Source organism: Micromys minutus (genome assembly GCF_963924665.1).
Source record: "Micromys minutus genome assembly, chromosome: X".
Lineage (NCBI taxonomy): Eukaryota > Metazoa > Chordata > Mammalia > Rodentia > Muridae > Micromys > Micromys minutus.
Window position 1 is genome coordinate 87,388,057 of NC_137970.1, and position 72,089 is coordinate 87,460,145.

The window sequence follows — 72,089 nt, forward strand, 5'->3', positions numbered from 1 at the left end:
GGCTTCTAGGGTTTTCTTTTTTGTTATTTCTTCATTATTTCTATTTCCATTTTCAATTCTAGTAGTTTACATTAGTGTTGGTTTATTTTGTATTGCCTTTGTGCTATTCCTGAGATTGACGCCAGAGCCACCCCACCCACACAGGCATTCTGGTCAAAGCTTTATCACTGAACACAACCCTCAGGCCTCACTCAATAGAAGTACAGTCTACATGTTTAGACAAACACATCATGAATTTCTCAGTATTATTTCATAGGACAGAGTAGGGTCAGTATTGTGAAGTCCTCTGAGCTCTGTGTGTTTGCCTCCCACTGATGCCAGGCAGCTGCTTCAGTGGTTTTGCCTTTTCCACATTTTGAGACTTACAGTTATACAGAATTTTGCAACCTTCAGAGGGAATTCTTCCACCTGGTTTGATGCACTGGTAGAGAAAAACTTACCTTTTTAGTTTAGTTTTGATTTTAATGTTTTGTTTTTTAGTTTTGCTGAGGCAGGCCAGACCAATACCACAGTGGATGCATTTTAAACATTCACTTTGGCAAAATCATTTATGTCAGTCTCTCTAAGGTGTCTGGAGGTGTTGAATAATGCTGAGAACATTGAAGGCTTCTTACAACCTCTCCCAAACCAACCCCCTAAAAGAAAATAGACTTTGGACTTTTGAATGCCCATTACACCCTACAGTGAAAGAGCAGAAAAAGGAAGAGGAATCAGGAAAGGGCTTCCAAAGAGCTGGGATGAGCTGAAATCCCAGCCCAGCAGTCTTCATGGAGAAATTTCATTTGTGAGTCTTCCTTAATCTTCCTACTTGCAAAGAGGTGTAACTATGGTCCTTGCTTTTGTTCTCCCTCTAGGGTTGTTCTGCAAGAATGCAACGGAGATTTTATGAGAGGTCTTGATACCTGAAATGCAAAGAGTCCTGATGGGCCTGGATAAATAGATCACCTCATGCTAGCTAGGCATGTCTGAGGCTCTGGAATTTAAGTTCCTTTACTTTTTTATTCTCTATGGTGCATCTGGTTTCAAAAGAAATTTCAAAATAGAAATCAGTAAGGAAAACAAATAAGGAAAACACTTTTCAAGGAATTTAAGAATTAAGGAATGGAGGAATATAGAAGCCTATATCAATCAGGGCTATTTCTCTGTTGTAATTCTGATGCTTTGACTGACCTCTTGTGGTTTGGCTGATCCTAGAGAGGAAGCCCTATCTAAAGCCAAGAGATAGTGAACAACTGCTTGGGCTATTTTCTTTCACCTGAAATGTAGCTTCCAACTCCCCCACCTCTCCCCCACCCTCTCACTACTACTTTCTAGCCCTAAGCTCCCCAAGGCTAGTTACTAGATAAAAAAGGACTCACTCCTGGAAATCATTCAGATTACCCAATCTTCAGCCTGGATACATGGCCTTGCCCCTTTCTTACCTGTGGAAATCAGAGCAAGCCTGTTTCTACAACCCCCTAACCTATTCTTTCTTTATACCCACTCCCTACCCCAGCACTTCCTAGTGTGGTAGTTTCTATTTTAGGACCTTTGACGCACAAGTTTTATTCTCAAAAAATTGTCATACCCTGAACTATTGGTCTTACCTTACCCCAAAAAGAACAGACTACCTCAAGGCAGAAAGTGTGCCTCTAATTCCAGCAACTTAAAGGTGGAGGCAGGAAGATGAAAGTTTTTAAGTCAATCTAGGTTTGATGATGAGTTCCAGGCCATCTTCAATTATAGGAGACCATTTCTCAGGGAGCAAACCACAAATAAACAAACAAAAATGTCTTTACAAGGGGTTAGTGGGCTTAGACTAGAACTAAGGCCTTGTACATGCTAAGAATTTATTCTATGTCGGATGGTTATATTTAACTCAAAGTCTCATGAGACAAAAGACGTGCATTAAGACTGCATACTTCTGCACTTCTGGCCTGTCAGATTGTCCAGGGGGAAGTATTAATGTTTCTCACATCATGGTCATTCCTTAAATCATCTACCCAGACCTAGCATCGAAATCCTGGTATCACTTATTTATTTTGATTGGCAATGTTGGGATGGAATCCCTGGCCTCCTGTATTCCCTGGCTACACAGATTACCCTATGTGTCCCTGGAGAATTTTTTGTTTGTTATCTTTGGTTTTGAGATGACATTGGGATATATCACATTGGCAGGCTTTGGCTGCCTCTGCCTTCTGAGAGCAGGGTCAACGATGTGGATCTCCAAACCTCCCTGCACATGGAGTTTGATAGAATTTCTTCTAGGTTCTGCCCAACAGTTTCCTAGTCCAGTTGTTAGAAATAGACTATCCCCCCCCACTTCTATACCTTCCTCTGTGTTCTTCCACCTCTCTCTCCACATGTTTCCAGACAGCCTCTTTCCTTTTTTCTCTTTCCTGTTTCTTTCTGCCTGTTCTTACTCTGCCTCCACTCAGTTCGCATCCCCTTCCAATGCTCCAAATAAATTTCATTTATCCTGGTCCTTGGGGCCCAGTGGTGGACAGGGAGAAAAGGCTGCCTCAGTATGGTCTCACAAAGACACCCCCCCCCACATCACCATTCTGCCACATTGGAAAACATATCCTATTCTCTAGAAGGACATCAATGGTTCCAACACCTAGTCAGTTACTTATCTGAAAAATAAACAAAAGAGGACTATGTGGACAACTGAGTCAAACCACTGGAGTACCTGTACTAAAGTCCACTACAAACAACACAATGTCCCAGTCAGGAGCTCAGAACATAGACAGACAACACTCTTCTGGCTAGAGGGAGATTAAAAAGCTCAAGAAGTTAGACTGCAGAGAAGCAAATAAGCTTATTAAAGAACACGGACAATGCTAATAAACGAATTCTCAATTGAGGAATGTCAAATGGTTAAGAAGCCCTTAAAGAAATGTTCATCATCTTTAGTTCTCAGGGAAATGCAAATCAAAACAACCCTTATTTTCACCTCACTCCAGTCAAAATGGCTAAGATCAAAAACTCAGGTGACAGCAGATGCTGGCAAGGAGGCCAAGAAAGAAGAACTCTTCTCTACCACCCCAACCAGTAGTATGTTGTGAACTGGTACAAACTCTCTAAAAATCAGTCTGGTGGTTCCTCAGAAAATTGGACATTGTACTACCTGAAGATACAGCTATTCCATTCCTGGGCACATACCGCAAAGATACTCCAACTTATAACAAGGAAATATAATCCAGCAGCCTTACTTATAATATAGCCAAAAGCTGGAAAGAACCCAGATGTCCTGCAACATAGGAAAGGATACAGAAATTGTGGTCCATTTACACAATGTAGTTCTACTCAGCTATTAAAAACCATGAGCTCATGAAATTCATAAGCAAATGGGTTTATCTAAAAAATATCCTGAGTGAGGTAACCCAATCACAAAATAATTACCATGGTATGCACTGACTGATAAGTGGATATTAGCCCAAAAGCTCAGAATACCCAAGATAAAATTCAGACAACATGAACCTCAAGAAGAATAATGACAAAATGTGGATGCTCCAGTCCTTCATAGAAGGGGGAACAAAAATATTCCCAGAAGAACATATGCAGACAAATCTTAGAGCAGAGACTGAGTGAAAGGCCATCCAGAGACTGTCCCACTTGAAGATCTAGGCCATATTCAGCCACCAAAACCAGACAATATTTCTGATACCAAGAAGTACACACTGACAGGGGCTTGATACAGCTGACTCCTGAGAGGCTCTGCCAGAGCCTGACAAATACAGAGGCAGATGCTCACAGCCAACCATAGAACTGAGAACGGGGTCCTTAATGGAGGAGTTAGAGAAAAGACTGAAGGAACTGAATGTACTTGTAGCCCCATGAGCACAACAATCTCAATCAACCAGAGCTCCTAGGGACTAAAGCACTATCCAAAGAGTACACATGGATGGACCCATGGCTCCAGCTGCTCACATAGCAGAGAATGGCCTTGTGGGGCTTCAGTGGGAAGAGAAGCCTGTGGTCCTGACAAGGCTCCATGCCCCAGTGTAGGTGAATGTCAGGGCGGGGAGGCAGGAGGTGGTGTGTAGGTGAACACCCTCATAGGAGCAGTGGGAGGGGCGATGGAATAAGGGGATATGGAAGGGAATCCAGGATAGGGGATAACATTTGAAATTTAAATTAAATATATCCAATGAAATCAGAGAAAAAATCGGGTGATTAGGGTATAAAACTTTTCCCTGAATTTTGTGGTTTCATGGGGTTTGTGGGTTCCAAAGAGATTCCCCCAAACAATTCAGGATATTGTCATTGCCTGTGTCGCCTTCCAGAACTTGAGGATATAACCCTAGTACTGGGTAGGAGAAAGGATTTAACAGTTAAGAGGTCCCTCTGATCTTCCAGAGGACCCATTTACAATGCTCAGCACTTACATAATAGTTCACACCTGTCAGATTCTAGAACTCCAATTTTGAGGGTTCCACTATATCCACTGCCCAATTCTGGACATTGTGGGCATATAAATTCATGTGGTACACAGACATGCAAATAAAACAACCAGAACAGTGTGCTGGCAGAGAATCTAATCCTTATTAAACATTATTTAAGCTGTTTTTTTTTTTTTCTATTATATACTTTTGAAAATCTTGAGTGGCTATTTTCTTGTTATAAGGTTACTTTAGTAACTTAATGACAAAAAACAGCCTCTCAGAGACCAGTAAAGTGAGCTCTTTTAAACCCCATGTGGCTTTCCCAGGCCCATCACTCCCTGTACCTTTGAGACAGTGGGGCAGATCACAGTTGTCTCAGATCCCCAGAGCAGAGCCTGCACTCAGTGGGAAAGGATTGTTCTTCTTTTTCTACTTTGCTCCCTACTGAGAATGCAGAGTCAGGGGAATGGCCCTTAGGGAATGCTGCTGGCCATCCCAACCCTGCAGAGGTGTGAGATTCTATCCCTGGGTAGGCTGGCCTGGACCAAATAAGTTTATCTTCCCCCCCTCCTTCTAAGATGATGAAGGAGATGGTGGCTAGAGAGATCTTTCTGCGGGAGATCTATTTTGCTGACTGTAACTCTGACCTAGGAGCCTTGGGCTTTGGAGTGCTCAGGGACCCCTATGTTCTAAGAAGGGAACACCACTTGGTTTGGCCTGAGGGTTTCTGCTCTGGCCAGTACCAGGAGAGCCTTGGTGGAAGAGCCTCTTGGGGGACTCAGAAGCACTTCCCTTGGAAAGGGCTCTTAGAATTCTGAGAGGATTCAGGGAATTCACCCTAAGCAGGGCTCTCCTACCCTAGGCTAAGGAGGTGCAGGTGCTGTGCTGGTTTGAGCTAGTAAAGCATGGCCTGCCCTGTGGATGGCTTGTTGGTCTCCCCAAACATAATAAATAAGAACTTTTACTGTTAAAAATGATTCTGTCAGACAACCGAATGCCCCAAAACTGCTGAATTTTTGAGTGTTCATTGGCAAGTTCTCACAAAATTTCAGGCCTTCCTTTCTCTTATTTTGTTTTCTTTTTATGTTTTTGTTTATTCTTCCGAATCATGGTCTCTGTGTGTAGTTCTGGCTGTCCTGGAACACACTTTGTAGAACAAGGTTATATAAAACTCATGGAGGTTCCAGGTCCACCAAGGGCTCAGAGTGTATCTGAGTAGACACAGACTGAGTCTGTCATAATCCCAAAGGGGTCCAAAACAGGTCGGGCAGGCAAGGAACCACCCAGGACCGGTGCCTTGATTTGTTTGTATGTTAGTCTCTTTGCTTTGTGCCTGACCCCTGTTTAGGATCCTAGGCCCCTAGTGCCTATAAGCAGGTCCAGCAATGGGTCAGAGTGTAGCAGTTCTTATTTCCTTGAGGTCAGTGTTGTCTGGGAAGGACAGGTTTGGATGTAGAGGCAACCCTTAAGGCTATATCACCAGGGAGTAGCTAGGCTGAGTAAGGGTGTACAAAGGTCCCAGGTGGCTTGCAGAGGAATCATTCCCTGTCATCCTTGTGTCTTGGTGGATGAAACAAATGCTTAAAAACAATATATAGGGTGGCAAGACAGTTCTTCTTTTGGGGTTTCTGGCCTTGCACCTCTGAGAACTCAGAGCAGGCCTGCCTGGATAGAGCTCTCTTGGTTGCATAAGAGCAGAAGCCTCCAGGCAGCTTGGTCAGGAAAGATAATTGAAAAGCACTGGCAGGCTTGTGCCTTGGAGGCTCTTAGAGGGGTCTTCCTTCACCAGCTGTGACTTAAGACCTAGGCAGTGCATGGGGTAGGGGAGGTGGTGGACCTCTGCAGACTCTCAGTGCCCCTGAATGAAGGCTTCTCCTAGATAGTGACAGTTTCCAAAGGAACGTGGTTTATATCATCTGGTACCCAGAGATTGCCATCTGCCCTGGAAACTGTGGCTGTTGTTGTATATATTGGTGAGCTAGAGGCAGAAAGAGGAGGGGCACAGGTAGGTATGTAAGTAGGTAGGTAGGTATGTGGTAAGGTAGGTATGTAGATAGGCAGGTAGGTAGGTATGTAGGTCTGTCGGTCGGTATGTAGGTAGGTAGTTGGTCTCGCAGGTATGTAAGTAGGTAGGTCATCAGTTAGGTAGGTAGGTTGTTAGGTAGTAGGTAGGTAGGTAGGTAGGTGGTCAGGTAGGTAGGTAGGTAGGTAGGTAGGTAGGTGGTCAGGTAGGTAGGTAGGTATGCAGGTAGGTAGGACGGTAGGTAGGTGGTCAGGTAGGTCGGTAGGTAGTTAGTGGTCAGGTAGGTAGCTAGGTAGGTAGGTAAGTAGGTAGGTAGTGGTCAGGTAGGTAGCTAGGTAGGTAGGTAGGTAGGTAGCTAGGTAGGTAGGTAGTCAGGTAGGTAGGTAGGAAGGTAGGTAGGTAAGTAGGTAGGTAGAGTGCCACTTGCCATGAACCTGTGTTACTGAGCACCTGGATAATAAGTTTGAAGGCATCCTGAGTATTTGTTATTGCACCCCTCAGGACACCTCGGTTTCTAGTAACCTAAGAGGAGGTGGTGGTCAGAGGAGGGGGGAATGTGCTGCAAGAATTATAGTGTGACAAATGAGAATTGCTCTTGGTGACCTGTGTGTAGTTGAAGGTCATCGATGATCCAGTTGAATTTCTTCAGAGAGCTCTCAGTTGCTTGCTTTCCAGACTCAGTCAAAGGTGTTAGGTTTGTGTGTGTGCGTGTGTGTGTGTGTGTGTGTGTGTCTGTGTCTGTGTGTGTGTTTTTAGAGAGGACACATTAAGAAGTGTCAACCTGTGAGGGTGACTTGGGGATTTGTGGGAGGAACAGAGAACAATGTGTCCCCAGAATGCTGCCTGGTGGTTACTGAAGGTGTGGGGTGAGGTGGGGGTGTGGTGGAGGGTTAGTGAGAGGAGAGATATTGTGAGGGAGCTGAAATTAGCTCCAAATGGTTGCCTGGCTGCTCACTTCCTGGGGATGCTTAGTAGGTTCTTAGAATTGGGGCCCAGAGGCCAGGGCCTGATAGTCAAGGGGGCAGGTTGGGGTGGAATATTCCTTCCTTCTTTGGACGTGTCCTTCTCTTCAGCTCAGGGTAGCAGGCTGCCTGCCGTGGAGGTTGTACATGAGTGAAACCCGAAGCCTCTGTGGCATCAGAGGCCAAAGGATGACCAGATGACATTGTGGGACATCTTCTGACAGAAGTCATATTGAGGGCTACCTGAGATACCGACCTGTGTTTCCTGGGTAAGAAGACAAAGGTTTTCGGGACCCTTCTTGTCCTCTCCACTGGGAGTTGGGGCTCAGGCCAGGAAAACCTGGGACCTCACAGGCACACACAGCAAGCAGCCCACCCATTGCCCTGGGTGCCCTGCAGATCCTCCTGCTCCCAGGGGGGAAGCCAGAGTTGGGCCTAGTTCCTACTGACTGATTGAGTTTTTCCCTATCCACAATGGGTTTTCCAACTTCCCCTCTGGCCTGAGTTCTGCCATGACTGATCTCACCTCCCTGATGCCCTACCAGTCCAGGATTATCCTGGGAGGGACTTCTTGGCAGTAGGCCTTGACCTAGAACCTAGAGTGTGTTCAGAGACTGCATAGTCAGCACCCTCAAGAAGCGAAGGGGCTGTGAGCTTTAGTGGGTACCCTTTTGGGAGGTTCAGGCAGGCAAAGGCTGGATCTCTGGGCAGGTCCAGTTTTGATGGCCTGGCTGGACACCAAGTTTGAGTGTGTGGGGAATCAGCCCTTGGTCTTCAAGTCCAGGCATTTGTTTCTTTCTAAAGCTCCGCCCCTATGGTCATGATTGGCCTGGGGATTCCATATGGCTCTCCTAGGCTGCCCTGAATGCAGCAGCTCAGGCCCCTCGGGGCCCCTTCAGGGACTTGTTTCCTGAGTTTAAGGTGTGCCTGTTATCCAGTCCTTCTCTTTCTCTCTGCAGTGCATTCCCATTGCCCCTGCACCCTTCAACACCCTGGACTCTCCCGATATAGTGATATTGGATGAAACTCTACAATTTTAAGCCAGCTCTAATAGTTTTCTTTCATAGGAGTTACATTAGTCATGGAGTCTCTTCCCAGCAATTAAACCCTAAGACAGTAAAGAAGTCTTATTTCAGTTTATAGGTACATCATCAAGGGCAGAAACCTGAAGGCAGGAAACAAAGCAGAACTGGTGTGTTCCCTCTACCATCCTCAGCAATCTTCCTTACATGGCCAGGCCTCATGTGTCTAGGGTGGCATTGCCCACAGTGGGTCATGCCAATTATCAATTCAGAAAATGACACACAGCCATGTCCACAAGCCAAATGATCTTAACAATTTTTCAAGTGTGGATTCTTCTTCCTAGCTCAATCCAAGTTTGTGTCAAACTGACAACTGTAGCTTCCTATAACATGGGTAGGTGGAAACTTCTTATAGATCTTCAGAATCTCTGAAGTCAGGAGAAATAGATGAAGGCAGTCCAGTGAATCAGAGCAGCAATTAGCCATGAAATAAGCACTGCTCCCAAGTTACTCACTCTTTCCTAAAATGCTCACACAGGGACTTAGCTCAGTGGTACAGTGCTTGCCTAGCAAGCATAAGGTCGTGGGTTGGATCCCCAGCTCTAGAAATACAAACAAAACAGATGATATCACAACTCCTTGAGTCAAGGCCTCAATAGTAAAGAAAAGTGAAAAGTCGCCAACGTCTTTGATGCTTCCTCTTTCTCAGTTTGCTTTCCCTTAAATTTGTTTGTTTATTTTTTTAGGGATGAACAATATTGAGTTTTAAAGGAGAAAACACTAAACAAGTGATTCCCCCTTAATTGAATGAGATCCTCAATAGAAAGTAATACTGTTTAACTTTTAAAAATATATTTACTTACAGATTCATTAAATAATGTCCTATATAATTACAACTGGCCACATTATTGGAAAACTGATTTATATTTATATGCCATATAAATATAAATTTATATATGAAATATATTTAGCCCAGTTCTGACAGTATTCTCAAAATGTAATGTGAAAGCCTGAAATATCTTGTTTTTCACACTCTGTAAGTTAGTACATGTTACTTATAGCAAGTCTGTGTAGAGCAGATAGATATACCCAAAAATAACCCATGATTTGGACTGCCAGTGTATTAGACAACATATGCCTCGAGTATAATATCTTATTGTCAGTGTAAGATCTACATTACAATGTTCAAAAGCAAATAAATTTTACAAGAGTATTCAACATGAAGTGGTGTTAATATGGCAGATGAAAATTTATACATTAAAAAGACTAAACCTTGTGTAATCATTAAAAGAGCATTTTGCTATTTATCAAACAGCTTTGCAAATTCTTCTGACATCAATTTTAGAAATTGATTGAAAACTATCATCATGGTTTTTAAGGCAAGATTGTTGGGATTCGGTAAACCCCACCCCTCAGTTACCTGGCAACAGCCAGGTATGCCCCGCCCCAATGACCTGACACTCTAAAAGGGGGTGCTTGCCCCCTCCTCCTCTTCTTGCTCTTGTACCTTTAAACCCCCTCTCTCCATGTGCTGATGGCAAGCCTGGACTCCTCTCTTCTCTCTGCCTCTACTACCCTCTTAATTCCCCTGACCTGAATAAACTGTATTGTGTACTATACGCTTCTGTGGCCGGTCTCTTAGCTGGATGGGTTACAAACATGGGTTCTACAGAGGCACCCCTCAGACCTCCGGGGATCAATACACCTCCACAGGCAATACCATTCCCCATACACACTCTTCATCCTTTTTCTAACACTTATGCCAAAACACAGGTTGTCTTTGTTTAACAAAAAAGATAGCAAGAAACTTCTTCCCTTTACACTAAGTCTTTCTGGGCACTTACCTCTGCCATCTGTGTGGTTCATTTCATCAATCTATAAATTGCTGACAACTATGTGCAATGCATGGTAGCTGCAATAAAATCTAAATACACTAGCTCTATTTCATAAGGTTTCTAAATTCTGAGGGAAATGAAAGTAAAAATGTGAAATAGTGTCATTCTCTACATACAGTATCATAGGATTATTTGCGTATCGGGTCTGAAAAAGAGTGGAATGTATCCATTTGCCTTCTCAAGTCCTAGCTGAATGCTTTTTAAAAGTGTGTAATTCATCACAGTGAATAATTACTTTATTTTCTAGCAAGAGGAGTCCCTAGAAAGGTTATCTTACAATGGGGAACAGCAATAATACAAGGCAGAGAAGTTATGATAAAATGTTTGAAGAAGCTGACAAATGGAAGATAATAATAAAGTTAATATTTTCACAGATGGAAGGGTATGAAATGGTATATTAACTGGTAAGTACTTTATTTGTTTCTGCTTATGAAATGCACATTTCAATAACACATAAAAATATCATCTGTGTAGACAAATTGTGAGACTGAGGGGTGAAGATATGGGAGTACTGCACAATTTTTGTGGAAAGGTCTCAAATCCAGGTAAACAATTGTAACTGTAAACCTTCTAAAGCAACAAAACTCTGACAGTAACAATCACTCTTTAAGCATGGAAACATCACTGTGTTCTCTTGATAAGTCTTGGATAATGTTTATTGTGTTCATTTACAAAATCTGATAATTCAACAGTCTTGTTACTTATACAAACCTATTGAGGCAGGTTTTTGGCCAAGGTGTGGAAAAAAGCTATCCAACAGTGTGCCGTGCTTTTATTTACCATCATGCATTAAAATGGCAACAAATATACTCATAATACAGTGCAAATCTGACAAAGAAATTTTACAGCTATGTGCAGTTTAAGAAGAGACTATCAAGGCATTCAAGTCACATACTTGTTTTCCCATGAAGACATTTATTTGAGAGACACATTTACTAAAGAAAAAATTATCCAAACTTTCTAAGAATTTGGATTAATATTGAAAAGTGTTACTAATATTCACTTAGGTTTCAGTATTATAAAGACTGTTGTTCTCCCAAAGGGTTTCAAATGAATGCAAACAGAAGTGTTTAAATTTATCCATAAGCAAACAAGTCACATTTTACTGAATATTGGTAAAATATGAACACAATATTACATTTTCACTGACATCAGATCACATACAGAGAGGTACATAACCAAAACTGGAACTATTCTTTATATAGCATTTGTCTAGGCGACATTCAACACTCAGAGAAAGTATTTTTCTGAGAAATACTCTTCCCATCTGCTTTGACCAAACTGTGAAAGCACACATCCTGTCGTCATCCACAGACCAATCTTATCTGATTTATTTTGGTTCTATACCTTTTCAGCTCACTTTCCCTACTTAGAGTACCTATCACAATCTCTTTTCTTCTTTCATAAACCATTAGGAAGTGTGTGTCTAGTTTCGTCACCCTATAAGCTTTATAGGGCTTGCTAACCACAACCTGAACAGGTAAACAGATTGAAAACAGGATTCACAATTTAATGTACAGTTTCATTGTTCAGCTTAGAAAGGGTACAAGCCCTGTCCATGAACCTGCAGATACGAATTCAGAACAGCATGGGGGTCATGTGAAAGCAGAAGCAGGTCCACAGTCTTAATGTCGAGGTAGAGAAACTATTCAGACAGAAGATGCAGAAAAGTCAAATCAAATCAAAACACTGTGTAACCGCTGCCTCTGCTCAAGCACAGGTGAGAAGGGACCCCTTCAGTTGCATTTTCAAAGGTAAAATTAACCTGACTGGAAAACAAAAGGCCTGGGAATCTCCACTGGCTCACTTATTGGGCGACGTCGGGGTTTATGGATTCCTTCACCCGACAGGTAGTATTGCAATGGGTTTAGCCACAGGTCTTTTTTGATAATCTCAGGGATTCTGTCAGTTTCTGGAAGGCTGTGTTCTGAGAACCAGGTGAAAAAGCTGCAGAGAAGGTCTTGGTTTCTGCGAATAAAGGACTGGGGCTCATACCCCCTCCGCCATATGATTGGAATGGAAAGAGACACCACTCGACCAGATAATCTCACTTCATATTCCTTGACAATCAGCTTGTTTCTGAAGTAGGGGTTTCTTTGAAAAAAAAACTTGAATTTGCAGCCAGTCTTAGGATGTGTCAGTTCCTTCACCCCCAGATTGGTTATGGACCTTAACATCTCTACTTCCTGACCCCTAATCATGGAGGATAACTGAGGGTGGTTCCTGAAGTCAGTCATCCAGAAGCGTGGGATATTCTGAATGTTATAGTTCCTTCATTCCAGAGAGTGTCAATGCATCTGCCCAATCTTCTGCTCCAGATGTTGGAAGGCCCTGTCAGCCTGAGCATTCAGTGTCCAGTTCTACCTGGATGTCCTCCAGCGGGTTCGTGTGAAGATCTATGCTTTCGTGCCAAGGCCCTGCCTTCTCCTGCGACTCCCTCACTCCTCCACGAGCCACCTACATGCCCTGTTCTTCACCCGCAGGCTTCAGCTCCACCTTCATCACCTCCTCACTCCTTTGCATTGCCACTTCTGACTTCTCTTCTGATGCTACCGCGATGGTGCCCTGTTCAATCCTCATGTCATGGGCCTCGGCTTCCTCTCCCCAAGTTTCTAGGGCCTTCTCCGCATTATTCGTTATTACAAACGCTGCTTCAGCAAGACCCTCGACATCAGACGAAATCTGTCCCTGCCTTGCTGAGGCCACTGGCATCTGGGGGTCAAGGCCCGAGACACTCCAGGGCTCTGGGCTCCCCATGATCCCTGCGAGACCCTCACCTGTTACCCCCTTCTCCCCTAGCAGCAGAAGCTGACCTGAGGTTGCCATGACAGTGTCTGCATCACAGAGGGCGCGGCTGACATAGACAGAGGTCCCTTCGTCCTGCTCAGGGCTTGGCATGACAGGTCCGGTCGCACAGAGGTCAGTTTACTCACTCTCACCACCTTTATATGTTCAGAGTAATCTCTAACTGGAGAGTAAGGACCCGACCTGTTAGGAATACTCCCAGATCTCCAGAACCAGACAGTGATCTGGGAGTGGATGGGGGTGGTGGTCCACCATCATCAGATTCAAGCCACCTCACTGTGTGTACCAAGTGTGGGAGGAGCCTAGGCCGAGTTGTGGCTCTGTTGAATCTGAGTAGAATCTTGGATGGCTATTTTCTTGTTATTCGGTTCCTTCAATAACTTAATGGCATCAAACAGCCTCTCAGAGACCAGTAAAGTGAGCACTTTTATACCCCATGTGGCTTTCGCAGGCCCATCACTCCAGCCCCTTTGAGACACTGGGGCAGATCCCAGTTGTCTCATATCCACAGGGCAGAGCCAGCTCTCAGTGTGAAAGGATTGCTCTTCCTTTTCTACTAAAGACCCCCGGAGGGTATCTTCCACCTGAGGAGACCCCTCCCAAGGAGCAGCGAGACCACAATTCGGATGCAAACAGCAAGAGGTTTATTTAGATACACAGGTACCTGTGGGCACACAGTCTCTAGGAGGACTTGTGCGCTGGACAAAGGGGCAGTCCCCTTTTTATAGGGCTTGGGGGGCAGAAGCAAGGTACAGAAGCAGAAGCATAGCAACAGGGTTCTAATTGGTTAGTTTAAATGTAGCCAGGGAGTGAGCCCAAAGACATGGCTCCAAGGAAACAGCTCCTGGTACCAGCCGGGGTTGCGGCTCCCAAGAATAGTTTTCTTGGGCTTATCTAAGTGTGGGAACTGTGCCAGAAATATGGCTTCAAGGACACAACTCCTGGTACCAGTTGGGGGCTGCAGCTTATCTGAAAGCTGGGCTTGTCTGAGTGTCTCCCTTTCTTTGTCTATTGCAAGCTGGCCGCCCACCGGTATCTTGCTTGGCCACCTGGGACCCTGACCTGGCCGGCCCTGTGTGTGCAGAGCCTTACAGAAGTGGCATTTATTGTTGCTAAGCGGGGGTCTTTCACTACTTTGCTCCCAACTGAGAATGCAGAGTCAGGGGATTGGCCCTGAGGGAATGATGCTGTCCATCCCAACCATCCAGAGGTCTGAGATTCGACCCATGGGCAGCCAGGACTGGACCAAGTAAGTTTACCCCCACCCACCCTCTGACTCCTTCTAAGATGCTGGAGGAGTTGGTGGCTAGAGAGGTCTTTGTGTGAGAGCTCTTCTCTGCAGACTGTAACTCTGACCTAGGAGCCTTGGGCTTTGGAGAACTCAGGGACCCCTCTGTGCAGAGAAGAGAACACCAATTGTGTTGGCCTGGGAGGTTCTCTTCTGGGCAGTACCAGGAGATCCTTGGTGGAAGAGTCTCTTGGGGGACTCAGAAGCACTTCCCTGGAACAGGGCTCTGAGAATTTTGAGAATATTCAGGGAATTTAACTGATTCAGGGCTCACTTACCCTAGGCTAAGGAGGTGCAGGTGTGTGATGATTTGTGCTGGTAAAGCATGGTCTTCCCTGTGGATGGTTTGTTGTGCTTTCCAAACGTAACGAGTAAGAACTTTTATTATTACAAATATTTCTGTCAGACAACCGAAAGCCCCAAAACTGCTGCATTTTTAGTGTGCATTGGCAAGTTCTCACAAAATTTCCGGCTTTTCTTTCTCTTATTTTGTTTTCTGTTTTTGTTTACTCTTCAGAGTCATGGTATCTGTGTGTAGTTCTGGCTGTCCAGGAACACACTTTGTAGAGCAAGGTAATATAAAACTCATGGAGATTGCAGGTCCACCAAGGGCTCAGAGTGTATCTGAGTAGACACAGCCTGAGTCTGACATAATCCCAAAGGGGTTCAAAACAGGTTGGGCTGGCAGGGTACCACCCAGGACTGGTGCCTTGATAGTCTCCTTGCTGTGATTCCTGACACCCAAGCAGGCAGCATACTCCTCCTGGCTTCTCCTGACTAGCTCACATTCCCTAACATCGTAGGAGATCAGCCAGGGTGAAGGGTCAAAAGACACCTGGCCGTCTGGTCTCGGCCCTGTCCAGGGATTTGCTGGAGGAACACAGATGCTTATCAAATTAACAGATTTACAGTCTAGGATCTCAGAGGACTGGAAGACCCTTGCATCTCTCTGTGTATCCCTTGCCTTATCTCTCTCTCCTCCCACTTTGTGTGTCTGTTAGTCCCTTTAATTTGCGTCTGTCCCAGGGTTAGGAACCTAGGCCCCGAGGGCCTAGAAGCAGGTCCAGCAAGGTCTCAGAGTGTAGCAGTTCCTGTTTCCTTGAGGTCAGTGTTGTCTGGGAAGGACAGGTTTGGATGTAGAGGCAAGCCTTAAGGCTATATCTCCAGGGAGTAGCTAGGCTGACTAAGGGTGTAGAAAGGTTCCAGGTGGCATAAAGAGGAATCATTCCCTCTCGGCCTTGTGTATTGGTGGATGGGACAATTGCTTAATAACAATATGCAAGGTGGCAGGACAGGTTCTGTTTTGGGGTTCCAGGCCTTGCAACTCTGAGACCTCAGGGCAGACCTTCCTGGAAAGAGCTCTTTTGGTTGCATCAGAGCAGATGCCTCCAGGCAGCTTGGTCAGGACAGATAATTGAAAAGCACTGGCAGGCTTGTGTCTTGGAGGCTCTTAGAGGACTCTACCTCCACCAGCTGTGACATAAAACCTAAGCAGTGCATGGGGTGGGGAGGTGTGTCACTCCTGTGCATTGCCACTTCTGACTTCTCTTCTGATGCTACCGCGATAGTGTCCTGTTCAATCCTCACGTGGTGGGCCTCGGCTTCCACTCCCCGAGTTTCTAGGGCTTTCTCTGCATCTTTAGGTATCACAAAGGCCGCTGGCGCGAGGCCCTCGAAAACAGACAGAGTCTCTCCCTGACTAGCTGTGTCCACCCCCATCTGGGGGGTCAAGGCCTGAGACACCCCTTGGCTCTGGACTCCCCAGGATCCCTGGGAGGCCCTCAACTGTTACCACCTTCTCTCCTAGCAACAGACACTGGCCTGAGGTTGCCATGGCAGTGTCTACATCACAGAGAGCGTGGCTGTTAGGGACAAATGTCCCTTGTCCTGCTCCAGGCCTCTCATGAAAGGTCCAGTTGCTCAGTCATCATTTTACTCACTCTCACCACCTTTATATGTCCAGAGTCATCTCTAACTGGAGAGTAGAGACCCAGACCTGTGAGGAACACTCCCCAAGTCTCAGGTACCTGACAGTGATCTGGGGGAGCGTGGGGGGTGGTGATCCAACATCATCAGATTCAAGCCACCCCACTGTTTGTACCAAGTGGGGGAGGAGCCTATGACAAGATGTTGCTCCTGGTGAATCTGAGTAGACACAGCCTGAGTCTGCCATAATCCCAAAGTTGTTTAAAACAGCTGGATCTCTAGTTGGAACCCAGGTCTGCTGCCTGGCTCTTCAGTGTGTGTGTGTGTGTGTGTGTATGTGTGTGTGTGTGTGTGCTGGGGTCAGGTCATGGCAGGCCTGGGGGCATCCACTCCTACTGAGACCAGACAAGACATTTATTTTAGGGGTACACAATCCAAAGATAGACAGGCATGTCACCAGCTAATAGAGAGCCTCTGTTTTAGTTGTTGAGGGAACCCCATGAAGACCTAACACGTCATCTGCTACATGTGTGCACGGTGCCTACGTTAAGCCTGTGCTTGCTCTTTGGTTGGGGATTCAGACTCAGAGAGCATTTAAGGGTCTGGGTTAGTTGACTCTTGTAGCGATCATCTTTATCGCTGGCAAGAAAGACGTGCCACAACAGGATCCTTCTACAGGCATTTATTGCAGGTTTGATTGCAGTGGTGAAAGACCCAGAGCGCAGAAACCAGCCCTCCTTATATATGCTTAGGAGGACTTTGTTGACACCTGATTGGTGCATTCTGTGAGCCCTAATTAGCATACTCGTTGTCAGCATGAGTAGCAAAACAGGCAGGTGTGCATATGCACTTGGGTTGTTTATCTCAAAACTGGCCACCTTTCCTTCGGGCTGGGCTCCATCTTGTAATGGAAAATGTGGTGGCTTCCCACACACTCTGATGTATGAATTTTCAATGCTCTTAATTCTTTTAAAGAAAATATTCCTAACCGGATCTGCTGCCCTCTTCTGGTGTGCAGGCATACATGCAGGCAGAACAATATACTTAATAAATGAATCTTGTTTTAAAATAAAAAAGAAAACAAAGTTTTAATCCAGGGAACAGGACAAATGTTATGGAACAATTTGAGTTTGGCTGAAATGTGTTTAGAAATATTTGGAAGGCAGAGTTGGGAATAGAGCTCAGTGATAAGTATGGACTCAGTCTCAGTCATCAGCACCACAGACAAAGACATTTAACACATTGAATTAGACTTTGCACATCATTGAAAAAGCGCTGTTTCCCATAATTATGATAGAGGTAGACTATTTTACCGCAAAGATATTCTTATTGAACTATTCCACTATGTGTGTGTGTGCGCGCAAGAGAGAGCACTCAAATGTGTGACACAGATTTACACAGAACAAGAACACCAGCTCTTTTTGTCTTCCTCTGAAGCTGTATCAGCTTGGGATTGGCAGTGGTGACTGGTGTGCTTGCTATCAGGAAATGCACACCTTTCTAATTCCACCATTTTTGTAAGAAACTGGAGTGTAGTTCACAATTAGATAGACTAGCTTTCCACTGAGACCATACTCTATTTTTATTCTTCATTTTGGTTTTGTTTGAGCAAGGGTCTCAGTCTGTAAACCAAGCAAACTATGAACGGCAATCTTCCTGCATTAATCTAAGCACTGGGATTAGGAGTACGGGCCAATAAACCTGGCTATTTTGTTTTGTTTTTGAGACAGGAGCTCATTTTGGGTCTAGAATAAAATTTCAACTTTTGTCGGCACAGCATTAAAATTAGAGGAAACAGCTGTGCAAGCTGGCACACACATTTTGTCCCAGCTCTTATGAGGCAGAGTCAGGAGATCTGGGTTCAAGGCCAGCCTGGCCTAGAGAACAGCCATAGGTACAGAGAAACCTGGTCTCAGAAACAACACACACAAACACACAAAACCACAACCACACACCTGCAAAAAAAGAAAAAACTAGAGGAAATTTGATTTTTAAAAAGCCAAGGTATGTTTATAAAGTTGGGATTTGAGGATGACAGTGGGATGATCTGACTGTGATAATAAATAACATATTCTTTACACAAAGTCCATGTTTGGCTGTGCTTGGGGCACCTATGAAATCCCAGCAATTGAGAAGAAAGAGGTTGTTAGATATAACAAACCAACAACAAAAACGTCCCTTTGTCTTAGTGGCTTCAGGACAAAAGAGCTTTGCTGAAGCTTCCTTGGTACTGCATGGGCTACAGGGTCCCAGACTGCACTGCTCTACTTGGTGAACTTCAGCTGAAGGTGACCTCCAGGGAGGACAATGACAGTGTCTATGAGTCAGCAGCACTAAAAGTCTTTGTCATGGGTTAAGTTCTGTTCAGCAATTCCTTGGTTTATACTTAAAGGGAAGATCTGAAGGCATTTAGCAAAAGATTCATGACCCTGAAGGGAGGCTCAGTGGGTTAAGTATTTCTTACCAAGCCTGCTGACCTGAATTTGATCTCCAAAGCACATGGAAAGGTGGAAGAGAACCAACTCCTCAATTCTGTTCTCTAACTTCCACTTGTGTGCTACTCTCATAACAATAGCACATTATGTGTGTTTTAAAGAATGTTTAGCAAGTTTCGAAACATGTTCCTAGTGGACAGTGAAACCCTAACGCCTACACAGTGAAGTGGGGATAATTTGAAAGAACACAAATTGAGAATCTGAGGATAAAGACAGATTTTAAAGATTCACGTTCGTTCACCTTATTAAACCAGAATAGGAAGTTTACCTTCTTCTACCCTATTTAACTTTTAGAGCTAGAGATGCCTCAGTCGTTAACCGTGCTGTCTATTCTACCAGAGCCAGGCCAACTTCCATCTGGAAAACTCAGGCTGGCAAAGGATCAAAAACTTCAGTGATGACATCAAGGTAACTGCATTCGGATACGAGTTCTGATGGCCTGGCTGGAAACTGAGTGAAACAGTGTCTGTGAGTCTCTTTAATTTGTGTCTGTCCCAGGGTTAGGAACCTAGGCCCCGAGGGCCTAGAAGCAGATACAGCAAGGACTCAGAGTGTAGCAGTTCCTGTTTCCTTGAGGACAGTGTTGTCTGGGAAGGACAGGTTTGGATATAGAGGCAACCCTTCAGGCTATATCCCCAGGGAGTAGCTAGGCTAAGTAAGGGTGTACAAAGGTCCCAGGTGGCTTTTAGGGGAATCATTCCTGCTCTGCCTTTAACTTGGTGGATGAAACAATTGCTTAAAAACAATATGTAGGGTGGCAGGACAGGTTCTGTTTTGGGGTTCCGGGCTTTAAACCTCTGAGAACTCAGAGCAGGCCTGCCTGGTTAGAGCTCTCTTTGTTGCATCAGAGAAGAAGCCTCCAGGCAGCTAGGTCAGGAAAGATAATTGAAAAGCACTGGCAGGCTTGTGTCTTAGAGGCTCTTAGAGGACTCTCCCTCCACCAGCTGTGACTTAAGACCTAGGCAGTGCATGGGGTAGGGGAGGGGGTGGACCTCTGCAGACTCTCAGTGCCCTGAATGAAGGCTTCTCCTAGATAGTGACAGTTTCCAAAGGAACGTGGTTTACACCATCTTGTACCCAGACATTGCCAACTGACCAGGAAACTGTGGCTCTTGCTGTATATATTGGTAAGCTAGAGGCAGAAAGAGGAGAAACTTAGGTAGGTAGGTTGAAATGTAGGTAGATAGGTGTGTGTGTGTGTGTGTGTGTGTGTGTGTGTGTGTGTGTGTGTGTGTGTGTGTTTGTCTGTGTTTGTGTGTTTATGCTCGATTGTATAGAAAACACAGAATCAAGGGTCCACCTGTGATGGTGACTTGAGGATTTTGGAGAATGACTGAGCTGTCAGGTGGTTGCTGAAGTTGTGAGATGGGAGGGGCATGGAGGTTTAGTGAGAGGAGGAGGGAAGTCAGGAGAAATGGATGAAGGCAATCCAATGGATGAGAGCAGATATTAGCTGTGAATAAAGCACAGCATCCAAGTTACTCACTCTTTCCTAAAATGCTCACAAAGGGACTTAGTTCAGTGGTTCAGTGCTTGCCTAGCAAGAGCAAGGTCGTGGGTTGTCTCCTCAGCTCTAGAAATGCAAATAAAACATATAGATTCTCACACAACTCTTTTAGTCAAGGACTCAATAGTAAAGAAAAGTGAGAAGTCGCCAATGTCTTTGATGCTTCCTCTTTCTCAGTTTGTTTTCCCCTAAATTTGTTTGTGTATTTTTTTAGGGTTGAGCAATATTGAGTTTTAAGAAAGAAAATACCAAACAAGTGATTCTCCCTTCATTGAATGACTTCCTCAATAGCAAAGACAGATCCATCTTATCTAATAACATTCAACAATGACTAAGGCTGCTGATCCTACAGTAATCTTTAGAATTTGCTAGGATTCAGAGGATTATAAACCATAGGGTGAAAATTTAGACTCAATCTACTTTGCTTATGAGCTTCTCAAGAGCTAAGACAGATCAATGTTATTTAATCACATTAAAAATGACTAATGCTGCTGAATCTACACTAATCTTTAAAATTTGCTAGAATTTAGAGAATTATAAACCATAGAGTGTAAATTTAGACTCAATCTATTCTGCTTATAACAGAAGTACACTTAGTTGCACAGCACATTTTACAAACAGCTCATTGTATTTTAGGCATTCAAGTTAATAAACATATCTAACATCTTTAAACCCAATATTCTTTATTGATCTTGCATTTTAGCTAGATAAACCTTAACTTACACAAAAGCATATGCAGTTCATGGGAAGAAAGTAATACTGTTTAACTTTTAAAAATATATTTACTTACAGATTCATTAAATAATGTCCTATATAATTATGTCTGGCCACATTATTGGAAAACTGATTTATATTTATATGCCATATAAATATAAATTTATATATGAAATATATTTAGCCCAGTTCTGACAGTATTCTCAAAATGTAATGTGAAAGCCTGAAATATCTTGTTTTTCAAACTCTGTAAGTTAGTACATGTTATTTATACAAGTCAGTGTAGACCAGATAAATATGCCCAAACACTAACCCATGATTTGGACTGCCAGTGTATTAGACAGTATATACCTCGAGTATAACATCTTATTGTCAGTGTAAGATCTACCTTACAATGTTCAAAAGCAAATAAATATTACAACAGTATTCAAAATGGAGTGGTGTTATTATTGCAGATGAAAAATTATACATTAAAAATCTAAACCTTGTCTAATCATTAAAAGAGCATTTTGGTATTTATCAAACTTCTTTGCAAATTCTCCTGACATCAATTTTACAAATGGTTTGAAAACTATCATAATGGTTTTTAAGGCAAGATTGTTGGGATTCGGTAAACCCCACCCCTCAGTTACCTGGCAACAGCCAGATATGCTCTGCCCCAATGACCTGACACTCTAAAAGGGACTGCTTGCCAACTCCACTTCTCTTGCTCTTGTACTCTTACCTCCTCTCTTTCTCCACGTGCTCATGGCAAGCCTGGATTCCTCTATTCTCTCTGCCTCTACTACCCTCTTAAATCCCCCATGACCTGAGTAAACTGTTTTATGTACTGTACCCTGGTTTGGTCGGTCACGTAGCTGGAAGGGATTCCAACATGGGTCATCCAGAGGCACCCCCCACACCTGCAGGCCTCACTACACCTCCACAGGCCATACCATTCCCCACACACTCTTCATCCTTTTTCTAACACTTATGCCAAAACACAGGATGTGGTCTTTTACAACAAAGTAAGCAAGAAACTTCTTCCCGTTATATTTAGTATTTCTGGGCACTTACCTTTGCCATCTGTGTGATTCATTACGTCAATCTATAAATTGCCTGCTACTATGTGCAATGCATAGTAGCTGGAAGAAAAACTAAACACAATTTGCTCTATTTTGTAAGGATTCTAAATTCTGAGAGAAATAAAAGTAAAAATGTGAAATAGTATCATTCTTTACCTACTGTATCATGAAGTTATTTGCATATCAGGTATGAAAAAGAATGGAATTTATCCATTTCCCTTCTCAAGGCCTACAAGAAGGCTTTAAAAAAAGTGTGTAATTCACCACAGTGAGTAATTACTATATTTTCCAGCAACAGGAGTTCCTAGAAATGTTATCTGACACTGGAAAACAGAAATAATGCAAGGCAGAGAAGTTATGATAAAAGGCATTGAAGTATCTGACAAATGGAAGATAATAATAAAGTTAATATTTTCACAGATGAAAGGGTCTAAATGGTACATTAACTGGTAAGTAGTTTATTCGTGTCTGCTTATAAAATGCACATTTCAAAATCACATGAAAATATCATCAGTGGAGACAAATTGTGAGACTGAAGATATGGGAGTACTGCACAAGTTGTGTGGAAAGGTATCAAATCTCAGTAAACAGTTGTAACTGTCAACTTTCTAAAGCAACAAAACTCTAGCGGTAACAATCACTCTTTAAACAGGAGAAACATCACCGTGTTCTTCTATATACCTCTGGATAATGTTTGTTGTATTCATTTACGATATCTGATAATTCAACAGGCTTGTTAATTATACAAACTCACTGAGGCAGGTTTATGGCCAAGGTGGAAAAAAAGCTACCCAACAGGGTGCCGTGCTTTTATTTACTATTATACATAAAATTGGCAACAAATATACTAATAATACAGTGCTAATCTGACCAAGAAATTTTACAGCTAGGTGCAGTTTAAGAAGAGATTATCAAGGCAGTCCAGTCACATACTTATTTTCCCATGAAGACAATAATTTGAGAGACACTTTTACTAAAGACCAAATTATCCAAACATTCTAAGAATTTGGATTAATATTGAAAACTGTTACGAATATTCACTTAGGTTTCAGTATTGTAAAAACTATTGTTCTCCCAAAGGGTTTCAAATGAATGCAAACAGAAGTGTTTAAATTTCTCCATAAGTAGAAACAAGTCACATTTTCTGAATATCGGTAAAATATGAGCACAATATTACACTTTCACTGACATCAGATCACACACACAGAGGAAAATAACGAAAAACTGGCCGTATTACTTTAAATAGCATTGTCTAAGCAACATTCAACACTCAGAGAAAGTATTTTCCTGAAAAATTCTCTTCCTATTGCCTTTGACCAAAATGTGACATAGTATAGAAAAAGTCACAAAATCACAGAGAAATTGGCCCACTTCTGCAACAACCTTAGGCTCAACCAACTGTCCCAAACGTTTGTGCCCACACTGCCACATGCTGAACAGGTAAACAGATAAAGACATCTAGGTTGCAGTAAGTGGGTAACACTGAAAACAGGATTCAAAGTTTAATGTACAGTTTCATTGTTACTCTTAAAAAGGGTACAAGCCCTGTCCATGAACTTGCAGATACGAATTCAGGACAGCATGGGGGCCATGTGAAAGCAGAAGCAGGTCCACAGTCTTAATATCGAGGTGGAGAATTATTGAGACAGAAGATATAGAAAAGTCAGCAGCAAAGAAATCAAAGCACTGGGTACCCCCTGCATCTGCTCAAGCACAGATGAGAAGGGACCGATTAAGTTGCATTTTCAAAGGTAAAATTAACCTGACTGGAAGCCAAAGGCCTGGGAATCTCCACTGGCTCCCTGATTGGGCGATGTCGGGTCTACACATTCCTTCAGGAGACAGGTAGTATTGCAATGGGTTTAGCCACAGGTCTTTTTTGATAATCTCGGGAATTCTGTCAGTTTCTGGAAGGCTGTGGTCTGAGAACAAGTTGAAGAAGCTGCAGAGAAGGTCTTGGTTTCTGCGAATAAAGGACTGGGGCTCATACCTTCTCTGCCATATGATTGGAGTGGAAAGAGACACCACTCGACCAGATGATCTCACTTCATATTTCTTGACAATCAGCTTGTTCCCGAAGTAGGGGTTTCTTTGAAAAAAAACTTGAATTTGCAGCCTGTCTTAGGATGTGTCAGTTCCTTCACCCCCAGATTGGTTATGGACCTTAACATCTCTGCTTCCTGACCCCTAATCATGGCGGATAACTGAGGGTGGTTCCTGAAGGCAGTCATCCAGAAGTCTGGGATATTCTGAATGTTATAGTTCCTTCATTCCACAGAGTGTCTCTGCATCTGCCCAAACTTCTGCTCCAGATGTTGGAAGGCCCTGTCAGCCTGAGCATTCAGTGTCCAGTTCTACCTGGATGTCCTCCAGCGGCTTCGTGTGAAGATCTATGCTTAGGTGCCAAGGCCCTGCCTTCTCCTGTGACTCCCTCACTCCTCCTGTACCCTCTTACATGTCAAGTTCTTCACCCGCAGGCTTCAGCTCCACCTTCATCACCTCCTCACTCCTTTGCATTGCCACTTCTGACTTCTTTTCTGATGCTACCGATATGGTGCCCCGTTCAATCTTCACGTCGTGGGCCTCGGCTTCCTCTCCCAAAGTTTCTAGGGCCTTCTCCGCATTATTCGTTATTACAAACGCTGCTTCAGCGAGACCCTCGACATCAGACGAAATCTGTCCCTGCCTTGCTGAGGCCACTGGCATCTGTGGGTCAAGGCCCAAGACACTCCAGGGCTCTGTGCTCCCCACGATTCCTGAGAGACCCTCACCTGTTACCTCCTTCTCGCCTAGCAGCAGAAGCTGATCTGAGGTTGCCATGACAGTGTCTGCATCACAGAGGGCACGGCTCACATGGACAGAGGTCCCCTCCTCCTGCTCGGGGCTGTCATGACAGGTCCGGTCACACAGAGGTCAGTTTACTCACACTCACCACCTTTATATGTTCAGAGTCATCTCTAACTGGAGAGTAGGGACCCAGACCTGTGAGGAGCACTCCCAGATCTCCAGAACCTGACAGTGATCTGGGAGTGGATGGGGGTGGTGGTCCACCATCATCAGATTCAAGCCACCTCACTGTGTGTACCAAGTGTGGGAGGAGCCTAGGCCTAGTTGTGGCTCCTGTTGAATCTGAGTAGAATCTTGGATGGCTATTTTCTTGTTATTCGGTTCCTTCAATAACTTAATGGCGTCAAACAGCCTCTCAGAGACCAGTAAAGTGAGCACTTTTATACCCCATGTGGCTTTCCCAGGCCCATCACTTCAGCCCCTTTGAGATACTGGGGCAGATCCCAGTTGTCTCTTATCTGCAGGGCAGAGCCAGCACTCAGTGGGAAAGGATTGCTCTTCCTTTTCTACTGAAAGACCCCCGGAGGGTATCTTCTGCCTGAGGAGACCCCTCCCAAGGAGTAGGGAGACCACACAGTTCGGATGCAAACAGCAAGAGGTTTATTTAGATACACAGGTACCTGTGGGCACACAGTCTCTAGGAGGACTTGCATGCCGGACAAAGGGGCAGTCCCCTTTTTATAGGGCTTGGGGGGCAGAAGCAGAAGCATAGCAACAGGGTTCTAATTGGTTAGTTTAAATGTAGCCAGGGAGTGAACCCAAGGACATGGCTCTAAGTAAATAGCTCCTGGTACCAGCCGGGGCTGCAGCTCCTGAGAATAGTTGCCTTGGGCTTATCTAAGTGTGGGAACTGTGGCAGAAATATGGCTCCAAGGACACAACTCCTGGTACCAGTCGGGGGCTGCAGCTTATCTGAAAGCTGGGCTTGTCTGAGTGTCTCCCTTTCTTTGTCTATTGCAAGCTGGCCACCCACCGGTATCTTGCTTGTCCACCTGGGACCCTGACTTGGCCGGCCCCGTGTGTGCGCAGCCTTACAGAAGTGGAATTTATTGTTGCTAAGCTGGGGTCTTTCACTACTTTGCTCCCAACTGAGAATGCAGAGTCGGGTGATTGGCCCTGAGGGAATGCTGCTGTCCATTCCAACCATCCAGAGGTCTGAGATTCGACCCATGGGCAGCCAGGCCTGGACCAATTAAGTTTACCCCCACCCACCCTCTGACTCCTTCTAAGATGCTGGAGGAGTTGGTGGCTAGAGAAGTCTTTGTGTGAGAGCTCTTCTCTGCAGACTGTAACTCTGACCTAGGAGCCTTGGGCTTTGGAGCACTCAGGGACCCCTCTGTGCAGAGAAGAGAACACCAATTGTGTTGGCCTGGGAGGTTCTGTTCTGGGCAGTACCAGGAGATGCTTGTTGGAAGAGTCTCTTGGGGGACTCAGAAGCACTTCCCTGGAACAGGGCACTGAGAATTTTGAGAATATTCAGGGAATTTAACTGATTTAGGGCTCACTTACCCTAGGCTAAGGAGGTTCAGGTGCTGTGCTGATTTGTGCTGGTAAAGCATGACCTTCCCTGTGGATGGTTTGTTGGGCTCTCCAAATGTAACGAGTAAGAACTTTTATTACAAATATTTCTGTCAGACAACCGAAAGCCCCAAAACTGCTGCATTTTTAGTGTGCATTGGCAAGTTCTCAAAAAATTTCCGGCTTTTCTTTCTCTTATTTTGTTTTCTGTTTTTGTTTATTCTTCAGAGTCATGGTATCTGTGTGTAGTTCTGGCTGTCCAGGAACACACTTTGTAGAGCAAGGTAATATAAAACTCATGGAGATTGCAGGTCCACCAAGGGCTCAGAATGTATCTGAGTAGACACAGCCTGAGTCTGCCATAATCCCAAAAGGGTTCAAAACAGGAGGGGCTGGCAGGGTACCACACTGGACTGGTGCCTTGATAGTCTCCTTGCTGTGATTTCTGACACCCAAGCAGGCAGCATACTCCTCCTGGCTTCTCCTGACTAGCTCACATTCCCTAACATCCTGGGAGATCAGCCAGGGTGAAGGGTCAAAAGACACCTGGCTGTCTGTTCTCAGCCCTGTCCAGGGATTTGCTGGAGGAACACAGATGCTTATCGAATTAAGAGATTTACAGTCTAGAATCTCAGAGGACTGAAAGACCATTGTATCTCTCTGTGTATCCCTTGCCTTATGTCTCTCTCCTCCCACTTTTTGTGTCTTTAGTCTCTATAATTTGTGTCTGTCCCAGGGTTAAGAACCTAGGCCCCGAGGGCCTAGAAGCAGGTCCAGCAAGGTCTCAGAGTGTAGCAGTTCCTGTTTCCTTGAGGTCAGTGTTGTCTGGGAAGGACAGGTTTGGATGTAGAGGCAACCCTTAAGGCTATATCTCCAGGGAGTAGCTAGGCTGACTAAGGGTGTAGAAAGGTTCCAGGTGGCATACAGAGGAATCATTCCCTCTCGGCCTTGTGTATTGGTGGATGGGACAATTGCTTAACAACAGTATGCAAGGTGGCAGGACAGGTTCTGTTTTGGTGTTCCAGGCCTTGCAACTCTGAGACCTCAGGGCAGACCTTCCTGGATAGAGCTCTTTTGGTTGCATCAGAGCAGATGGCTCCAGGCAGCTTGGTCAGGAAAGATAATTGGAAAGCACTGGCAGGCTTGTGTCTTGGAGGCACTTAGAGGACTCTCCCTCCACCAGCTGTGACTTAAGACCTAGGCAGTGCATGGGGTAGGGGAGGTGGTGGACCTCTGCAGACTCTCAGTGCCCCTGAATGAAGGCTTCTCCTAGATAGTGACAGTTTCCAAAGGAACGTGGTTACATCATCTGGTACCCAGAGATTGCCATCTGTCCTGGAAACTGTGGCTGTTGCTGTATATATTGGTGAGATAGAGGCAGAAAGAGGAGGAGCATAGGTAGGTGTGTGTGTGTGTGTGTGTGTGTGTGTGTGTGTGTGTGTGTTTAGAGAGGACAGAGAATGAAGGGTCCATCTCTATTGGTGACATGGGGATTTGAGAGAGGGACAGAGGGCAAAATGTACCCAGAATGCTGCCTGGTGGTTGCTGAAGTTGTGGGGTGAAGTGGGGGAGGAGTGGAGGGTTAGTGAGAGGAGAGAGATTGTGAGGAAGCTGTGATTAGCTCCTAACGGTTGCCTGGCTGCTCACTTCCTTGGAATGTTTAGTAGGTTCTTAGAATTGGGACCCCAAGGCCACGGCGTGGTAGTCAAGGGGGCAGGTTGGGGTGGAATATTCCTTCCTTCGTTGGACGTCCCCTTCTATTCAGTGCAGGATAGTAGGCAGCCTGCCGTGGAGATGGTGCATGTGTGAGGCCTGAATCCTCTGTGGCATCAGATCTGGAGGAATGACCAGATGACTTTGTGGGACAGGTTCTGACATAAGTCATATTGAGTACTACCTGAGATACCGACCTGTGTTTTCCAGGTAAGAAGATGAAGGGTTTTGGAACATGTCATCTTTAGCTCTCCTGGACAGATATGTCCCTTTCAAACTCAACCCCACCTCACCCCCTTTCTATATTCAGGGTTATCTCTAGCCAGAGAGTAAGGACCCAGACTTGTGAGGAGTACTACCAAATCTCCATAATCCCTCAATTATTTGGGGGTGGATGGGGTTTGGTGGTCCACCATCATAGATTCAAGCCACTTCCTGTGTGTACCAAGTGTGGGAAGAGCCTAGGACAAGATGTTCCTGCTGGTGAAGTAGAAGCAGCCTGAGTCTGCCACAATCCCAAAGGGGTTCAAAACAGGCTGGGCTGGCAGGGAAAACCCCAGGACTGGTGTCTTGATATTCTTTTGGCTCTCATTCCTGACACTCAAGCAGGCAGCATACACCTCCTGGCTTCTCCTGACTAGCTCACATTCCCTAACATCCTGGGAGATCAGCCAGGTTAAAGGGTCAAAAGATACCTGGTCATCTTGTTTCCGCCCTTTCCAGGGATTTCCTGAAGTAACAGAGATGCTTGTGGAATTATTAGATGCACAGTCTAAGATCTAAGGGGACCAGAAGACCATTGTATCTCTCTGTCTATCCCTTACCTTATCTGTTAACCCCAACCCGCCACTCAGTTTGTCTGTTAGTCTCTTTGCTCTGTGTATGACACCTGGTTATGTTCCTAGGCGACCAGGGCCTAGAAGCAGGTCCAGCCAGGGCTCAGAGTGTAGCAGTTCTTATTTTTTGAGGTCAGGGTTTTCTCAGAAGACAGGTTTTGATGTAGAGGCAACCTTTAGGGTATATTCCCAGGGAGTAGCTAGGCTGAGTAAGGGTTTACAAAGGTCCCAGGTGGCTTGCAGAGGGTGATGTATATCAACTAATAGGTACAGTAAATATCTTCAATAAAATTGTAGAAGAAAACTTCTCTACCCTTAAGAATGAGATTACCATGAGCATAAAAAAAACCTACCAAAGTTCAAATAGATTGGACCAGAAAGAAATTCCTCCAGACACATTATAGTCAAAATGCCAAATGCTCAAAGCAATGAAAAATTACTAAAAGCAGTAAAAGAAAAAGTTTATGTAACATGTAATGGCAGACCAATCAGAATCACACCAGATTTCTCAACGGAAATTATGAAAGCTAGGAGAGACTGGACAGACATACTTACACTAAGAGAGCACAGATGCCACCCCAAGCTGCTATACCCAGCAAAACTCTCAATCACCATGGATGGAGAGAATAAGAAAATCCAAGACAAAAATAAATTTAAACAATATCTGACCACAAACGCAGCAATACAACAAATAATATGTGGAAAACCGAATACATCCAGGGGAACTACATCCTGATAAATACAGGAAAGCTCATAAGCAATAAAACCAAAAGGAGAAAGAGACACAGGCACAATTCCACCTCCAACAGCAAAAGTAGCAAGAAACTGCAACCACTAATCCTTGATATCTGTTAACATAAATGGACTCAATTATCCAATAAAAAGATATAGGCTATCAGACTGGATATATAAACAAAACCCAGCATTTTTCTGCATACTGGAAACTCATCTCAAAGACAAAGACAGGCACTATCTCAGAGTCAATGGTTGGGGAAAAAGTTTCTATACAAATGGGCCCAAAAAGCAAGCTGGAGTGGCCATTCTAATATCAATAAAATTCGATTTTCAACCAAAAGTTATCAAAAAAGATAAGCAAGGACATTTTTACCCATTAAAGGGGAATTTGTCAGGAGGAACTCTCAATCCTTAACAAATATGCTCCAAATGCAAAAGCACTGATATTCATAGAAGAAACCCTACTAAAGCTCAAAAAAAAAAAAAAAAAAAAAAATACATTGTGCCCCACACGATAATAGTGAGAGAACTCAATACCCCACTCCCACCAATGGACAGATCCAGGTAAGAAAAACTGAACAAGGACACTCTAAAACTAACAGAGGTTATGAACGAACTGGAATTAATAGATATCTATATAACATATCATAGGAAAACAAAAGAACACATTCTTCTCAGCGCCACACGGCATCTTCTCGAAAATTGACTACATAATTGGTAACAAAACGAACCTCAATAGATAAAGGAAGATTGAAATACTCCCATGCATCCTTTCAGATCAACATGGTCTAAGACACTCCAATATACAACAAAGACACATGCACTACAATGTTCATAGCAGCTCTATTCATAATAGCCAGAAGCTGGAAAGAACCCAGATGTCCTTCAGTAGATGAATGGATACAAAAATTGTGGTACATTTACACAATGGATTACTACTCAGCTATCAGAAATAATAACCTTATAAAATTCTTAAGAAAAATAGATACATCTAAAGAATATCATCCTGAGTGAGATAATTTAGTCAAAAAAGAGCAGACATAATATGCAGTCACTGATAGTAGGATGCTAACCACAGAGGCTCGGGCTGCCTCTGAAACAACTCTCAGATTGTGTGAAGTAAAAAAAAAAAAAAAAAAAAAGAAAGAAAGAAAAGAAAATACCATTAGGTTACTCCTTACACACCAAGGAAACTTTGACTAATTCCAGGATACATCCTGTTTTACATGTATATTATGTTCATTGTAACTAGTAAGATATTAATGCACACTATCAACCCTTAAAAAAACAAAGCAATGACACAAATGTATTCCTATATTTTTATGGAAAATGCTTATAATTTGTACATTTATCTTTGTTTTTGTAAAATAAAGTTCTTCAATAAAAAATTATAAAAAAGAAAATTGTTCTAATGAGATATGCTGCACACCTCTTTTGGTGTGCAGGCATACATGCAGGCAGAACACTATACTTAATAAATAAAGCTTGTTTTAAAATAAAAAAGAAAACAAAAGTTTTAAACTAGGGAGCAGGACAAATGTTATGAAACAATTTGAGTTTGGCTGTAATGTGTTTAGAAATATTTGGAAGGCAGAGTTGGGAATAGAGCTCAGTGATAAGTATGGACTCATTCTCAGTCATCAGCACCACAGAAAAAGACATTTAACACATTGAATTAGACTTTCCACATCATGGACAAAGTGCTATTTCCCATAATTATGAAAAAGGTAGACTATTTTACCACAAAGATAGTCTTATTGCATTATTCCACTGTGTGTGTGTGTGTGTGTGTGTGTGTGTGTGTGTCTCACAGATGCACACAGAACAAGAAATCCAGCTCTTTCTGTCTTCCTCTGAAGCTGTATCAGCTTGGGTGTGGCAGTGGTGACTGGTGTGCTTGCTATCAGGAAATGCACACCTGTCTAATTCCACCATTTTTGTAAGAAACTGGAGTGTAGTTCACAATTAGATAGACTAGCTGAATCCATATTCTATTTTTATTCTTCATTTTGGTTTTGTTTGAGCAAGGGTCTCAGTCTGTAAACCAAGCAGGCTTTGAAAGGCAATCCTCCTGTATTAATCTAAGTGCAGGGATTATTAATGTGTACCCCCAAGCCTGACTATTTTGAATTGTTTTTGAGACAGGAGCTCATTTTGGGTCTAGCAAAAAATTTCAACTTTTGATGACACAGCCTTAAAACTTGAGTAAACAGCTGTGCAAGGTGGCACACACATTTTGGCCCAGCTCTTTTGAGGCAGAGACAGGAGATCTGGGTTCAAGGCCAGCCTGGCCTAGAGAACAGCCAGAGGTACATAGAAACCTGTTCTCATAAACAACAAAACAACACACAAAGCCACAAGCACACACCTGCAAAACAAGAGAAACAAACTAGAGGAAATTTGATTTTTAAAAAGCTAAGATATGTTTATAAAGATGAGATTTGACAATGGCAATGGGATGATCTGACTGTGATAATGGATAACAATATTCCTTACAGAAAGTCCATTTTTGGCTGTGCTTATGGCACCTATGAAATTCCAGCAGTTCAGAAGGCAGAGGCTGTTAGATATAACAAACCAACAACAAAAATGTCTCTTTGTCTTAGTGGCTTCATGACAAAAGAGCTTTGCTGAAGCTTGCTTTTATTGCATGGGCTAGATGGTCCCAGACTGCACTGCTCTACATGTTGAACTTCAGCTGAAGGTGACATCAAGGGAGGAAAATGACAGTGTCTATCAGTCAGCAGCACTAAAAGCCTTTAAGGTGGGTTAAGTTCTGTTCAGCAGTTCTTTGGTTTATGCTTAAAGGGATGTTCTGAAGGCATTTAGCAAAGATACATGACCCTGAAGGGAGGCTCAGTGGGTAAAGCATTTCTTACCAAGGCTGCTGAACTGAATTTTCTCTCTAGAGCACATGGAAAGGTGGAAGAGAACCAACCTCTCAAATCTGTTCTCTAGCCTCCACTTGTGTGCCCCTCTCATAACAATAGCACATTCTGTGTGTTTTAAAGAATGTTTCGCGAGTTTTCAGACTTGTTCCTAGTGGACAATAAAAACTTAAGACTGCAGAGTGAAGTCGGAGAATTTGGAAGAACACAAATTGTGAACATCAGGATAGAGACAGTATTTAAGGATTCTCCTTCGTTCACATTAAACCAGAATAGAAAGCTTACCTTCTTCTACCCTGTTTAACTTTTGGTGCTGGAGAGATGCCTCAGTGGTTAATGGTGCTTCTGTTCTTCCAGGGACAGGCCAACTTGTATCTGGAAAAGTCCTGCTGGCAAAAAATCAACCACTTCAGTGCTGACCTCAAGGTAACTACATTCAGGGAGATAGGATGGCTTCAGAGATTTTTATCCCCTTTTAATGGAGACAGAAATTGCAGGATGTCACCAGGTCCTGTTGTCTCTCATGTTTTGAGATAAGATCTCTCTATGTAGCCCAGGCTGTATTGTACATCACTGTTGTAGACATGTCTAGCCTAAACATTATTGTGATTCTTCTTCTGCCTCTTGAACTCTGGTGTACAGAGATATACCTCCAGAGCTTGCAGACATCTTAGGTTGGACAGGGTCAAAACTGAGATCACCCTACACAGCGATCTGTACCAAGGCCTGCCTCTGGGTGCTCTTGGGAAACTTGTCCAGCATGTACCTGTACACCAGACAGTTCTCGGTCCCCTATGTTTTCCTTTGAGGCTCAGGAGCATTCACCATTCCAGACAGCCCTCCCAACCCCCACCTCCCAGTGTTAAACACAGAAAGACAGGGAAGGGGACAGGCTACCCAGCTTCTGGGCATTCTCAATGTCTCAGGGCAAGGCAGCTAGCTCTCCTGGACAGGTATGTCCCTGCCGACTTTAATCCCACCTAACCCCTTTCTATGTTCAGGGTTATCTCTAGAGTTTGGACCCAGACCTGTGAGGAATACTCCCAAGTCTCCGGAACCCCAAAGGGGTATGTGGGTGGATGGGGGGTGGTGGTACACCATGATCAGATTCAAGTCACCTCACTGTGTGTACCAAGTGAGCAGGGAGACTAAGCCGAGATTTGGCTGCTGGAATCTGAGTAGGCACAGGCTGAGTCTTCCATAATCCCAAATGGGTTCAAAACTGGTTGGGCTGGCAGGGTACCACCCAGGACTGGTGCCTTGATGGCCTCCTGGCTGTGATTCCTGACACCCAAGCAGGCAACATACTCCTCCTGGCTTCTCCTGACTAGCACACATTCCCTAACATCCTGGGATATCAGCCAGGGTGAAGGGTCAAAAGACACCTGTCCTTCTTGTCTCCACGCTGTCCAGGGATTTGCTGGAGGAACACAGATGCTTATCGAATTAACAGATGTGCAGTCTAGGATCTTAGAGGAGCAGAAGACCATTGTATCTCCCAGTCTTTCCTTTGCTTATCTCTCCTTCCTCCAACTTTGTGTGTCTCTTAGTCTCTTTAATTTTTATCTGTCCCAGGGTTAGGAACTTAGGCCATGGGGGCCTTGAAGCTTATCCAGCAAGGGTTCAGAATTTAGCAGTTCTTGTTTCCTTGAGGTCAGTGTTGTCTGGGAAGGACAGGTTTGGATATAGAGGCAATCCTTAAGGCTATATCCCCAGGGAGTAGCTAGGCTGAGTAAGTGTGTACAAAGGTCCTAGGTGGCTTGCAGGGGAATTGTTCTCTCTAGGCCTTGTGTTTTGGTGGATGAGACAATTGCTTAACAACAATATGCAGGGTGGCAGTAAAGGTATTCTTTTGGTGTTCTGAGCATTGAACCTCTGAGACCTCAGAGCAGGCCTGCCTGGATTAAGCTCTCTTGGTTGCATCAGAACAGATGCCTCCAGGAAGCTTGGTTGGGAAAGATAATTGGAGAGCACTGGCAGGCTTGTGTCTTGGAGGCTCTTAGAGTACTCTCCCTCCACCAACTGTGACTTAAGACCTAGGCAGTACATGAAGTGGGGCGGTGGTGGACCTCTGCAGACTCTCAGTGCCCCTGAATGAAGGCTTCTCCTAGATAGTGACAAAAAGTCTCCAAAGGAACGTGGTTTACATCATCTGGTACCCAGAGATTGCCAACTGACCAGGAAACTATGGCTGTTGCTGTATATATTGGTAAGCTAGAGGCAGAAAGAGGAGAAACTTAGGTAGGTAGGTTGGAAGGTAGGTAGATAGGTAGGTGTGTGTGTGTGTGCGTGTGTGTGTGTGTGTGTGTGTGTGTGTGTGTGTGTGTTTGTTTGTTTGTCTGTGTTTGTGTGTGTGTGCTCGATTGTATAGAAAACACAGAATCAAGGGTCCACCTGTGATGGTGACTTGAGGATTTTGGAGAATGACTGACCTGTCTGGTGGTTTCTGAAGTTGTGAGATGGGGGGGATGGAGGTTTAGTGAGAGGGGGAGAGAAGTCAGGAAAAATGGATGAAGGCAGTCCAATGGATCAGAGCAGATATTAGCTGTGAATAAAGCACAGCTTCCAAGTTCCTCACTCTTTCCTAAAATGCTCACAAAGGGACTTAGTACAGTGGTTCAGTGCTTGCCTAGCAAGAGCAAGGTCGTGGGTTGGCTCCTCAGCTCTATAAATGCAAATAAAACAAATAGATGCTCACACAACTCCTTTAGTCAAAGACTCAATAGTAAAGAAAAGTGAGAAGTCGCCAATGTCTTTGATGCTTCCTCTTTCTCAGTTTGTTTTCCTCTAAATTTGTTTGTGTATTTTTTTAGGGTTGAGCAATATTGAGTTTTAAGAAAGAAAACACAAAACAAGTGATTCTCCCTTCATTGAATGACTTCCTCAATAGCAAAGACAGATTCATCTTATCTAATAACATTCAACAATGATTAAGGCTGCTGATCCTATACTAATCTTTAGAATTTGCTAGGATTTAGGGAATTATAAACCATAGGGTGAAAATTTAGACTCAATCTACTTTGCTTATGAGTTTCTCAATAGCTAAGACAGATCAATGTTATTTAATCACATTAAAAATGACTAAGGCTGCTGAATCTACACTAATCTTTAAAATTTGCTAGAATTTAGAGAATTATAAACCATAGAGTGTAAATTTAGACTCAATCTATTCTGCTTATAACAGAAGTACACTTAGTTGCACAGCACATTTTACAAAAAGGTCATTGTATTTTAGGCATTCAAGTTAATAAACATATCTCACCTTTTTTTATCCCAATATTCTTTATTGATCTTGCATTTTAGCTTGATAAACCTTGACTTACACAAAAGCATATGAAGTTCATGGGAAGAAAGTAATACTGTTTAACTTTTAAAAATATATTTACTTACAGATTCATTAAATAATGTCCTATATAATTATGGCTGACCACATTTTTGGAAAACTGATTTATATTTATATGCCATATAAATATAAATTTATATATGAAATATATTTAGCCCAGTTCTGACAGTATTCTCAAAATGTAATGTGAAAACCTGAAATATCTTGTTTTTCACACTCTGTAAGTTAGTACATGTTACTTATAGATAGTCTGTGTTGAGCAGATAAGTATCCCCAAACACTAACCCATGATTCAGACTGCCAGTGTATTAGAGAAGATATGCCTCGAGTATAACATCTTATTGTCAGTGTAAGATCTACCTTACAATATTCAAAACAAATAAATTTTACAAGAGTATTCAACATGAAGTGGTGTTATTATTGCAGATGAAAAATTATACCTTAAAATCTAAACCTTGTCTAATCATTAAAAGAGTATTTTGGTATTTAACAAACTTCTTTGCAAATTCTCCTGACATCAATTTTACAAATGGTTTGAAAACTATCATCATGGTTTTTAAGGCAAGATTTTTGGGATTCGGTAAACCCCACCCCTCAGTTACCTGGCAACAGCCAGGTATGCTCTGCCCCAATAACTTGACACTCTAAAAGGGGCTGCTTGCCCCCTCCTCCTTCTGTTGCTCTTGTACTCTTACCCCCTCTCTCTTTCCACGTGCTCATGGCAAGCCTGGTTTTCTCTATTCTCTCTGCCTCTACTATTCTCTTAACTCCCCCATGACCTGAGTAAACTGTTTTATGTACTGTACCCTGGTTTGGCCAGGCACGTAGGTGGAAGGTATTCCCAACATGGGTTATCCAGAGGCACCCCCCACACCTGCAGGCCTCACTACACCTCCATAGACCATACCATTCCCCACACACTCTTCATCCTTTTCCTAACACTTATGCCAAAACACAGGATGTGGTCTTTTACAACAAAGTAAGCAAGAAACTTCTTCCCTTTATATTTAGTCTTTCTGGGCACTTACCTCTGCCATCTGTGTGATTTATTACATCACTCTATAATTTGCTGGCTACTATGTGCAATGCATAGTAGCTGCAAGATAAACTAAATACACTTTGCTCTATTTCGTAAGGATTCTAAATTCTTAGAGAAATAAAAGTAAAAATGTGAAATAGTATCATTCTTTACCTACTGTACCATAAAGTTATTTGCATATCAGGTATGAAAAAGAATGGAATTTATCCATTTCCCTTCTTAAGGCCTACCAGAAGGCTTTTAAAAAAGTGTGTTATTCAGCAGAGTGAGTAATTACTATATTTTCCAGCAACAGGAGTTCCTAGAAATGTTATCTGACACTGGAAAACAGAAATAATGTAAGGCAGAGAAGTTATGATTAAAGGTGTTGAAGTATCTGACAAATGGAAGATAATAATAAAGTTAATATTTTCACAGATGAAAGGGTCTAAAATGGTACATTAATTGGTAAGTACTTTATTCGTATCTGCTTATAAAATGCACATTTCAATAACACATGAAAATATCATCAGTGGAGACAAATTGTGAGACTGAAGATATGGGAGTACTGTACAAGTTGTGAGGAAAGGTATCAAATCTCAGTAAACAGTTGTAACTGTCAACCTTCTAAAGCAACAAAACTCTAGCAGTAACAATCACTCTTTAAACAGGAGAAACATCACTGTGTTCTTCTTGATACCTCTGGATAATGTTTATTGTATTCATTTACGAAATCTGATAATTCAACAGGCTTGTTAATTATACAAACTCACTGAGGCAGGTTTATGGCCAAGGTGGAAAAAAAGCTACCCAACAGGGTGCCGTGCTTTTATTTACTATTATACATAAAATTGGCAAAATATACTAATAATACAGTGCTAATCTGACAAAGAAATTTTACAGCTATGTGAAGTTTAAGAAGAGACTATCAAGGCAATCAAGTCACATAATTATTTTCCCATGAAGACAATAATTTGAGAGACGCATTTACTAAAGACCAAATTATCCAAACATTCTAAGAATTTGGATTAATATTGAAAACTGTTAAGAATATTCACTTAGGTTTCAGTATTGTAAAAACAATTGTTCTCCCAAAGGGTTTCAAATGAATGCAAACAGAAGTGTTTAAATTTCTCCATAAGTAGAAACAAGTCACATTTTCTGAATATTGGTAAAATATGAGCACAATATTACACTTTGACTGACATCAGATCACACACACAGAGGAAAATAACGAAAAACTGGCCGAATTACTTTAAATAACATTGTCTAAGCAACATTCAACACTCAGAGAAAGTATTTTCCTGAGAAATTCTCTTCCTATTGCCTTTGACCAAAATGTGATATAGTATAGAAAAAGTCACAAAATCACAGAGAAATTGGCCCACTTCTGCAACAACCTTAGGCTCAACCAACTGTCCCAAATGTTTGTGCCCACACTGCCACATGCTGAACAGGTAAACAGATAAAGACATCTAGGTGGCAGTAAGTGGGTAACACTGAAAACAGGATTACATTTTAATGTACAGTTTCATTGTTACTCTTAGAAAGGGTACAAGCCCTGTCCATGAACCTGCAGATACGAATTCAGGACAGCATGGGGGCCATGTGAAAGCAGAAGCAGGTCCACAGTCTTAATATCGAGGAGGAGAAATTATTCGGACAGAAGATGCAGAAAAGTCAGGAGCAAAGAAATCAAAGCACTGCGTACCCGCTGCATCTGCTCAAGCACAGATGAGAAGGGACCGGTTAAGTTGCATTTTCAAAGGTAAAATTAACCTGACTGGAAGCCAAAGGCCTGGGAATCTCCACTGGCTCCCTGATTGGGCGATGTCGGGTCTACAGATTCCTTCAGGAGACAGGTAGTATTGCAATGGGTTTAGCCACAGGTCTTTTTTGATAATCTCGGGAATTCTGTCAGTTTCTGCAAGGCTGTGTTCATAGAACCAGGTAAAGAAGCTGCAGAGAAGGTCTTGGTTTCTGCGAATAAAGGACTGGGGCTCATACCCTCTCCCCCATATGATATGAGTGGAATGAGACACCACTCGACCAGATGATCTCACTTCATATTCCTTGACAATCAGCTTGTTTCTGAAGTACGGGTTTCTTTGAAAAAAGAACTTGAATTTGCAGCTGGTCTGAGGATGTCTCAGTTCCTCCACATTCAAATTGGTTATGGACCTTAACATCTCTGCATCCTGACCCCTAATCATGGCAGATAACTAAGGGTGGTTCCTGAAGGCAGTCATCCAGAAGTCTGGGATATTCTGAATGGTGTAGTTTATTCATTCCAAGAGTGTCGCTGCATCTGCCCAAACTACTGCTCCAGATGTTGGAAGGCCCGGTCAGCCTGAGCATTCACAGTGTCCAGATCTACCTGGATGTCCTCCAGCGGGTTTGTGTGAAGATCTATGCTTACGTGCCAAGACCCTGCCTTCTCCTGCGACACCCTCACTCCTCCACTAACCTCCTACATGTCCAGTTCTTCACCCGCAGGCTTCAGTTCCACCTTCATCATCTCCTCACTCCTGTGCATTGCCACTTCTGACTTCTCTTCTGATGCTACCACGATGGTGCCCCATTCAATCCTCATGTCGTGGGCCTGGGCTTCTACTCCTCAATTTTCTAGTGCCTTCTCAGCATCTTTAATATCACAAATGCTGCAGGCGTGAAGCCCTCTTCAGCAGACAGAGTCTCTCCCTGCCTAGTTTCGGCCACTGGAATCTGGGGGTCAAGGCCCAAGACACTCCTTGGCTCTGGGCTCTCCATGATCCCCGCGAGGCCCTCACTTGTTACCACCTTCTCCCCTAGCTGCAGATGCCAGCCTGAGGTTGCCAGGGCAGTGTCTGCATCACCGAGGGCGCAGCTGTCAGGGACAGAGGTCCCCTCATCTCACTCAGGGCCGCTCATGACAGGTCCAGTGGCAAAGACACCTTTATATGTTCAGAGTCATCTCTAACTGGAGAGTAGGGACCCAGACCTATGAGGAACACTACCAGGCCTCCAGAACCCGACAGTTGTCTGGTGGTGTATGTGGGTGGTGGTCCACCATCATCAGATTCAAGCCACTTAACTGTGTGTACCAAGTGGGCTTAAAGCCTAGTCCGAGTTTTGACTCCTGGTGAATCTGAGTTAAATCTTGGATGGCTATTTTTTTTTGTTATACGGTTACTTCAGAAACTTAATGACAAAAAACAGCCTCTCAGAGACCAGCAAAGTGAGCTCTTCTATACCCCATGTGGCTTTCCCAGGCCCATCACTCCCTGCCCCTTTGAGACACTGGGGTGGATCACTGTTGTCTCAGATCCCCAGGGCAAAGCCAGCACTCAGTGGGAAAGGATTACTCTTCCTTTTCTACTTTGCTCCCTACTGAGAATGCAGAGTCAGGGGAATGGCGCTGAGGGAATGCTGCTGGCCATCCCAACTGTCCAGAAGTCTGAGATTCTGCTACTAGGCAAACAAGTAAGATTATACCCCCCAACTCCTTCTAAGATGCAGGAGGAGTTGGTGGCTAGAGAGGTCTTTGTGTGAGAGCTCTTCTCTGCAGACTGTAACTCTGACCTAGGAGCCATGGGCTTTGGAGTGCTCAGGGACCCCTCTGGGCAGAAAAGGGAACACCACTTGGGATATTCTTGGAGGGGGTTCTTCTCTTGCCAGTACCAGGAGAGCCTTGGTGGAAGAGCCTCTTGCTGGACTCAGAAGCACATCCCTGAAAAGGTCTCTGAGAATTCTTAGAGGATTTAGGGAATTCACCTGAAGCAGGGCTCCCCAAACCTAGGCTAAGGAGGTGCAGGTGATTTGCTGGTTTGAGATAGTAAAGCATTGTCTGCCCTGTAGATGGCTGGTTGGGATCCCAAAAAGAAACAAGTAAGAACAAATGAATCTGTCAGACAAACGAAAACCCCAAAATTGGTGCATTTTTGACTGTGCATTGGCAAGGTCTCACCAAATTTCAGGTCTTTTTTTCTCTTATTTTGTGTTCTTTTTCCTTTTCTTGTATATTCTTCTGAGTCATGGTCTCTGTATGTAGATCTGGCTGTCCAGGAACACTTCAGCACCCTGGATACTCCTGTATCTGTTAGACTGTCTGCACCCAGCTTGTTCTAGAATGTCCCTGTGCACCCACAGGCAGAGGTGCCCATTCGTGGGTGCACACGCACACAAGAAGGCACAGATTTATTCCTAAGAGATCCCCAGTGACCTGCTTAAAGCCCATCTCTGCAGAAGAAGACTTAATGCTACTCAGCCATATTGATGGCTTTTTGTAGCGCATTGGCGTTTTTTCCCAAACGAAGGGCGGAGGGAGAGCTCCTATGCTGACCAGCAGTTGGCATTGGAGGTGTAGTAATGACATCACACAGAATCTTTCTGAGGCTTCCGGGTGCAGGTCCCTGTGCATCTCTGAACATGGCGGCAGGCCTGCTCGCCTGCCCTGGAGCAGTTCTTTTTCTGGCTGCACAGAAAGGATTTGGGGATCCTGAGGGTTTCTTGGTCCCAGGGGAGGCCGTGAGCCAGCAGCATCCAGCTGACCTGAGGACAGGGCAGGAGACACAGGCTTTGGCGCACTGGACTCGGGAGCTCTGCCTCCCAGGTCCTCAGTGTGGGAAGTATGGCTGGCAGACATCTTAGGTTGGACAAGGTCACCACTGAGATCTCTGTACACAGCTATCTGGACCAAGGCCTTCCTCTGGGTGCTCTTGGGGAACTTGTCCGGCCTGTCCCTGTACACCAGACCGTTCTCGGGCCCCTGTGTTTTCCTTGAGGCTCCGGAGCATTCACCATTCCAGACAGCCCTCCCAACCCCCACCTCCCAGTGTTAAACACAGAAATACAGGGTTTGGGACCGGCTACCCAGCTTCTGGGCTGTCTCAATATCTCAGGGCAAGGCAGCTAGCTCTCCTGGACAGATATGTCCCTGCCAACCTAAATCCCACAGCACCCAATTTCTGTGTTCAGGGTTATTTCTAGCCGAAGAGTTTGGACCCAACCTGTGAAGAATACTCAAAGTCTCCGGATTCCCAAAGTGGTCTGTGGGTGGATGTGGGGTGGTGGTACACCATCATCAGATTCAAGTCACCTCACCGTGTGTACCAAGTGAGCAGGGAGCCTAAGCCGAGATGTGGCTGCTGGAATCTGAGTAGACACAGGCTGAGTCTTCAATAATCCCAAAAGGGGTTAAAAACAGGTTTGGCTGACAGGGTACAACCCAGGACTGGTGCCTTGATGGTCTCCTGGCTGTGATTCCTGACACCCAAGCAGGCAGCATACTCCTCCTGGCTTCTCCTGACTAGCTCACATTCCCTAACATCCTGGGAGATCAGCCAGGGTGAAAGGTCAAGAGACACCTGGCCGTCTGTTCTCAGCCCTGTCCAGGGATTTGCTGAGGAAACAGAGATGCTTATCTAATTAACGGATGCACAGTCTAGGATCTTAGAGGACCAGAAGACCATTGTATCTCTCTGTCTATCCCTTGCCTTATCTCTCCCTCCTCCCACTTAATGTGTCTGTGAGTCTCTTTAATTTGTGTCTGTCCCAGGGTTAGGAACCTAGGTCCCCAGTGCCTAGAAGTAGATGCAGCAAGGACTCAGAGTGAAGCAGTTCTTATTTCCTTGAGGTCAGGGTTGTCTGGGAAGGACAGGTTTGGATATAGAGGCAACCCTTAAGGCTATATCCCCAGGGAGTAGGTAGGCTGAGTAAGGGTGTACAAAGGTCCCAGGTGGCTTGCAGGGGATTCATTCCTGCTCTGTCTTTATCTTGGTGGATGAAACAATTGCTTAAAAACAATATGTAGGGTGGCAGGACAGGTCATGTTTTGGGGTTCTGGGCTATGCACCTCTGAGAACTCAGAGCAGGTCTGCCTGGATAGAGCTCTCTTGATTGCATCAGAACAGAAGCCTCCAGGCAGCTTGGTCAGGAAAGATAATTGGAAAGCACTGGCAGGCTTGTGTCTTGGAGGCTCTTAGAGGACTCTCCCTCCACCAGCTGTGACTTAAGACCTAGGCAGTGCATGGGGTATGGGAGGTGGTGGACCTCTGCAGACTCTCAGTTCCCCTGAATGAAGGCTTCTCCTTGATAGTGACAGTTTCCAAAGGAATGTGGTTTACATCATCTGGTACCCAGAGATTGCCATCTGCCCTGGAAACTGTGGCTGTTGTATATAATAGTGAGCTATAGGCAGAAAGAGGAGAAGCATAGTTAGGTGTGTGTGTGTATTTGTGTGTGTGTGTGTGTGTGTGTGTGTGTGTGTGTGTGTGTTTGGAGAGAGATTGTGGGGGTACACAGAAAGAAGGATCCACCTGTGATGGTCACTTCCGGATTTTGGGAGAGGGACAGAGAGCAATGTGTCCCCAGTGTGTGGCCTGGTGGTTACTGATGGTATGGGATGAGGTTGGGGTCGGATGGTGGTTTAGTGAGAGCAGAGAGATTGTGAGGAAGCTGGAATTAGCTCCTAAGGGTTGCCTGGCTGCACACTACCTAGGGATGTTTAGTAGGTTCTTAGAATTGGGGCCCCAAGACGAGGGCCTACTAGTCAAGGGGGCATGTTGGGGTGGAATGTTCCATTCTTCTTTGGACGTGCCCTTCTCTTCAGCTCAGGGTAGCAGGCAGCCTACCATGGAGATTGTGCATTTGTGCAGCCTGGACCCTCTGTGGCATCAGAAGCCAAAGGATGACTAGATGACATTGTGAGACATCTTCTGACAGAAGTCATATTGAGGGCTACCTGAGATACCGACCTGTGTTTCCCGGGTAATTTGTGTCTCTCACAGGGTTAGGAAACTAGGCTCTGAGGCCCTATAAATAGGTCCAGCAAGGAATCAGAGTATAGCAGTTCTTGTTTCCTTGAGGTCAGTATTTTAAGTATCTTCAGGTTACCCTAGCGAATAGATACTTCAGTTTCTTTTTTGAAGTTTTGTTTACTTATTTTATGTATATGAGTACACTGTAGCTGTCTTCAGACTCACCAGAAGATGCGATATGTTCTGGTCATAGATGGTTGTGAGCCACAATGTGATTGCTGGGATTTGAACACAGAACCTCCAGGAAGAGCAGCAAGTTATCCTAACCACTGTGTTGTCTTTCCAGCCCTAATTTAAGCTTCTTAAATAGTCCAGGAATACTCATAACGGAGTACTCCTGCTTACCTCCAGCCCTTGGCTTCTTGACCAGACTGTTATTTGCTGACATACAGTGGTTTGTATCCTAACAATACTTCCTCTCATCACCATTTTCCTATTATCTACCATTTCCTACCTATAAAAGCTATCTATTCATTACCAAAATTATTATTTGTTTATTTACAAGACTGTTTATTATACATCTTTATGACTCTCAAGTCCGGCCCTTTGTTTTCATCCTGATTTTCAGCCTTTAAAACACTTTTTGCTTAAAATTATTGTACATCTTACATCTTCTTCATCATTTTGGTTTTATGAGACAGGATTTTTCTGTGTATTTTTGGCTGTCTGGAACTTACTCTGTTGACCAGGCTGGTCTTTAACTCACAGAGATCTTCTTGGCTCGCTTCCCAAGGGCTGGAATTAAAGGCATGTGTCACTGCTGCCTGGCCCTTGTTTTTTTAAGAGAAGACAATAACTCACTGTGTAGCCCTAACTGTCCTGGAGCTAGAGGCATAGGTCTTGATCTAGTTTTAATAATTCTTTGACAATTTCATGCAGTGAGCTCTAATATCTAAATCCACTTTCCCACTTCCAGTCCCTCCTATCCTGCTGGATTCCCCTATTTCTCTTTCCTAATTTTTATAAACTCCTGGATCCGATTTGTGTGGGATCTTACATGTGGAACATGGCAACATATTAGAAGTCACATTCCATGATAAAAACTGACACTGTCACCCAGTCGCGTTGACTGCCACCTCTAAGAGTCAGGCATCATGGGTCTTCTCTCTATCCATCCTGTAATCCTGTCTTGAGTTTGTGTGGGTCTTCTACAGGCAATGATGGCCACTGTGAATTCACACAGGGAAAAAGACCTGTCATGAACCTGGAGGCAGGAGCTGGTGCTGAGCCCTGAGGGTAGGGAGGGTAGGAGGAGGTGCAGGCAGCTGGGTTTGCTGTTTACTGGCTTGCTCCTCATTGTTTGCTTGCTCAGCCCTCATCCTTTTGAAACCTAGCATTACCAGCTCAGGACTAAAGCCACCCACAAGTGACTGTACCTTTCTCCCTCAATACCTAATTAAGAAACTTTTTCACACACAGGCTCATGGAGGCATTTTTCTCAATTAAGTCTCCTTTATTTCAGATAACTGTATTTTGTATATCAACTTGACAAAAGAATTGCAGAGAGGTGGGGGGACGTAGAGGGGGACAGAGAGGGAGATGGAGAGGGAGAACAGAAAACTGAGGATGACCTCAGTTTTAATGTTGAGGAACACCATCCACCTGCTAGGAGATCTGTCCACTCCCCCGGAGATAAAGATAGAGCTGTTTAGAGGGACTTGGGCATTGCTTTTGGCTAGGTTGGTTGAAGAATGATCTCTGCGAATCTGCTGTCTCCACATGTCTTTATGTTTCTGTTTGTAACACAAGCACTTTACACACTGAGCTATTTACCCACGTCTTCCTGGATACTTTACAGATTGAGCTATATCCCCAATTCCTCTATCACTCACACACACACACATATATATCCACACACACACAGCTCTTTTCATGAAGTTACTTTTATTGTGTGTGCGTGTATTTTGTCTGCAGGAATGATGGTGCACAACTTTTGTGTGTGCCTTGGGCCTGAGTGGCCATAAAAGTGAGTCATACCCTCTGAAACTGATGTAACAGATTGTTGTAAGCTACCATGTAGGTACATGGAATTGAACTTGAGTCCTCTGGAAGAGCAGCCATCTGGCCAGTCCATCAGGCAAAGGTCTTTAAACCACAAGTTCGTCATATCCTACAAAAACCTAATTTTTACCTTAAAAGGTTCAAATGTTTAAACATATTTTAAGAACTTGTTTTCTCTTTACACTGCACAGAAAATTTTATAATTGATTGTATATTCAACCTGGCTAATTAAACACACAGACACTCACACTTGCACATATTTTGGTTGTGGAGATAGGATGAATATCTCTTTGTTTTTCAGGACAAAGTTTTTCTGTTTATTCCTGGTTGTTTTGATCTCTCTGTAGACCAGGCTGGCCTCAGACTCAGAGAGGACCCCGCCTCTCCCTTCCGAGTGCTGGAATTAAAAAGCATATGCAATCTTGCCTAGCCAAAAATTTCATTTTTATATGAACTCAGTGCTTTCCTTTTCATTTCTTATGTAGAAGAAATAAGCATATAAAATCCAAAATAATAAAGTATAGAAATTTAGTATAACTTGATGCTGGAGAGACAGGGGCTCAACTGTTAAGAGCACTTGTAGTTCTTATAGACAATGTGGGGTCCATTCCCAGCATCTGCATGGTGGCACATCAACATCCAGGAAAGCTGATGTCCTCTTCTGACATCTTCAGCCATCAGGAAAGCACGTTGTGCAGAAACATACACACAAGCCAAACACTCATACACATAAAATAAATTTCATGCTTTGATTCAGTATCAATTAAAAATCAGTGAAATTTATTCATTTGTACTTTACATTTTCTGAGACAAAGTGTCACTGTGTACTCCTGACTGCTTTCAAATTTACAGGGATTCTTTGTTCTCACCTTAAACCCAAGAGTGCTGTGATTATAGGGTTTGGAGCATGTGTCACCATGTCCAGCTCTGAGACCTACATTCAATACAGAAATTTTGCTTCCCAACCATCAAATTATAGAAGTGGATTACATCTCTTAAAAGTGTTCTTGAGCTGGGGAGATGGCTCAGTGGTTAAGAGCATTGCCTGTTCTTCCATAGGTCCTGAGTTCAAATCCCAGCAACCATAGCTTCAATTCTAGAGTATCCAATACCCTCACACAGGCATAAATGAAGGCACAGCACTAGAGCACATAAGATAAAATAAAAGAATTCAAAGATGTTCTTGATGGGAAAAAAACTCATCTGGATTTTTGTTTCCTCTAAATCTAGCTATGCAGTGTTGATGGCTAGCAGAATTAATGCCACAGTATATGCTCTCCCTGAAGACCTCGTGGAAGTCAAACCCAAGATGGTCATGACCATGTTTGCCTGTTTCATGGGCAGAGGCATGAAGAGGGTGTAAAATAACCCATGTGACTAGAACCAACCTTCCTCACAGGTGCATGATTAGCAAGTCAGCTAGTCCCAGGTGAAGTGCTCATGGGTTCAGAAGTCTTGGTCATTCAAAGCACTTTTAGGTTTGATTATTGAGACTAATTATTCATGACAGCCTTTGGAGAAAGCATTGTAGTAAACAAGCAACTCCTGTTTCCCCTAGCTCTGGATCTGTTCAGCACCCCTGAACATGCTCACAGCCCACCTTTTGCTCTCTTCCCCCAGTATCCTGCCCTGGACATTCCAGCTACCTTTGTATTATCTATGTATCTTTTCCCTCCTGAGATATCCACCTCTTGAGACTTGCTTAGATGTATAGATAGAAATACTATCAGCTTGTCACTTTGCTTTCCAAGTTCTAGCAGTTCTTTCTGAAGATTTGTACTCTGATGCTTAGGGAAAAGAGTGTTCTTTGCTTACTTTGTAGTGCTGAAAATCTGCTCAAGTAACTGGCTGTGCAGAATGTACTAGAAGCTTTTCCCATTCTTGTATTCATAAAATCAGTATCTTTTTACAGTTTTCTTTCTACATGATTTTTTTTGTACATTTAAGTATATTTTGATTACATCCAACACGTCTGCTGATTTGCTACTTTTATAAGGGGGTCTTAATGTGAGTAATACACACAAAAGCATGAATTATAGGTGGAGTAAAGTTGATCCTAAGGTTGCAGTTCCCCCTCACACCCAGGCTCAACTGAAGTGAAATATTTCGTCTTCAGTAAGTCTGTCCAATACATAGTTTTTTGAAAATCTTTACCACAAAACTTTATTTTGGGTCTAAAATGCTGTTGAATATGATGCTTTTGAGGAGAGCTCAGAATTACATGGAAATTGATAAGAGAAAATGCTAAAGTGTACAATAGATTTAAGTTTTACACCTATAACAAGGAGATGCATTCACAAAACTGCGAAAGTATGTGAGTTGGACTTGATGTACTCTTTCTCTCTCAAGCTCTTCACTATAGTTCAAATCTTTATGTTAAATTCTAACTCTAAAAAGTGATGCAATTTAGTAGCAACATAGTAGTCCAAATAAAGGCATTTGCATAATAATTATTCTCTAATCATTTTTTATTTATTTTAATGATTTGTTTTTCTTAATGTCGATATGTAATGGGGGATGGGGTTGGTGGTACCTTTTAAGGGGATGCCTATGGCCAACAGAAAAAGCATTGTTTCTCCTGGATCTGGAGGTAAGAGAAGGTCGGAATCTGCATGATGAGCATGCTGGGCATAAAACATGAAATCACTCTTTATTTTTTAAAGGTTTATTTACTTTATGTATGTGAGTACACTGTCACTATCTTCAGACACACTAGAGGAGGGCATCAGATGTCATGACAGATGGTTGTGAGTCACCATGTGGTTGCTGGGAATTGAACTCAGGATCTCTGGTAGAGCAGTCAGTGCTCTTAACCACTGAGCCATCTCTCCAGCCCTTGAAAGCAATCTTAATGGCTGAACATCTCTCCAGCACATTGTTTTGCTTGTGAGACAGGTCTCTCTCTAGCTCAGGAATGGTCTTAAACTTAACTCTTTCCACTTCCATTTCCCCGTGCCTGCTCTGAGTCTCCTTGGAGCTTCTGACACATAACCCAATGTTGACCTGCATTTCCTCCATTTTCTCTGATAGCATATAAAATCATTAGTATTAGGTTTGAACTTTGAGAGCTGAATTGGAGGTGTGGGACTAACTCACTAAGTAAGTACAAATAAATGTTAAGTGTAATTATTCACTCTAGTTCACCAGATGTCCTTGAATTAGAGTTTGTAGCTCAGTAAGTAGAACATAATGTTCAAAAGGTGTTTCCTCCAAAAAGCATATTATCCACTGCTTCCTCTTATTTTTTTCTTCATTTTTAATTTTTTTTAGTTCTGTCTAATGTGCAGACCCTGAAATGGGAAAGTCCAACTGGTCAGTGATGAGAAATGCTTAACCTCTTAACAGTTGTCAATTGGGACTGGATATTTCTCTGTGAGCACTTTGAATACAGAAGCACCATGTGGCCTCTGTCTGCTGGATGTGAAGCTCATGCTGGGAGATCAGCCAGGGTGAAGGGACAAAAGACACCTGGCCGTCTGGTCTTGGCCTGTCCAGGGATTTGCTGGAGAAACAGAGATGCTTATCGAATTAACAGATGCACAGTCTAGGATCTTAGAGGACCAGAATACCATTGTATCTCTCTGTCTATCCCTCGCCTTATCTCTCCCTCCTCCCACTTAGTGTGTCTGTGAGTCTCTTTAACTTGTGTAGGTCCCAGGGTTAGGAACCTAGGCCCCGAGGGCCTAGAAGCAGATACAGCAGGGACTCAGAGTTTAGCAGTTCCTGTTTTCTTGAGGTCAGTGTTGTCTGGGAAGGACAGGTTTGGATGTACAGGCAACCCTTAAGGCTATATCCCCAGGAAGTAGCTAGGCTGAGTAATGGTGTACCAAGGTCCCCAGTGGCTTGCAGAGGAATCCTTCCCTCTAGGCCTTGTGTCTTGGTGGATGGGACAATTGCTTAACAACAATATGCAAGGTGGCAGATCAGGTTATGTTTTGGGGTTCCTGGCCTTGCACCTCTGAGACCTCAGAGCAGGCCTGCCTGGATAGAGCTCTCTTGGTTGCATCAGAACAGATGCCTCCAGGCAGCTTGGTCAGGAAAGATAATTGAAAAGCAATGGCAGGCTTGTGTCTTGGAGGCTATAAGAGGACTCTCCCGACACCAGCTGTGACTTAAGATCTAGGCAGTGCATGGGGTAGGGGAGGTGGTGGACCTCTGCAGACTCTCAGTGCCTTTGAATGAATGATTTCCCCTAGATAGTGACAGTTTCCAAAGGATCGTGGTTTACATCATCCGGTACCCAGAGATTGCCATATGCCCTGGAAACTGTGGCTGTTGCTGTATATATTGCTGAGCTTGAGGCGGAAAGAAGAGGAACATAGGAAGATAGGTAGGTAGGTAGGTAGGTATGTAGGTAGGTAGGTATGTGTGTGTACATGTGTGTGTTCAGAGAACACAGAGTGAAGGGTTCACCTCTGCAGGGACTTGGGGATTTTGGAGAGGGACAGAGAGCAAAGTGTCCATAGAATGCTGCGTGGTGGTTTTTGACAGTGTGGGGTGAGGTGGGGGAGGTGTGGAGGGTTCATGAGAGGAGAGAGATAGTGAGAGAGCTGGAATTAGCTTCTAATAGCCGCCTGGCTGCTCACTGACTGAGGATTCTTAGTAGGTTCTTAGATTTGGGGCCCCAAGGCAAGTGCCAGGTAGTCAAGGGGGATGAAGGGGTGGAATATTAATTCCTTCTTTCGACATGTCCTTCTCTTCAGCTCAGGGTAGAAGGCGGCCTTCTGAGGAGATTGTGCATTTGTGGAGCCCGGACCCTCATGGCATCTGAGATCAAAGGATGACCAGATGACTTTGTGGGGCAAATTAAGCCTGAATCATATTGAGTGCTACCTAACATACCTACATGGGTTTCCAGGGTAAGAAGACGAAGGTTTTCAGGACCCTTCTCGTACTCTATAATGGGAGTTGGGGCTCAGGACAGGGAAAACTGGGACCTTACAGGCACACACAGCAAGCAGCCCACCCACTGCCCTGGGCTCCATGCAGATAATCCTGCTGCCATGTAGAAACCCAGAGTTGGGCCTAGTTCCTACTACTGACTGAGGGGGTTTTTCCCTATCCCCACGTGGTGGTCCAATTCCCCTCTGCCCTGAGCTGTGCCATGACTGATCTCACCTCCCTGATGCCTTACCAGTCCAGGGTCATCCTGGGAGGGCCTTCTTGGTAGTCAGCTTTGACCTAGAACCTAGAGTGTGCCCAGAGACTGCAGAGTCAGCACCCTCAAGAAGAGTAGGGGCTGTGAGCTTTAGTGGGTACCCTTGGGGGCAGGTTCAAGCAGGCAAAGGATGGATCACTGGGCGGGTCCCAGTTCTGCTGGCCTGGCTGGTAACTGAGTGTGGTGGGGGTTCAGGTCTTGGTCCTCAAGTTTAGAGGTTTGTTTTTTTCTGAGGCTGTGCCGCTATGGTCCAGATTGGCCCGGGGGTTCCATATGGCTCTCCTAGGCTCCCCTGCAAGCAGCTGCTCAGGCCCCTGGGGGCCACATCAAGGATTGGCTGGTGTCCTGAGATTAAGGTGCACCTGTTATCCAGTCTTTCTCTGTCTGCAGTGCTCCCCCACTGTCCCAGGACGCTTCAGCACCCTGGATTCTCCTGAATCTGTTAGACAGTCCGCACCCAGCTTGTTCTAGAATGTCCCTGTGCACCCACAGGCAGAGGCACACACTCGTGGGTGCACACACACATAAAAAGGCACAGAATTACTCCTAACGGATCCCCAGTGACCTGCATAAAGCCCCATCTCTGCAGAAGAAGACCTAGTGCTAGGCAGCCATGTTGTTGGCTTTTTGCAGCCCATTGGCGTTTTTTGCCAAAGGAAGGGCGGAGGGAGAGCTCCCATGCTGACCAGCAGTTGGCATTGGTGATGTAGTAATGACATCACACAGAATCTTTCTGAGGCTTCCGGGTGCAGGTCCCTGTGCATCTCTGAACATGGCGGCAGGCCTGCTCGCCTGCTCCTGAGCAGTTCTTTTCCTGGCTGCACAGAAAGGATTCGGGGCTCCTGAGGGCCTTTGGCCCCGGGAGAGGCCAGTGAGCCAGCAGCATCCAGCTGACCTGAGGTCAGGGCAGAGGATAAAGGCTTAGGCTCCCTGGACTCGGGAGCCCGGCCTCCCAGGTCCTGAGTGCGGAAACACTGGCTGGCAGACATCTTAGGTTGGACAGGGTCACCACTGAGATCTCTCTACACTGGGATCTGTACCCAGGCCTGCCTCTGGGTGCTCTTGGGGAACTTGTCCAGCCTGTCCCTGTACACCAGACCGTTCTCGGTCCCCTATGTTTTCCTTGAGGCTCCGGAGCATTCACCATTCCAGACAGCCCTTCCAACCCCCACCTCCCAGTCTTAAACACAGAAAGACAGGGTTGGGGACAGGCTACCCAGCTTCTGGACTGTCTCAATGTCATAGGGCAAGGCAGCTAGCTCTCCTGGACGTAAATGACACTGGAAACCTGAATCCCACCTCACCCCCTTTCTATGTTCAGGGTTATCTCTAGCTGAAGAGTTTGGACCCAGACCTGTGAGGAATACTCCCAAATCTCCGGAACCCAAAGTGGTCTGTGGGTGGATGGGGGGTGGTGGTACACCATGATCAGATTCAAGTCACCTCACTGTGTGTAGCAAGTGAGCAGGGAGCCTAAGCCGAGATGTGTCTGCTGGATCAGAGTAGACACAGGCTGAGTCTTCCATAATCCCAAAGGGGTTCCAAACAGGTTACACTGGCAGGGTTCCACCCAGGACTGGTGCCTTGATGGCTTCTTGGCTGTGATTCCTGACACCCAAGCAGGCAGCATACTCCTCCTGGCTTCTCCTGACTAGCTCACATTCCCTAACATCCTGGGAGATCAGGCAGGGTGAAGGGTCAAAGACACCTGGCTCTCTGGTAACTGCCCTGTCCAGGGATTTGCTGGAGAAACAGAGATGCTTATCGAATTAACAAGATGCACAGTGTAGGATCTTAGAGGACCAGAAGACCATTGTATACTCTCTGTCTATCCCTTGCCTTATCTCTCCCTCCTCCCACTTTGTGTGTCTGTGAGTCTCTTTAATTTTTGTCTGTCCCAGGGTTAGTAACCTAGGCCCCGAGGGCCTAGAAGCAGAAACAGCAAGGACTCAGAGTGAAGCAGTTCCTGTTTCCTTGAGGTCAGTGTTGTCTGGCAAGGACAGGTTTGGATATAGTGGCAACCCTTAAGGCTATATCCCCAGGGAGTAGCTAGGCTGAGTAAGGGTGTACAAAGGTCCCAGGTGTCTTGCAGGGGAATCATTCCTGCTCTGCCTTTATCTTGGTGGATGAAACACTTGCTTCAAAACAATATGTAGGGTGGCAGGAGAGGTCATGTTTTGGGGTTCCGGGCTTTGCACCTCTGAGAACTCAGAGCAGGCCTGCCTGGATAGAGCTTTCTTGGTTGAATCAGAGCAGAAGCCTCCAGGCAGCTTGGTCAGGAAAGATAATTGAAAAGCACTGGCAGCCTTGTGTCTTGGAGGCTCTTAGAGGACTCTTTATCCACAAGCTTTGACTTAAGACCTAGGGAGTGCATGGGGTAGGGGAGTTGGTGGACCTCTGCAGACTCTCAGTGCCCCTGAATGAAGGCTTCTCCTAGATAGTGATATTTTCCAAAAAAATGTGGTTTACATCATCTGGTACCCAGAGATTGCCATCTGCCCTGGAAACTCTGGCTGTTGTTGTGTATAATGTTAGGCTAGAGGCAGAAAGAGGAGGAGCATAGGTAGGTGTGTGTAATTGTGTGTGTGTGTGTGTGTGTGTGTGTGTTTGTGTGTGTGTGTGGAGAGAGATTGGGGGGGCACAGAAAGAAGGATCCACCTGTGATGGTGACTTCGGGATTTTGGGAGAGGGACAGAGAGCAAAGTGTCCCCAGAGTGTGGCCTGGTGGTTACTGATGGTATGGGATGTGGTGGGGGTGGGATGGAGGGTTAGTGAGAGGAGAGAGATTGTGAGGGAGCTGGAAGTAGCTCCTAATGGTTGCCTGGCTGCACACTGCCTAGGGATGCTTAGTAGGTTCTTAGAATTGGAGCCCCCAGGCCAGGGCCTGTTAGTCAAGGGGGCATGTTGGGGTGGAATATTCCATTTTTCTTTGGATGTGCCCTTCTCTTCAGCTCAGGGTAGCAGGCTGCCTGCCATGGCGATTGTGCATTTGTGCAGCCTGGACCCTCTGTGGCATCAGAGGACAAAGGATGACCAGATGACATCGTGGGACATCTTCTGACAGAAGTCATATTGAGGGCTACCTGAGATACTGACCTGTGTTTCCCGGGTAAGAAGTCGAAGGTTTTCGGGACCCTTCTTGTCCTCTATAGTGGGAGTTGTGGCTCGGGCCAGGGAAACCTGGGACCTCACAGGCACACACAGCAAGCAGCCCACCCATTGCCCTGAGTCCCCTGGAAAGTGACCCGATACAATGCCAAGCCCAGATTTGATGGTACTAAACAACTGTTAAATACAAAGCCAATATCACAAATACATGACTACATATTATACAACACATGCCTAGAGTAGAATAACCTATTTCAGGTTAATTTTCAGTTATTATATAACATCTAGAGTAAGTAATTTCTGAATATAGTGCATACCTCTACATTAGATGATAGAAAGCCATTTTATTCTAAAAAATTGAATCTACACTAATATTTAGAATTTGCTAGAATTTAGTGAATTATAAACCATAGAATGTAAATTTAGACTCAATATACTCGGCATATAGCAGATGTAGACTAAGTTGCACAGTACATTTTACAAACAACTCATTTTCTTTTAGGCATTCAAGTTAATAAACATATCTCATCTCTTTTAACCCATTATTCTTTATTTATGTTGCATTTTATCTACATAAACCTTGACTTACACAAAGGCATATGCAGTTCATGGGAAGAAAGTAATATGGTTTAACTTTTAAAAATATATTGACTTAGAGATTTATTAAATAATGTCCTATATAATTAGGACTGGCCAAATTAATGGAAAACTGATTTATATTTATAGGCCACATAAATATAAATTTATATATGAAATATATTTAGCCCAGTTCTGACAGTATTCTCAAAATGTAATGTGAAAACCTGAAATATCTTCTTTGTCACACTCTGTAATTTAGTACATATTACTTATAGCAAGTATGTGTCGAGCAGATAAATATGCCCAAACATTAACCCATGATTTGGACTTCCGGTGTATTAGACAACATATGCCTCAGTTATAACATCTTATTGTCAGTGTAAGATCTACCTTACAATGTTCAAAAGCAAATAAATTTTACAAGAGTATTCAACATGAAGTGGTGTTATTATGACAGATGAAAAATAATACATTAAAAAGTCTAAACCTTGTCTAATCATTAAAAGAGCATTTTGGTATTTATCAAACTGCTTTGCAAATCATTCTGACATCAATTTTACAAATGGATTGAAAACTATCATCATGGTTTTTAAGGCAAGATTGTTGAGATTCTGTAAGCCCCACCCCTCAGTTACCTGGCAACAGCCAGGTATGCTCCGCCCCAATGACCTGACACTCTAAAAGGGGCTGCTTTCCCCCTCCTCCTTCACTTGCTCTTGTTCCCTTATGCCCTCTCATTCTCTCTGAAAGCTCATGGCAAGCCTCGACTCCTCACTTCTCTCTGCCTCTTCTACCCTCTTAACTCCCCAATGACCTGAATATACTGTATTCTGTACTATACCCTGGAGCGGCCGGTCTGTTAGTTGGAAGGGATTCCCAACATGAGCTCTCCAGAGGCAATCCCCACACCTCCAGGCCTCACTACAAATCCACAGGTCATACCCCACCCCACACACACACACTCTTCATCCTTTTCCTAACACTTATGTCAAAACCCAGGATGTCATGTTTTAACAAAAATATAGCAAGAAACTTTTTCCCATTATATTAAGTCTTTCTGGGCACTTACGTCTGCCATCTGTGTGGTTCATTTCGTCAATCTATAAATTGCTAACAAATATGTGCAATGCATGGTAGATGCAATAAAAAACTAAATACGCTTAGCTCTATTTCATAAGGGTTCTAAATTCTGAGGGAAATAAAAGTAAAAATGTGAAATAGTATCATTCTCTACCTACTGTATCATGGTATTATTTTCATATCAGGTCTGAAAGAGAATGGAATGTATGCATTTTCCTTCTCATGGCCTTGCAGAATGCCTGTAAAAAAAGTGTGTAATTCACAAAAGTAAGTAAGTATTTTATTTTCCAGCAACAGTAGTCCCTAGAAAGGTTAATTCACACTGGGAAACAGAAATAATACAAGGCAGAGAAGTTATGATAAAAGGCTTTTAAGTATGGGTCAAATGGAAGATAATACTAAAGTTAATATTTTCACAGAAGAAAGGGTCTGAAATGGTATATTAACTGGTAAGTACTTTATTCATGTCTGCTTATGAAATTCACATTTCAATAACACACGAACATATCATCTGTGGAGACAAATTGTGAGACTGAGGAGTAAAGTTATGGGCGTACTGTACAACTTGTGTGGAAAGGTCTCAAATCTCAGTAAACAGTTGTAACTGTCAACCTTCTAAAGCAACAAAACTCTAAAAGTAACAATCACTCTTTAAGCAGGAGAAACATCACTGTGTTCTCTTGATACCTCTGGGATAATGTTTATTGCATTCATTTACAAAATCTGATAATTCAACAATCTTGTTAATTATACAAAGCCATTGAGGAAGGTTAATGGCCAAAGTGGGGAAATAAGCTATCCAACAGGTTGCTGTGCTTTTATTTACCATCATGCATAAAAATGGCAACAAATATACTCATAATACAGTGCTAATCTGACAAAGAAAATTTAGAGCTATGTGAAATTTAAGAAGAGATTTTCAAGGCAGTCAAGTCACATACTTATTTTTCCATGAAGACAATAATTTGATAGACACATTTACTAAAGAGCAAATTATCCAAACTTTCTGAGATTTTGGATTAATATTGAAAACTGTTACCAATATTCACTTAGGTTTCAGTATTGTAAAGACTATTTTTCTTCCAAATGGTTTCAAATGGATGCAAACAGAAGTGTATAAATTTCTCCATAAGTAGAAACAAGTCACATTTTACTGAATATTGGTAAAATATTAGCACAATATCACACTATCACTGACATCAGATCATACACAGAGAGGAAAATAACCAAAACTGTCACTACTTTTATAAATAGAATTGTCTAGGCGATATTAAAAACTCAGAGAATGTATTTACCTGAGAAATTCTCTTCCCACCACCTTTGACAAAACTGTGAAAGCACACATCCTGTCTTCATCCTCAGACCAATCTTATCTGACTTACTTTGGTTCAACACCTTTTCAACTCACTTTCCCTACTTAGCGTACCCATCACAACCTCAATACTTCTTTCATAAACCATTAGGAATTGTGTGTCTAGTTCAGTCGCCCTATTAGCATTCTAGGGCTTGCTAACCAGGTTGAGGAGTGGGTAAGAGAGAGACAAGACAGAGTTCTGTGGCCTCTTGCAGAGCATCCTCTCCAGAAATTTTCAATGAACTATAACTCCTAATGTTACAGATGTTTCTGAGCTACTTTTCTGTAAAAACAGGAGAAAGTTGGGAGAGTGAGGGTGAGGAGTACTGGCAAACAAAATTTGATATAGCCTAGAAAATGTCACAAAATCACACAGAAGTTGGCCCACTCCTGCAATGACCTTAGGCCCAACCAAATGTCCCAAATATCTGTGCCCACACTGCCACATGCTAAACAGGTAAACAGATAAAGACATGTAGGTGGCAGTAAGTGGGTAACACTGAAAACAGGATTCACAGTTTAATGTACATTTTCATTGTTAATCTTAGATAGGGTACTAGACCTGTCCATGAACCTGCAGATACGAATTCAGAACAGCATGGGGGCCACGTGAAAGAAAGCAGGTCCACAGTCCTAATGTCGAGGTGGAGAAACTATTAAGACAGAAGATGCAGAAAAGTCAGGAGCAAAGAAATCAAAACACTGCGTACCAGTTGCATCTGCTCAAGCTCAGGTGAGAAGGGACCAGTTCCATTGCTTTTTCAAAGGTAAAATTAAAATGACTGGAAGCCAAGGTCCTGGGAATCCCCACTGGATCCCTTATTGGGCGTCGTCGGGTCTACAGATTCCTTCACGAGACAGGTAGTATTGCAATGGGTTTAGCCACAGGTCTTCTTTGATAATCTCAGGGATTCTGTCAGATTCTGGAAGGCTGTGGTCTGAGAACCAGGTGAAGAAGCTGCAGTGAAGGTCTTGGTTTCTGGGAATAAAGAACTGGGGCTCATACCCTCTCCGCCATATGATATGAGTGGAAAGAGACACCACTCGACCAGATGATCTCACTTCATATTCCTTGACAATCAGCTTGTTTCTGAAGTAGGGGTTTCTTTCAAAATAGAACTTGTTTTTTCAGCCTGTCTTAGGATGTCTCAGTTCCTTCACATCCAGATTGGTTATGGACCTTAACATCTCTGCATCATGACCACTAGTCATGGCAGATAACTGAGGGTGGTTCCTGAAGGTAGTTATACTGTAGCCTGGGATATTCTGAATGATGTACTTTCTTCATTCGGGAGTGTTGCCGCATCGCCCTAACTTCTGCTCCAGATGTTGGAAGGCCCTGTCTGCCTGAGCATAAACAGTGTCCAGTTCTACCTGGATGTCCTGCTGCGGGTTCGTGTGAAGATCTATGCTTTGGTGCCAAGGCCCTGCCTTCTCCTGCGACACCCTTACTCTTCCACTAGCCTCCTACATGTCCTGTTCTTCACCCGCAGGCTTCAGCTCCACCTTCATCACCTCCTCACTCCTGTGCATTGCCACTTCTGACTTCTCTTCTGATGCTACCATGAGGGTGCCCTGTTCAATCCTCACATCGTGGGCCTGGTTTTAGGCTCCCCGAGTTTCTAGGGACTTTTCCACATCTTAAGGTATCATAAACGCCTCTGGCGCGAAGCCCTCGACTGCAGACAGAGTCTCTCCCGGCCTATCTCCAGCCACACGAATCTGGGGGTCAAGGTCCAAGACACTCCTGGGCTCTGGGCTACCCATGATCCCTGGGAGGCCCTCACCTGTTACCACCTTCTCGCCTAGCAGCAGATTCCAGCCTGAGGTTGCCAGGGCAGTGTCTGCATCACAGAGGGCACGGCTGTCAGGGACATAGGTCCCCTCATCCCTCTCAGGGCCTGTCATGAAATGTCCAGTGGCACAGACGTTAGTTTACTCAACCTCGACACCTTTATATGTACAGAGTCATCTCTAACTGGAGAGTAGGGACCCAGACCTGTGAGGAACACTCCCAGGCCTCCAGAACCGGACAGTCATCTGGGGGTGGATGGGGGGTGGTGGTCCACCATCATCAGATTCAAGCCACCTCACTGTGTGTACCAAGTGGGATAGGAGCCTAGGGCGAGTTCTGGCTCCTGGTGAATCTGAGTTGAATCCTGGATGGATATTTTTTTGTTATACGGTTCCTTCAGTAACTTAATGACAAAAAACAGCCTCTCCGAGACCAGTAAAGTGAGCTCCTATAAACTCCATGTGGCTTTCCCAGGCCCATCACTCACTGCCTCTTTGAGACACTTGGGCAGATCATAATTTTCTCATATCCACAGGGCAGAGCCAGCACTCAGTGGGAAAGGATTGCTCTTCCTTTTCTACTTTGCTCCCAACTGAGAATGCAGAGTCAGGGGAATGTCCCAGAGGGAATGCTGCTGGCCATCCCAACTGTCCAGAAGTCTGAGATTCTACCACTGGGCAGCCGAGTCTGGACCAAGTAAGTTTATACCCCCTCCCCCTGACTCCTTCTAAGATGCTGGAGGAGTTGGTGGCTGGAAAGGTTGTTTTGTGAGAGCTCTTCTCTGCAGACTGTAACTCTGACCTAGGAGCCATGGACTTTGAAGCACTCAGGGACCCCTCTGGGCAGAAAAGGGAACACCACTTGGGATATTCTTGGAGGGGGTTCTTCTCTTGCCAGTACCAGGAGAGCCTTGGTGGAAGAGCCTCTTGCTGGACACAGAAAAGGGCTCTGAGAATTCTGAGAGGATTCAGGGAATTCAACAGACGCAGGGATCACCTACCTTAGGCTACAGAGGTTCAGGTACTGTGCTGGTTTGAGCTGGTAAAGCATGGCCTACCCTGTGGATGGCTTGTTGGGATCCCCAAACCTGACGAGTAAGAACCTTTACTATTACAAATGTTACTGTCAGACAACCAAAGCCCAAAACTGCTGCATTTTTGAGTGTGCATTGGCAAGTTCTCACAAAATTTCAGGCCTTTCTTTCTCTTATTTTGTTTTCTTTTTCTGTTTCTGTTTATTCTTCTGAGGCATGGTCCCTGTGTGTAGTTCTGGTTGTCCTGGAACACAATTTGTAGACCAAGGTAATATAAAACTCAGGGAGATGGCATGTCTACCAAGGTGTCAGTGTGTATCTGAATAGACACAGCCTGAGTCTGTCATAATCACAAAGGGGTCCAAAACCTATCGTGCTGGCAGGGTACCACCAAGGACTGGTGCCTTGATAGTCTCCTGGCTGTGATTCCTGACAACGAAGAAGGCAGCATACTCCTCCTGGCCTCTCCTGACTAGCTCACATTCCCTAACATCCTGGGATATCAGCCAGGGTGAAGGGTCAAAAGACACCTGGCCATCTCGTCTTGGATTTCTCCAGGGCTTTGCTGGAGGAACAAAGATTCTTATCGAGTTAAGATCTGCACAGTATAGAATCTTAGAGGACCAGACAACCATTGTATCTCTCTGTCTATCCCTTGCCTTATATCTTATGACTCATACCCCCGCCTATCTGTGTGTCTGTTAGTCTCTTTGCTCTATGTCTGACCCCACGTAGTAAGGAACCTAGGCCCGCAGGGCCTAAACGCAGGTCAAGCAAGGGCTCAGTGTAGCAGTTCTTATTTCCTTGAGGACAGTGTTGTCTGGGAAGGACAGGTTTGGATGTAGAGGCAACCCTTGAGGCTATATCCCCAGGGAGTAGCTAGGCTGAGTAAGGGTGCAAAAAGTTCTCAGGTGGCTTGCAGGGGAATCATCCCTCTCGGCCTTGTGTCTTGGTGGATAGTACAATTGTTTAACAACAATATGAAAGCTGGCAGGACAGGGTCTGTTTTGGGGTTCCAGGCCTTTCACCTCTGAGACCTCAGATCTGACCTGCCTAGATAGAGCTCTCTTGGTTGCATCAGAGCAGAAGCCTCCAGGCAGCTTGGTCAGGAAAGATAATTGAAAAGCACTGGCAGGCTTGTGCCTTGGAGGCTCTTAGAGGACTCTCCCTCCACCAGCTGTGACTTAAGACCTAGGCAGTGCATGGGGTAGGGGATTTGGTGGACCTCTGCAGACTCTCTGTGCCCCTGAATGAAGGCTTCTCCTAGATAGTGACAATTTCCAACGGAACGTGGTTTACATCATCTGGTACCTAGAGATTGCCATCTGCCCTGAAAATTGTGGCTGTTGCTGTATATATTGGTGAGCTAGAGGCAGAAAGAGGAGGAGGATAGGTAGGTAGGAAGGTAGTTAGATAGGTAGTTTAGTAGGTAAGTATGTGTGACTGTATATGTGTGTGTGTGTGTTTGTGTGTGTGTGTGTGTGTGTGTGTGTGGGGAGAGAGAGAGGGGGACACAGAAAGATGGATCAACCTGTGATTGTGACTACTGGATGTTGGAATGGGACAGAGAGCAAAGTGTTCCCAAAGTGTAGCCTGGTGGTTACTGAAGGTGTGGGGTGAGGTGAGGGTGGGGTGGAGGGTTAGTGAAAGAAGGCAGATTGTGAGGAAGCTGGAATTAGCTCCTAATTGTTTCCTGGTTGTTCAGATGTCTAGTGATGCTTAGTAGGTTCTTATAATTGCGGCCAGAAGACCAGGGCCTGGTTGTCAAGGGGGCATGTTGGGGTGGAATGTGCCTTCCTTCTTTGGCTGTGTACTTGTCTTCAGTTCATGGTACCAGGAGGCCTTATTGGGATATTGTGCATGTGTGTGGTCAGGATTCTCTGTGGCATCAGAGGTCGAAAAATGACCAGATGACATTGTGGGACATCATCTGACAGAAGTCAAATTGAGGGCTACCTGAGATACCGACCTGTGTTTCCCGGGTAAGAAGACAAAGGTTTTCGGGACCCGTCTTGTCCTCTCCAGTGGGAGTTAGGGCTGTTGCTAGGGAAATGTGGGGCATCACAGGCACACACAGCAAGTAGCCCACCCATTGCCCTGGGTCCCCTGCAGATCCTCCTGCTGCCAGGTGGGAAGCCAGAGTTGGGCCTAGTTCCTACTGACTGAGGGAGTTTTCCCTAGCCACAATCGGTGTTCCAACTTCCCCTCTGGCCTGAGTTCTGCCATGACTGATCTCACCTCCCTGATGCCTTACCAGTCCAGGATCATCCTGGGAAAGCCTTCTTGGCAGTGAGCTTTGACCTAGAACCTAGAGTGTGCTCAGAGACTGAGACTCAGCACCCTCAAGGAGAGAAGCGGCTGTGAGCTTTAGTGGGCACCTTTGGGGGAAGTTTCAGGCAGGCAAAGGCTGGATCTCTGGGCGGGCCCCAGTTCTGCTGGCCTGGATGGACACCTAGATTGAGAGGTCCCCTTATCCCTTAGTCTTAAGACCAGGCATTTGTTTCCTTCTGAGGCTCTGCCCCTTAGGTCCAGATTGTCCTGGGGGTTCCATATGGGTCTCCTAGGTTCTTCTAAAAACAGCTGCTCAGGCCCATGGTGGCCATTTCAAGGCTTGGCTGGTGTCTTGACCTTAAGTTGTCCCTGTGATCTTGTCTTTCTCTCTGTCTTCAGTTTGCCCCCATCATCTTAGGACCATTCAGCAACCTGGATTCTCCTGAATCTGTTAGACAGTCTGCACGCATCTTGTTCTAGAATGTCCCTGTGTACCTACAGGAAGAGGCGCGCACTCGTGGGTGCACACACACACAAAAGAAGATGCAAAAACATTCATAAGGGATCCCCAGTGACCTGCATAGAGCCCTATCTCTGCAGAGAAGACCTAGTGCCCGGCAGACATGTTGGTGGCTTCTTTTATTCAGCTAGTTGGCATTTTTTGCCACAGAAAAGGTGGAGGGAGAGTGCCCATGCCAACCAGCAGTTGTCATTGGCAGTGTCCCATTGCCATCAAGCAGAATTATTTTGAGGTTACTGAGCACAGGTCCCTGTGTGTCTATGAACATGGGGCCGGCCTGCTTGCCTGCTGGGGAGCAGCTCTCTTTTTGGCTTCACAGGAAAAATTAGTGGATCCTGGGGAATTCATGGCCTCAGGAGGGTCTGTCTGTGAGCCAACAGAAACCAGCTGACCAGAGGACAGGGCAGGGGACACAGGCTTTGGCTCTCTAGAATCAGGAGCCTGGCCTCCCAGGTTCTCAGTGCAGGAAGGATGACTGGCAGACATCTTAGGTTGGACAGGGTCACCACTGAGATTTCACTACACAGCGATCTGGACCAAGGCCTGCCTCTGGGAGCTCTTGGGGTACTTGACCAGCCTGTCCATGTACACCAGACCGTTTTCGGTCTCCTATGTTTTCCTTGAGGCTCCGGAGCATTCACCATTCCAGACAGCCCTTCCAAACACCACCTCTCAGTTTTAAACACAGAAAGACAGGATTGGGGACAGGCTCCCCAGCTTCTGGGCTGTACCAATATTTCAGGCCAAGGCAGCTAGCTCTCCTGGACAGATATGTCCCTGCCAATCTAAATCCCACCTCACCCCCTTTCTATGTTCAGGGTTATCTCTAGCCGAAGAGTTTGGACCCAGACCTGTGAGGAATACTCCCAAGTCTCCGGAACCCCAAAGTGGTCTGTGGGTGGATGGGAGGTGGTGGTACACCATCATCAGATTCAAGTCACCTCACTGTGTGTACCAAGTGAGCAGAGAGCCTAAGCCGAGATGTGGCTGCTGGAATCTGAGAAGACACAGGCTGAGTCTTCCATAATCCCAAAGGGGTTTAAAACAGGTTGGGCTGGCAGGGTACCACCCAGGACTGGTGCCTTGATGGCCTCCTGGCTGTGATTCCTGACACCCAAGCAGGCAGCATACTCCTCCTGGCTTCTCCTGACTAGCTCACATTCCCTAACATCTTGAGAGATCAGCCAGGGTGAAGGGTCAAAAACACCTGACTCTCTTGTCTAGGCCCTGTCCAGGAATTTGCTGGAGGAACAGAGATGCTTATCTAATTAACAGATGCACAGTCTAGGATCTTAGAAGACCAGAAAACCATTGTATCTCTCAGTCTTTCATTTGCCTTATCTCTCCTTCCTCCAACTTTGTGTGTCTCTTAGTCTCATTAATTTTTATCTGCCCCGAGAACCTTGAAGCAGAACCAGCAAGGGTTCAGAGTATAGCAGTTCTTCTTTCCCTGAGGTCAGTGTTGTCTGGGAAGGACAGGTTTGGATCTAGAGGCAACCCTTAAGGCTATATCCCCAGGGAGTAGCTAGGCTGAGTAATTGTGTACAAAGTTCCTAGGTGGCTTGCAGGGGAATAGTTCTCCCTAGGCCTTGTGTTTTGGTGGATGAGACAATTGCTTAACAACAATATGCAGGGTGGCAGTAAAGGTATTGTTTTGGATTTCTAGGCCTTACACCTCTGAGACCTCAGAGCAGGCCTCCCTGGATTGAGCTCTCTTGGTTACATCAGAACAGATGCCTCCAGGCAGGTTGGTTGGGAAGGATAATCGAAAAGCAATGGCAGGATTTTGTCTTGAAGACACTTAGAGGACTCTCCCTCCACCAACTGTGACTTAAGACCTAGGCAGTGCATGGTGTGGGGCGGTGGGGGACCTCTGCAGACTCTCAATGCCCCTGAATGAAGGCTTCTCCTAGATAGTGACAAACAGTTTCCAAAGGAATGTGGTTTACATCATCTGGTACCCAGAGATTGCCATCTGCTATGGAAACTGTTGCTGTTTCTGTATATATTGGTGAGATAGACGCAGAAAGAGGAGGAACTTAGGGAGGTAGGTAGGAAGGTATGTAGATAGGTAGGTGTGTGTATGTCTGTGAGTGTGTGTGTGTGTGTGTGTGTGTGTGTGTGTGTGTGTGTGTGCGCGCGCGCGCTTGCATGTAGAGAAAACACAGAATCAAGGTACACCTGTGATGGTGTCTTGAGGATTTTGGAGAGTGACTGAGCTGTCTGGTGATTGCTGAAGTTCTTAGATGAGGGGGGATGGAAGTTTAGTGAGAGGAGGAGAGAAGTCAGGAAAAATGGATGAAGTCACTCCAATGGATTAGAACAGATATTAGCTGTGAATAAAGCACAGCTTCCAAGCTACTCACTCTTTCCTAAAATTCTCAGGGGACTTAGTTCAGTGGTACAGTGCTTTCCTAGCAAGCACAAGGTCGTGGGTTGGCTCCTCAGCTCTAAAAATGCAAATAAAACAAATAGATTCTAACACAACTCCTTTAGTCACGGACTCAATAGTAAAGAAATTTGAGAAGTCCTTAATGTCTTTGATGCTTCCTCTTTCTCAGTTTGTTTTCCCCTAAATTTGTTTGTGTATTTTTTTTAGGGTTGAGCAATATTGAGTTTTAAGAAAGAAAACACCAAACAAGTGATTCTCCCTTCATTGAATGAGTTCCTCAATAGCAAAGACAGATCCATCTTATCTAATAACATTTAACAATGACTAAGGCTGCTGATCCTACACTGATCTTTAGAATTTGCTAGGATTTAGAGAATTATAAATCATAGGGTGTAAATTTAGTCTCAATCTACTTTGCTTATGAGTTTCTCAATAGCTAAGACAGATCAATGTTATTTAATCACATTAAAAAATGACTAAGGCTGCTGAATCTACACTAATCTTTATAATTTGCTAGAATTTAGAGAATTAAAAACCATAGAGTGTAAATTTAGACTCAATCTATTCTGCTTATAACAGAAGTACACTTAGTTGCACAGTACATTTTACAAACAGCTCATTGTATTTTAGGCATTCAAGTTAATAAACATTTCTCACCTTTTTTAATCCACTATTCATTATTGATCTTGCATTTTAGCTAGATAAACCTTGATTACACAAAAGCATATGCAGTTCATGGGAAGAAAGTAATACTGTTTAACTTTTAAAAATATATTTACTTAGAGATTCATTAAATAATGTCCTATATAATTACGACTGGCCACATTATTGGAAAACTGATTTATATTTATATGCCATATAAATATAAATTTATATATGAAATATATTTAGCCCACTTCTGACAGTATTCTCAAAATGTAATGTGAAAGCCTGAAATATCTTGTTTTTCACACTCTGTAAGTTAGTACATGTTACTTATAGCAAGTCTGTGTTGAGCAGATAAATATACCCAAACACTAACCCATAATTCAGACTGCCAGTGTATTAGACAACATATGCCTCGAGTATAACATCTTATTGTCAGTGTAAGATCTACCTTACAATGTTCAAAAGATAATAAATATTACAAGAGTATTCAACATGAAGTGGTGTTATTATTGCAGATGAAAAATTATACTTTAAAAATCTAAACCTTGTGTAATCATTAAAGGAGCATTTTGGTATTTATCAAACTTCTTTGCAAATTCTTCTGACATCAATTTTACAAATGGTTTGAAAACTATCATCATGGTTTTTAAGGCAAGATTGTTGGGATTCGGTAAACCCCACCTCTCAGTTACATGGCAACAACCAGGTATGCTACACCCCAATGACCTGAACCTCTAAAAGGGGCTGCTTGCCCCCTCCTCCTTCTCTTGCTCTTGTACTCTTACCCCCTCTCCCTCTCCACAAGCTCATGGCAAGCCTGGATTCCTCTATTCTTTCTGCCTCTACTACCCTCTTAACTCCCCCATGACCTGAGTAAACTGTTTTATGTACTATACCCTGGTTTGGCTGGTCACGTAGGTGGAAGGTATTTTCAACATGGGTCATCCAGAGGCAGCCCCCACACCTCCAGGCCTCACTACACCTCCACAGTCCATACCCCCCCCCCACACTCTTCATCCTTTTCCTAACACTTATGCCAAAACCCAGGATGTGGTCTTTTACAACAAAGAAAGCAAGAAGATTCTTCCCGTTATATTAAGTCTTTCTGGGCACTTACCTCTGCCATCTGTGTGATTCATTACCTCAGTCTATAAATTGCTGACAACTATGTGCAATGCATGGTATCTGCAAGAAAAACTAAATACATGTCGCTCTATTTTGTAAGGGTTCTAAATTCTGAGGAAAATAAAAGTAAACATGTGAAATAGTACCATTCTTTACCTACTTTATCATGAAATTATTTGCATATCAGGTATGAAAAAGAATGGAATTTATCCATTTTCTTTCTCAAGACCTAGCAGAAGGCCTTTTAAAAAAGTGTGTAATTCAGCACAGTGAGTAATTACTATATTTTCCAAAAACAGGAGTCTCTAGAAAGGTTATCTCACACTGGGGAACAGAAATAATACAAGGCAGAGAAGTTATGAGAATAGGTTTGAAGTATCTGACAAATGGAAGATAATAATAAAGTTAATATTTTCACAGATGAAAGGGTCTGAAATGGTATATTAACTGGTAAGTACTTTATTCGTGTCTCCTTATGAAATGCATATTTCAATAACACATGAAAATATCATCTGTGGAGGCAAATTGTAAAACTGAAGAGTGACGATATGGGAGTACTGTACAAGTTGTGTGGAATGGTCTCAAATCTCAGTAAACAGTTGTAACTGTCAACCTTCTAAAGCAACAAACCTCTAACAGTAACAATAACACTTTAAGCAGTAGAACCATTACTGTGTTCTCTTGATACCTCTGGGATAATGTTTATTGTTGTCACTTACAAAATCTGATAATTCAACAGTCTTGTTAATTATACAAACCCATTGAGACAGTTTTATAGCCAAGGTGTGGAAAACAGCTATCCAACAGGGTCCCGTGCTTTTATTTACCATCATGCATAAAAATAGCAACAAATATATTCATAATGCAGTGCTAATCTGACAAAGAAAATTTAGAACTATGTGCAGTTTAAGAAGAGACTATCAAGGCAGTCAAGTCACATATTTATTTTACCATGAAGACAATAATTTGATAGACACATTTACTAAAGACAAAATTATCCAAACTTTCTAAGAATTTGGATTAATATTGAAAACTGTTACGAATATTCACTTAGGTTTCAGTATTGTAAAGACTATTCTTCCAAATCGTTTCAAATGAATGCAAACAGAAGTGTTTAAATTTCTCCATAAGTAGAAACAAGTCACATTTTACTGTATATTGGTAATATATGAGCACAATATTACACTTTCACTGACATCAGATCACACACAGAGAGGATAAAAACCAAAAACTGGCACTATTTCCTTAAACAGAATTGTCTAGGAGACATTCAACATTCAGAAAAAGTATTTTCCTGAGAAATTCTCTTCCCATCGCCTTTAACTAAACTGTGAAAGCACACATCCTGTCTACATCCACAGACCAATCTTATCTGACTTATTTTGGTTATACACCTTTCAGCTCACTTTCCCTACTTAAAGTACCCATCACATTCTTTTTCTTTCTTTCATAAACAATTAGGAAGTGTGTGTCTAGTTCCATCGCCCTATAAGCTTTCTAGGGCTTGCTAGCCAGGTTGAAGTGTGGGTAAGAGAGAGACAAGGCAGAGTTCTGTGGCCTCTTACAGAGCATCCTCTCTAGAAATGCTCAATGAACTATAACTCCTAATGTTACAGATGTTTCTGACCTACTCTTCTCTAATAACAGGAGAAAGGTGGGAGAGTGAGGGTGAGGAGTACTGGTAAACAAAGTGTGATATAGCCTAGAAAAAGTCACAAAATCCCACAGAAGTTGGCATTCTCCTACAACGACCTTAGGCCCAGCCAACTGTCCCAAACTTTTGTGCCCACACTGCCACATGATGAACAGGTAAACAGATAAAGACATCTAGGTGGCAGTAAGTGGATAACACTGAAAACAGGACTCACAGTTCAATGTACAGTTTCATTGTTACTCTTAGAAAGGGTACAAGCCCTGTCCATGAACCTGCAGATAAGAATTCAGAACAGCATGGGGGCCATGTGTAAGCAGAAGCAGGTCCACAGTCTTAATGTTGAGATGGAGAAACTATTCACACAGAAGATACAGAAAAGTCAGGAGCAAAGAAATCAACACACTGTATACCCACTGCATCTGCTGAAGTGCAGGTGATTAGGGACCCATTCACTTGCATTTTCAAAGGTAAAAGTTAACCTGACAGGAAGCCTAAAGGCCTGGGAAATTCCACTGACTCCCTTATTGGGCAATGTCGGGGTCTATGGATTCCTTCAATAGACCAGTAATATTGCAATGGGTTTAGCCACAGGTACTCTTTGATAATCTCAGGGATTCTGTCAGATTCTGGAAGGCTGTGTTCTGAGAACAAGGTGAAGAAGCTACAGAGAAAGTCTTGGTTTCTGCGAATAAAGGACTGGGGCTCATACCTTCTCTGCTATATGATTGGAGTGGAAAGAGACACCACTCGACCAGATGATCTCACTTCATATTTTTTGACAATCAGCTTATTCCTAAAGTAGCGATTTCTTTGAAAAAAAACTTGAATTTGCATTCTGTCTTCGGATGTCTCAGGTCCTTCACATCCAGATTGGTTATGGACCTTAACATCTCTGCATCCTGACCCCTAATCATGGCGGATAACTGAGGGTGGTACCTGAAGGCAGTCATCTAGAAGTCTGGGATATTCTGAATGATGTAGTTCCTTCATTCCAGAGAGTATAGCGGCATCCGCCCAAACTACTGCTCCAGATGTTGGAAGGCCCTGTCAGCCTGAGCATTCACAGTGTTCAGTTCTACCTGGATGTCCTCCAGCGGGTTCATGTGAAGATCTATGCTTACGTGCCAAGGCCCTTCCTTCTCCCGCGACTCCCTCACTCCTCCACTAGCCTCGTACATGTCCAGTTCTTCACCCGCAGGCTTCAGCTCTACCTTCATCAACTCCTCATTCCTGTGCATTGCCACTTCTGACTTCTCTTCTGATGCTACCGAGATGGTGTCCTGTTCAATCCTCACGTGGTGGGCCTCGGGTTCCGCTCCCGGAGTTTCTAGGGCCTTCTCCGTATCTTTAGGTATCAAAAAAGCCACAGGCTCGAGGCCCTCGAAAACAGAGTCTCACCCTGACTAGCTGCGACAACCCGCATCTGGGGTCAAGGCCTGAGACACTCCAGGGCTCTGGACTCCCCAGGATCCCCGCGAGGCCCTCACCTGTTACCACCTTCTCTCCTAGCAACAGACACCTGCCTGAGGTTGCCTTGGCAGTGTCTGCATCACAGAGGGCATGGCTGTCAGGGACAAAGGTAGCTTGTCCTGCTCGGGCCTCTCATGAAAGTTCCAGTCACTCAGATATCATTTCACTCACTCTCACCACCTTTATATGTTCAGAGTCATCTCTAACTGGAGAATAGGGACCCAGACCTGTGAGGAACACTCCCCAACTCTCCGGTACCTGACAGTGGTCTGGGGGTGTATGGGGGTGGTGATCCAACATCATCAGATTCAAGCCATCCCACTGTGTGTACCAAGTGGGGGAGGAGCCTAGGATGAGATGTTGCTCCTGGTGAATCTGATTAGACACAGTCTGAGTCTGCCATAATCCCAAAGGTGTCCAAAACAGCTGGATCTCTAGTTGGAACCCAGTTCTGCTGCCTGGCTCTTCAGTGAGTGTTTGTGTGTGTTTTGGGGGTCAGGTCATGGCAGGCCTGGGGGCTTCCACTCCCACTGAGACCAGACAAGACTTTTATTTTAGGGGTACACAATCCAAAGATATACAGGAATGCCAAAAGCTAATAGAGAGCCTCTGTTACAGTTGTTGAGGGAATTCCATGAAGACCTAACACCTCATCTGCTACATGTGTGCATGGTGCCGAGGTCAAGCCTGTGCTTGCTCTAGGGTTGGTGATTCAGACTCAGAGAGCATTTAAGGGTCCAGGTGAGTTGACTCTTGTAGTGATCACCTTTATCGCCGGCAAGAAAGACGTGCCACAACAGGATCCTTCTATAGGCATTTATTGCAAGTTTGAGTGCAGTGGTGAAAGACCCAGAGCCCAGAAACCAGCCCTCCTTATATATGCTTAGGAGGACTTTGTAGACACCTGATTGTTGCATTCTGTGCGCCCTAATTAGCATACTCTTTGTCAGCATGAGTAGCAAAACAGGCAGGTGTGCATGTGCACTTGGCTTGTTTATCTCAAAATTGGCCACCGTCCCTTCGGGCTGGGCGCCATCTTGTAATGGCGAATTCGGTGGCTTCCCACAGACTATGATGTATGAATTTTCAATGCTCTTAATTCTTTTAAAGAAAATATTCCTAGCGGGATCTGCTGCCCTCTTCTGGTGTGCAGGCATACATGCAGGCAGAACAATATACTTAATAAATGAATCTTGTTTTAAAATGAAAAAGAAATATAAGTTTTAAACCAGGGAACAGGACAAAATGTTATGGAACAATTTGAGTTTGGCTAAAATGTGTTTAGAAATATTTGGAAGGCAGAGTTGGGAATAGAGCTCAGTGATAAGTATGGACTCAGTCTCAGTCATCAGCACCACAGACAAAGACATTTAACACATTGAATTAGACTTTCCACATCATTGAAAAAGCGCTGTTTCCCATAATTATGAAAGAGGTAGACTATTTTACCTCAAAGATATTCTTATTGGATTATTCCACTATATGTGTGTGTGTGTGTGTGTGTGTGTGTGTGTGTGTGTGTGTGTGCAAGTTCTCCCATGTGTGACACAGATGTATACAGAACAAGAAAACCAGCTCTTTCTGTCTTCCTCTGAAGCTGTACCAGCTTGGGTGTGGCAGTTTTGACTGGTGTGCTTGCTATGAGGAAATGCACACCTGTTTCATTCCACCATTTTTGTAAGAAACTGGAGTGTAGTTCACAATTAGATAGACTAGCTTTCCACTGAGCCCATACTCTATATTTATTCTTCATTTTGGTTTTGTTTGAGCAAGGGTCTCAGTCTGTAAACCAAGCAGGCTTTGAAAGGCAATCCTCCTGCATTAAACTAATCACAGGGATTAGGAGTGTGGGCCAATAAACCTGGCTACTTTGTTTTGTTTTGGAGACAGGAGCTCATTTTGGGTCTAGCATAAAATTTCAACTTTTGTCAGAACAGTATTAAAATTAGAGGAAACAGCTGTGTGAGGTGGCACACACATTTAGGTCCAGATCTTATGAGGCAGAGACAGGAGATCTGGGTTCAAGGCCAGCCTGGCCTAGCAAACAGCCAGAGGTACATAGCAACCTGGTCTCAGAAACAACACACACACACACACACACACACACACACACACACAAACACACACACACACACTCA

The 72,089-nt window shown here is 44.2% G+C and overlaps 2 pseudogenes across 2 annotated transcripts; both read right to left on the minus strand.

Moving 5' to 3' along the window:
* Positions 1 to 12,029: 12,029 nt before the first annotated feature.
* On the minus strand, positions 12,030 to 58,951 carry LOC308415509 (testis-specific Y-encoded-like protein 1; annotated as a pseudogene). Its single transcript has 2 exons — positions 57,886 to 58,951; positions 12,030 to 12,106 (listed from the first exon to the last, which is right to left on the minus strand). The product of its transcript is annotated as a testis-specific Y-encoded-like protein 1 (transcript).
* LOC308415803 (testis-specific Y-encoded-like protein 1) lies at positions 23,826 to 39,559 on the minus strand (annotated as a pseudogene). Its single transcript has 3 exons — positions 39,441 to 39,559; positions 39,288 to 39,380; positions 23,826 to 24,393 (listed from the first exon to the last, which is right to left on the minus strand). The product of its transcript is annotated as a testis-specific Y-encoded-like protein 1 (transcript).
* Positions 58,952 to 72,089: the final 13,138 nt, after the last annotated feature.